General features: G+C 37.8%; 1 protein-coding gene and 5 long non-coding RNA genes across 7 annotated transcripts; 4 read left to right on the top strand and 2 right to left on the bottom strand.

Moving 5' to 3' along the window:
* The first annotated feature begins 3,635 nt into the window (after positions 1-3,635).
* LOC121744756 lies at positions 3,636-5,412 on the top strand. 2 transcript variants are annotated; one of them, XR_006038653.1, is made up of 2 exons: positions 3,636-5,067; positions 5,126-5,412. It is a non-coding gene; the product is annotated as an uncharacterized LOC121744756 (long non-coding RNA). The 2 variants fall into 2 exon arrangements; XR_006038654.1 differs by having other exon boundaries at positions 5,189-5,412.
* A 28,734-nt stretch (positions 5,413-34,146) lies between these two features.
* Positions 34,147-35,966, top strand: LOC121743394. Its single transcript, XR_006038250.1, has 2 exons — positions 34,147-34,839; positions 35,301-35,966. It is a non-coding gene; the product is annotated as an uncharacterized LOC121743394 (long non-coding RNA).
* Positions 34,239-35,388, bottom strand: LOC121743393. The gene is made up of 2 exons (XR_006038249.1): positions 35,251-35,388; positions 34,239-35,143 (listed from the first exon to the last, which is right to left on the bottom strand). It is a non-coding gene; the product is annotated as an uncharacterized LOC121743393 (long non-coding RNA).
* A 3,890-nt stretch (positions 35,967-39,856) lies between the features above and the next one.
* Positions 39,857-42,038, top strand: LOC121743369. The gene is made up of 2 exons (XR_006038245.1): positions 39,857-40,910; positions 41,372-42,038. It is a non-coding gene; the product is annotated as an uncharacterized LOC121743369 (long non-coding RNA).
* LOC121743370 lies at positions 40,244-41,459 on the bottom strand. The gene is made up of 2 exons (XR_006038246.1): positions 41,322-41,459; positions 40,244-41,214 (listed from the first exon to the last, which is right to left on the bottom strand). It is a non-coding gene; the product is annotated as an uncharacterized LOC121743370 (long non-coding RNA).
* Positions 42,039-44,534: 2,496 nt separating the features above from the next.
* On the top strand, positions 44,535-54,248 carry LOC121745908 (monocopper oxidase-like protein SKU5). Its single transcript, XM_042139851.1, has 9 exons — positions 44,535-44,699; positions 45,046-45,155; positions 47,541-47,811; positions 48,950-49,064; positions 49,142-49,493; positions 49,629-49,997; positions 50,642-50,723; positions 50,801-50,978; positions 54,145-54,248. Exons 1-9 carry the CDS (start codon positions 44,535-44,537, stop codon positions 54,246-54,248), a joined length of 1,746 nt encoding a protein of 581 aa, XP_041995785.1.
* The last annotated feature ends 17,841 nt before the right edge of the window (positions 54,249-72,089 follow it).

Raw genomic sequence — 72,089 nt, forward strand, 5'->3', positions numbered from 1 at the left:
AAGGTCATCCAGTTAAAATTTCACATAAAAATCACATTCTTAGGTTGGTAAAATAAAAAACGAAACTCACTGGTCGAGAATACAAATTCTGATAAAACTGTGCAGTCGACTTCAAAAATTCATTAAAATTCATCTTTTGACCAAAAAAGGCTGATATTCACACACAACATAGAAGACACCTTGAAGTTTACTCAGTTAAAACTTCGCACAAAAATAAGATCGTGTGGTCAGTCAAACACACGTCGGAATCTAATGTCCGAACACCACAGTTGTCATGCTTCCAAATTTCGAATTAGGGTTTATCAAATATTCATCCCAACATATATATTCATACTTCCAACACATAATCATGCTTCAAAAATATCTCACCATCATGTTCTCATATATTCACATAGCATTCACCACAAATCATCCACAAGTTCATTCATAAACAACCTAAATGCATATACATATCCTTTTTTTTCATGCAACCATCAATCCCACCCGATTATATATTAGATCTACGATCTCTACACTTAATATATGCATGATGGAATCAAAATCAAGGTTTCAATGGAGAGGATGAGGAAAAGAAATTCAATTATACCTTTCTTGATCAAAAGCAATCGGTAGAAACAAAGTATAATCTTGATTCTTCCACAATTCTTGAGGCTTCAACTTAAATTCTTCTCAAAAGATGAAGAATTTATGGAGAAAAATAGAAGAGAAATTGGGAGAGAGTGGGGAGAGGAGAGTGGCGTGAGGGAGAGGGAGTAGGCGTGTAGTTAGTGGGGTTAGGGTTACGGTTTTCTCATGTATCTATAGAGATCAAGAATATAATCCCACAATTAAATAATTAGAGATTTGAGAAGATATGGGGGAAAGGGATTGACGTGAAATCTGGGGAGAAATAAGACGATTTTCGAATTCTAGGCTATTTAATTAGCCTATGATTTAGTTTGGTATTTCACGGAGTAGAATAAAATGCTACGGAGCAGAAAATAATAAATCCTCCCAATAAATAGTGAGTAGGCGATTTTTATATATATTCTCCCACAATGAATTAAATTCAAATCCTAATTTAAATAGGATATGGCAAGATCTCCTTAGATATGGTAAGATTTGCTAGGATGTTTATATTTATTCATCGAAGGGAATAAATAAGGGATCAAAATATATAATGAATAATTTCCTCCTCCCATAAATAGGAGAATTTCGAAATCTCCATGGTGTAAGGCATAGGTGTCGTTTTTCTCATGGAGAGAATAAGGAATAATCGGACTTTAGATTTAATGTGGATAAATATCCCAAGCAATTAATTAAATCCAAGGAAAAATAGGATTTCTGCTCCAATAATAACAGGGGTCGAAAATGCCAAATGAATACTGATGCTCCTATTTAATCTCACTCATCCCTTAAGAAATAATTCGCCATAATATATTTCACCCCGCATAGATTATTCACACAGCCACGTCACAATTTCAAACATTTTCACATCCACCACATATTCTCAACACTTTGACCTTTCAATGGCCACGTCATATGTTCCACATCTTTGACTATTCAACAGCCACATCATATGCTCAACGGATTTGACTAATCAAATCAAATCTAAATTTCAAAACGCAATTAGGTCATACAGAAAACATGCAATTAATTCACTCATCATTTAATTCACTTACTTCACGGCATTAAAAGCATTGAATGCAAAAATTTTATGCTTCGCAAATTAGGGTTCCGAAAGTGGGGCGTTACAAAAACCTTGTTTTGAGCTCCTCTTAAGGACATTATCAAACGAGACTCATTTGGCGTGCGTTACAATATAATAGCTATCCTAAAACCGCTAGATATTAATCACCACTACCCAAGATATTAAATTATTGGGTTGCAAAAAACCCGCACCATTTGATAAGTCAAAGTAATGTATAATCAATACCGTATGCTCAATGCTAACATATATTGATTAAGAAATAATTATTTATTAAGACCCCGTCTTTCAGTAGATAGCATAAAAGACACCTCTTGCTGTTAGATCCGTTTAATGTCATACCACACTAATGTCATCTTATTTCAGTAAGGCTTAGAAATATGCGGACTGACATTGCACCCTTTCTCGATAGGTAGTCTAAGCCTATCTGGGTTGTGAAATTGTTCTTTTTCTTTGTTCCGATTTGACTGTGTTACCTTAAAGTGGACGACGCACACAACCGGTCTACTAAAACAAAGACTTAGACTTTGTTAAGTTTCTTATACATTTAAATATGTAATAAAACAACCATTAAATGTAAAACATAACAACATTATGACAAAAATAATCTATTTTATTCATTGGAAAATAAAATAAGAGTTTTTACAGTATTCAATCACTAGAAATGTGATTTCTAGTATACAAACTCTAACAGTTATAACGTCGGGTGTCACGACCACAACTCCCTAGTAATAGAAAGTGTAGCTATTCCGCGACTAAACTACTTCAATAGTCACATGCTTGTCATAAATAAGTACTCAATTCAAGGAAAGAAAGTCTCATAGTGAAAGGGTATAACCTCATCGAAATCAGAGTAATTAACTAAGTGCATAGTCTTTTCTTAACAATTCTTAAACTTGCAGCGGAAGGTACCAAGACGAAGTAATATGTATGAAGACATATTAAATCAGCTACCTAGCTTCATATTTAAAGTTCTTTCCCCAACACCTCCTCTGCTCCGATCACGATCAACCTGCACATTAAGAATACAATATGCAGGGCTGAGTATTTGGTATACTCAGTGGGCTCATTGCCGAAAACATTTCTTATTTAGTTGTCAGCCAAACTTAAGTGAGCGCGGGATTTTTCTGAAAATAATTCTTGGTCACTAAAACTTTTCTCTTTTTAAAAGGTTGATTGCGCAGTCACATAACATCTCGTGATATACCATATCTGATCTGTGTGAACCGGGAATGTGGCCACATTCCACGACGGTCACTGGACCGGCCAATTCTAGCGCTAGCACACGGTCCCTATGTGTACACTAGTCCGAGTAGGGTTTGCGGCCCTACTGGTGCCCGAATTCGATTTAACTTGTTTGGCATAGCCAACAGATAGGTAATCATAAACAAAACATGGCATGACAACTCATTCAAAATTATTCACGTTTTCACATAAAATCACATTTTGAAAGAGAAGTCCACCTCGTTTGCTTAAGCCCTCAAGCGAGCGTTCCTTGACTTGATTTTACTTGTCGTGCGACGACTCCCCTTCATCAACAAATAATATACTTAATTTAGGCTTAAGTCATTATTTATTTAGCGTGTATGCATTCCTAAACGTGTTCTTATTTTTTTCTTCCTTCTTTCTAAATCCATGAATCTTTAATTATTTCGGATTTAAAGGTTCAATTGGACTAAAAGTCAAGGCCTAATTTAACTATTTATTGGGCAATATATTTAAAATGGTTAACCTCCACTTTTCTTTTCTCCCCTTTCTCTCTCTTTTTTTGTGGCCCAAAGAATTAAATTAGGTGGCAGTGGCCCAATTTATTTTAGAGAGTCCAACCCCTAATTCTTGTATTTAACTCCCTGGCCCAGTATTTCGAAAAAGCCAGGCCCAAGAGAATTAAATTGGCCCAATAAAAAAAATGACATGGCCCAATTACTCCCCCAACCCGTCGCTGCCCTCTCTCCTTCTCCCTCGTTTCTCTTTCTCCATTTTCCCCCAAATCCTCTAACCCTAGTCTCCTTCCCTTCTTTCGACGAAATCCACGAATCGCTGCCCCCGTCGCGTCTCACGGAGGCGTCCGCCGCCACCGACGCCACCTACCTCAATCCCCTCCACTCTTCTTCTGAATTGAACGGAAAATTCCAAATCGGGGGGGGGGGGGGGGGGGCATCGAACCCTAGGTAAACATCGAGCGAGCGTGGCCGCCCTCTCTGTTGCGCCGGTCGTCGCGGCCAGATCGTCGGAAGACTGGGACGGCCGTCGCGTGGACTTCCTCGCTCTCGGTGACGACACGGCGTCGCCGCCACCGCAGCCACTGCCACGGTCCGCGGTTCTTCCAGCCGCCGCCACCCATCTCATCGTCTTGGCGTCATCGACCTTGCCTTCGGCGTCGACTCCTCCGAGTTCCGGTTCCATTCGAGGTTCCAGCCACCCCGACCGTAGCTAAGTTCTCGTCCCCTATCCCTCCGTCGGTTGATGCTATTTATTGAGGTCTAAAGAAAATAGGATTCAAGGGTTCCTATGTTTAATCTAGCTAAATCTTTAGTTAGCATGATTTTTGATCCACTCGATCCTCGTTTAAGGCTGGAAATTCTCGTTCACTACATCTGATGTTGATTTCATTGTGCGATGCTTCTCTGGTTTGGTTTAACTAGTGCATATGTTTAGAGGAACTACTGATTTTAGCTTAGCATGAGGAGCCTATGTTCTATCGAGCATAAGTCCGATTCTCTCGTTCTATCGTGGCTTACATGGTGCATAGGCTGTATTCAACACTATCATGTTATGTGTTTCCTAGTGCAAAATGTTGCTACATGATGAGTTGATGGGATTATCATTGTTTTGAGTTTGAGGGGGAATGACTTTTTACCTCCTTTGCTCGGCTCAAACCCCTACCCAAGCCTCGGTCTCTCTCACCCTTTAGCTTTACTGATTGTGATGATATGCGGTGGTGAAGGGGCAAGGCCGAGGGTTATCACTTATATACATATGATGTATAACTGAAAGCCTGAAAAAGGCTGATTGTTTGAGCAGAGGAGGAGTCCTTGATTGGTTGTGTTTTGGTTGTTTTCCTGCACCAATGCAGGGTGTGTACTCGTGGGGATAAATGCCAGTTCTAATCCTCATTGGTTGCCTCTTGGCAGAGTATCTCTGTCTCTCTCTGCCCCTTGCTGTTACTTTTCTGAATTTGTTGTGCAGTCTTGCAGGTCTAGGGTGGGGGCAGAGGCCGTTGCTGGAGTGCAGGCTCTTGCTGCTATCTCTTTTGTTTTGGCTCTTTTTGGCAGGTGCACAAAGGGGTACAACCGGTCAAATGCAGCCTTGCAGAGGATCTGCAACTGCTGGGTACAACTGGGTTATAGGGTGGCAGCCCTTTCTCCTTTCCTATTTTGGTGAGTTTTCGGTTGTCATCCCATATAGTAGTGTCTCTTATCCTTATTTGGTCCACAGTAGCTGATCTATGGTGACGGGTGGGTGAGGAGTCGACTGATGGGGCGCATTTCTCTGCCTTAGGCCGACGGTCGATCGAAGACACGGCGTGATCGTGGCTCGGCTTGATAGGCTGGGCACTAGCTTGCTTTGTTAAACACTTGTATTCACATATTGGTAACTTAGACGCTGTGATGTATGTAATATCTTGGCTAGAAACGAGATTATGTTTTTTTTTTAATTTCTCCTCTTGTATGATTTCGAGTGTTTTAACTCGTGAAGTAATTAAGAGCGCAAATTTCTTTTTATTTGTTCGTAACACTTCACGTTTTATTCTCTTTACGACTTAGCAACTTTCTCTCGTTCACGAAAATAAATACTTCTGTTCATAAATCGCATTTAGAAAATTTGAATTTATTTATTCGACTTCATCGTCGTCTAATATTTATTAATAGGGCGGTCATTACATTCTACCCTCTTTAACAAAAATTTCGTCCCGAAATTTTGCTTCAGTCAAACAAAAAGCTCTGGATACTTCTCTTTCATCTTCTCTTCAAGCTCCTACGTTGCTTCCTCGGGGTCGTGGTGCTTTCATAGGACATTCACTATCACGATAGCTTTATTCCTCAATTCTTTCAGTTTTTGATCTAAAATTGCTTCTGGTTCCTCTTCATAGCTCAAATCCGGTTCTAGCACCATTTCTTCTTGGTGTACTATGTGTTTGAGGTCGAACACATATTTTCTCAATTGTGACACATGAAACACATTGTGCACATTTCCGAAGCTCGGCGGAAGTGCTAGTCTGTACGCCACAGGGTCGACTGTTTCTAGGATTTCATAGGGCCCGATGAAATGTGGTATTAGCTTTCCCTTGACGCCAAATCTCGTTATCCCTTTCGACGGGGATACTTTCAGAAAAACTTTGTCTCCCGCCTTGAACTGTAGATCGGTTCTGCGAGCATCTGCATAAGATTTCTACCTATCCTGAGCTTCCTTGATTCTTTCTCGGATCTGTCGGACAATTTCTATCATCTCTTCTACAGAGTCTGGTCCGAGAATCCTTCTCTCACCGACTTCATCCCAGTAAAGCGGTGATCTACACTTCTTTCCATAAAGTGCTTCATATGGGGCCATATTTATAGTTGTCTGGTAACTGTTGTTGTAAGCAAACTCTATAAGTGGCAGTACTGGCTCCCAGTTTCCTCCATGGTCGAGCACTACAGCTCTCAACATATCCCCCAATGTCTGGATTGTCCTTTCAGACTGTCCGTCCGTCTGTGGATGGAATGCAGTGCTGAATTTCAGGCGAGTGCCTAGTTCTCGTTGTAGGCTGATCCAAAATCTAGAAGTAAATTTTGAATCCCGATCTGAGGTGATCGTTACTGGTACGCCATGCAAGCGTATGATCTCCTGCACATAGATCTGAGCTAACTTGTCAGATCCATAGGTGATTCGGATCGGTATAAAATGAGCACTTTTGGTGAGGCGATCTATAATCACCCAGATGACAGTATTTCCTCATTGGGACTTTGGCAATCCCGTCACAAAATCCATTGCAATGTGCTCCCATTTCCATTCTGGAATCTCAAGGGGTTGTAATTTCCCGTAGGGTCGTTGATGTAAGGACTTCACTTGTTGACATGTCAGACATCTTTCTACAAACGACGCTATGCTTCTTTTCATGCCATCCCACCAGAATTGCTTTTTCATATCCTGGTACATCTTCGTACTTCCAGGATGGGCAGTGTAGGGCGTCTCATGAGCTTCACTCATGATCTCATTCCTGAGTGCCTCATCATTTGGTACACACAGTCTTCCTTCGAAAGTGAGGGCATTATCCGCTTCTTCGCGGTAACTCTATTTCTTTCCGGTCCTCACTTTCAGGCGAATTCTCCCTAAGGCCTCATCGCGTCTCTGAGCATCAATGATCCTGGCTCCTAAATCTGGTTCTATCACCAGGGTGGCAATCTTACTGTCCACCGTCTTCGGTGCTCTTACTACATCCAGTCGCATCTTGGCGAACTCACGGATGAGCTCCTCGTTTTGCGTGAGAAAGATGGCCAATTGGGGCGCAGTCTTTCTGCTCAAGGCATCAGCTACCACGTTCGCCTTGCCTGGATGATAATTTATGCAACAATCATAATCCTTGACTAATTCCAGCTATCTGCGTTGTCGCATATTTAGATCCTTCTGCTCAAAGAAGTATTTGAGACTCTTGTGATCTGTGAGACTCACATCGAACTCCATAGAGATGATGTCTCCAGATTTTCAAAGCATGTACCACTGCCGCCAATTCCAAGTCGTGCGTCGGGTAATTCCACTCGTGCGGCCTCAACTGGAGCGATGCATATGCGATCACCTTGCCATTCTACATTAGCACGCATCCGAGTCCGACCTTAGATGCATCTGTATACACTACATAGTCGACTCCCGGTTCAGGCACGGCTAGAACTGGTGCGGTGGTCAACTTTTCCTTTGGCAGTTGGAAGCTTGCTTTACATTCTGGGGCCCAATCGACCTTAACTCCTTTCTTGAGTTGTTGAGTCACTGGCCTCGCTATTTTGGAGAATCCTTCAATAAATCTTCGGTAGTATCCCGCCAGTCCTAGGAAACTCTGAATTTCGTTGGGCGTCGTTGGTGACTGCCAACGTTGTACGGCTTCCACTTTGGCAGGGTCCACTCGGATTACTTCCGCGGTCACCATGTGTCCAAGGAAGTTCACCTCGTTAAGCCAGAACTCGTAATGGCCATATCTGGTGCGAAATGCGGTCTTAGGTATATCGTCCTGTTGAACTCTCAGCTGATGATAACCCGATCTCAAGTCCTTCTTGGAGAAGACCCCAGCTCCTTGCAGTTGGTCGAAGAGGTCGTCGATTCTCGGTAAATGGTACTTGTTCTTGAGGGTTAACTTATTCAGCTCTCGATAGTCGATACACATCCTCAAGGTGCCATCCTTCTTCTTCACGAATAGCACTGGTACGCCCCACGGTGATACACTGGGTCGGATGAAACCCAAGTCTAGCAGTTCTTGTGACTGCATCTTGAGTTCTTCCAACTCCTTTGGTGCCATTCTGAAAGGCGACTTCGACACTGAGGCTGATTGTCACGACCCAATTCTTGTTAAGGATAACAAGAATGAGTAACTCGCGACTAATGGGGGATTAAAGGAGCGGGAATAGAAAAGGGGTAGAATTTGAAGAACTTGCCGAAGGCCAACTGATTGATATCACCAAAATAAGTGTCAAGTATTCAATTACAACAAGTCAACTGAATCAGAGTTCGATGATAAGACTTTACTATTCTCAATTGACAAAACACAGCGGAATAGGTCCCTGCTGAACGATTTCGTGTATGAAGACACGAATCGTCTAGGAATCCACACGATTATTTAGTAGCATCGACTCCGATCAATTCTCCTCTCTCTGGGCGTTCAACCTGCACATTTAGAAATACATGCAGGGCTGAGTACAGGAGTACTCAGTGGACACTTGCCGAAAATCAAAGCATAAATTATATAAGTTGTCATCCATCAACAGTATCACACGGGGGTTTTTCTTAAAAGGCCCGAGCATACTAAATTCTTTTGTGATCTTAAAAGTCCGACTGCAGTCTAAGTTCTTGATATTTCCACCATGTCTGAGAATCCAGTGTGCTGTTGTAGGTGGCCACCTTCAACAAGCACCCTCGCCGGCCAACCTCTCTCTAGGATGGCTCACAGCGCTCGCGCGTGTAAGTCTGTGTTGGGATTTTACCCACTCTCAGACCCGAATTCGTTACCCAAATTTTTGGCATCGCCAAATTCACGGCATATAGCCCTCCCAGACAGGTCTCAAAAACAAACATTTTATGGCATGACAACAACTTCAAAAATAAATCACATCTCCATTTTTTAGAAAAGATGATATTTCATAACTTCAAAATATTTGCTTTATATCCACACTATAGTGCTAGATATTAAAAGAAAGCCCACCTGTTATGCTTATCTCCGATTAACAATTCCTCGTTCGGCCTCTCTTGCCCCTTGAACAAATTCCTTTAGAAATAAATAACGTAAACGCTAATTAATACTCGAACTATTTTTCTGAGAAAAGAATGCATGCATCCTATCTCTTAGTCTCGGCTTAAAGGATTCTTCTTAAATCCTAACTCGGCTTTTCTGTACGACGGCGCTTAAATTATTCGTTTTACTTATCTTGGAGAAATTCTATTATCTCTTAATATGGATTCTTAAAATCCCTCCTTAAATTCCTTCTTCGAATTTTTCTTAATGCCGCCCATGGTGTCGCGGGGTGACGCCGGTCGGCCCTTCGCATCTCCGCTTAACCATCCACGTCTTTGGGATACTTAATTTATTCAGAAATTAATTTAATTAAGCTCCAAGCTTAATTCCTTAAATTAATTCCTTTCCAAACAATATTAAATTTCGAAGTCCACTAAGTTTAATATCCAATCTCAATAATTCTCGGTCCAACTAATAATTTGTAGGCTTCTTTAATTAATTCATCCATAAGCCCAATTAGTTAAGATTCCTCTTATTTTCTTCATCAGCTCTATCGGCCCAAATCAATTAATTAAAGAGATGGCCCAATTCAATACTACTTCAAACCCCCTTCTCGGTCAACACTCCCAATTCCTTACTCTAAATTCATCTTCCCCAAAATGAGAAGTACAGTAGCCTCGGTTCTTCCTCCCACCGACCCTCCTTCTCCTCCGACGAGTTCACGTTGCCCCCGACGAATTCATTCCGTCATTTATTCTTCTTCGGCGAGTCCACGCCGGGGTGGCTCTACTCCCTTCGCAAAATGGAATTTCCCCAACCGTGAGGGAACAACAGCGTCTTCTTCCTTCGAGGCTGCCGTTTGCGGCCTCGCTCGGCGTCACGCGGCTGCTCCGCCTCCGGTCCTCGTCGAGCCTGCTTTGCCGACGAACCCTCGGACCGGGAAGGCGTCGCCTTCTCCTCTGTCCTACGGTGAGAACGCCGCAGCCTCGATGGGAGTTACGGGATTCCGCCGTCGTCTTCTCCGTGCCTCGGTTAGCAACGCCTCCGCCACCATCCACCGTTCTTCGGCTCGCCTCGCCAACCTAAGCTAAGTCCCTTCCCCCTTCCCCCTTCCCCCGTTTACTACTTTGTTGGATTACGTAGTGGTTAAGTGCACTTCGATCATTGATTGTCTGATCTCGTGGGGTTATTTACGAAACTCGGGGAGAACTTGCTATCTCTTGTTGTTCAATGTTTGATGAGGTTCTGCCTACTGTAATTGCTTTTGAAACTGTGGTGAATCCTATGGGAAAGTCTATGTTCTTTGCGCTATCTTACTTGTCTACATGATGCAAAGAGGGTGTTTGGTGATTACCTTGCTCGGTTTATCCCCTTGATCTGCCCTTCTCGGTGCCGCCGCCTCGCTTGTCGCCGCTCCTCACTCCGTCGCACCCTTTGACTCGTGAAAGTTGATAGAATGAAATCGTGGAGTGGGGAGGGGACGGCGGTATTTATAGGCCAGGGCCTTGGCTTCTTGTGGCAGAGATTTGGGGCATTGTGATCCCAATTTTGGTTACAACCTCAGCCTCCTTTTGAGTTTAATGTTTAAGGGAATCCTACCTATTCGATGCAAACCTTGGGGCTGCCCTTTTGACTATTTTCTTGGGAGAAGTATTTCCCATTTTGGGGTTGATGTATCCCTTCTTTCTTGCTGATATGTTTGGCCTCCCTTGCCAACTTCGTGACAGCCTTGGAAATCCCACTTTCAGCTGATTTTGGTTCTGTAATATACTTCCTCTTTTGGGCTCTAACATGAGCTCACACTTGATCACTAATTGTCTTCATTTCCTTCCTTGGAGATTTGGGTATCTTGACCCTTGTCCATACTTGGACTTGGTGATGGCATTTTGCAGAGGCTCCTGCAGGAGCTTGCACTTCATTCCATTTTCTTGTTAGAGTCTAAGGCTTGAGGTTTGATTGATAAGTCTTCTAACCTCTTTTGGTGTTAACATGGCAGGTTCCTGGCTGTCATTTTTTAGAGCCTTGTGGCTGTCCAAGATCGAGAAGGATAGGAGAGGGGGGAAAAGGGAGATTTGCTTACCACACCAGTTCGTCTTACTCTCCTACTCATTCTAGTTTAGAGATAGGTAGGAGGTTGTACTTCCATTTTCATGTAATACTTGGCTTTGGAGCTCTTAGAGTGGGGTGTAGTATTTCCTTAATTAAGCATCATGATGTAACAATTAGATGTACCCACTTTTCTCTAGTAAAAGTATTCTATTTACTTTTATCTTGAAACTCTTCTTGTACTTTATCTCCTTCACAAAACTCGTTTTATTCCACGATGGAAATTACAACAGAAATTCTACGTTCACATGCCCTTCACGCAAGGATTAATTAGTCTAATAAATTTGGATTATCCACAACAAAAAGAAAAGAAATTCCGGGGCGTCACACTGATCCTGGTTCTAGATCGATGGTAAACTCTAGTTGCCTTTCTGGCGGCAATCCTGGTAGTGCTTCAGGAAATGCATCGGGGAATTCTCGTACTACTGCTACGTTCTCAATCTCTCTTCCCTCCTTCTCTTCTCCGTTCAAGTAGACGATGTATGCAGGGCATCCCTTACTCATCATGGTTGTTGCTTGTAGGGCAGAGATAATGGACTTCCGTCGTCTCGTGGAGATCCCATGGAAAATTATGGGTTCCGTCCCGAGGTACTGTAAAGCTATCTGTCTCTCCTTACAATGGATGGTAGCATAGTTTTCGGCTAACCAATCCATTCCTAGTATGATGTCGACGCTCCACATCAACATCACGTGTAAGTTATGAGCCACTAGGTTCAGATTCCCCATATTGAATTTTATGTCCGAGCTAGTTCGTGAGATGTCTATAAGGCCTCCTACGGATGAGGACACCCTCGTCTTATGTTCAATCTCATCCGTAGGCAAGTTCAAAGTATCCACACAAGGTGCTGATATGAAAGAGTGCGATGCACCAGTATCAAACAAAATGGCGATAGGCACGTTGAGGAGAGTCCCCATACCTGCCAAATTGCCTTGCTCCTGATTCCCCTGCTCGGCCTTAGGCTGCTTCTGTCGCAGTGCGAAGGCTCTTGCCTGAGTGGGGAGTCTCGGGCGTAGCTTCCGCTGAGGCTGTGGTGCTGGGAGTGCCGCATTCTCTCTCTTCGGTTCGACTTAGAGTGCCCGTAGTTGTGGACGTTGTCCTTGATAGTTCTGCCTGCCTCCTCCAGTTCCAGCTACTTTGCCTAGGCAGTTCCTAGAGAAAAGTCCGCTTTGGCCACAGTTGAAGCACCCATCGGTCCCGGCCTTGCACTCTCCGTGATGGTTCCTTGAGCACTTTGCGCAATGAGGGGCCTGGGGTCGGCGCTCCGCAGCTTGGATTGGGGCAGTCTGGCGCCCACTGTTCTGTGGAGGCCTTGGAGCGAACTGTGGCTTTCTAGCTTCAGTCGGGACACGGTCTCCTTCCCACTTCCTCTTTTCTCGAGGAATCTGCTGTTGTTGCAGCGGTGGTGCAGTAGTAGCAGGTGCAGTCGGCCTTTCCTTAGGCATAGCTGCCTCAATGTCAAGGGCTCGGCCTAGTGATTCAGTGTAGGACAAACTTCCATGGCTAGCCAATGTCATTCTTATCTCAGACCTCAGATCGGCACAAAACTTTTCTGCCATCTTCTCGTTAGTGTCCACTAGGCCAGGCGCATAGCGGGACATGTCGCAAAACATCCGATCATACTCGGTCACCGACATCCTTCCTTGATTCAGATTGTAAAATTCTACTTCCTTTGCTTTGTGGTAGCTCTTAGGAATGTATTTGTCATACAGTCTTCCTCCTTGCTTCCCACCAGATATCGGCCGATCCGGCCAGCTGAAAATTTACACAGGTGAGACGCTCCCTGTCGTTGCACTGTAAGAAGTCGAAAATACGCTCTATAGCGCGCACCCACCCAGTTTTCAGCCGTGGCTGGGTCTCCTAGACCATTGAAAACAGGAGGGTTCTGTTTGAGTAATAATTCTTCCACTCGCCTCTCTTGCGGTGCAGGAGGCGGTGGTGGAGGAGGTGGTTGTTGTGGTCCTTCTCCACCAGCTCCGTTTACTTAGGGAACATCTTCTAGTACTTCTGCGTACCTCCTCGGTCTTCCCGCGCGTCTCCTGGGTGGCATTCTGGTTACAAGATAAGATTAGTGTCAATTATCCACACTCTGCATATCGTCATGTCGGTGTATCTTTAGGATTCATTTCATGCATTATCCGCATTCTCAGCTATGTATGCGTAGAGATAGCGAGCTGAGAGCCATAATTTGTGCAACGTCACGTGTATTCATAAGGATAGGGAAAATTGCCTATAGGGAGGACTTAACATTCGTTACATGTGATGGCGAAAAGAGAATTCGTACATAGTTCTTCACATAAGGGAAAAGAAAAGAAAACGAATGCTAGTCTACTACATTCGCATAGCTACGATCCGTTTGACAGATCCTACTCTGAGTTGCTACTGATCCACACCGGGTCGCCATAGCTCGTCCCCTGGTGGGGCATCTCAATCAGTGACCACAGCTCCTCCGCGTACTCGGGTGTGTCAGTAGGCTGTGGAACCTCTGGAGCCATCTCCGGCGCCACTGGGATGTGAGGCTTGGCGACGAAGTCTCTATTCACATGCTCCGCGTATAGGTACAGCCCCTTGTAGAAGGCCAAGTCCACAGGATGGAGGGGCTGTTGTAGCTTCTCGTGGTAAGGCTCCAATGGAGGTGGGGGTATCGCAGGTGGAGGCCCGACAGGCTGTGGGGGAATGAACTCCATCACTAGGTCTGCGAGGCCGCCGATCAGTTACTCCTCGGAGTCGTCGCCTCCCATCATCTCCTCATCTGGATCCTCCTCGTCCCCAGAACCCTCCTCCTCTGGGTCCTCATCCTCGTCTCCGTCCCCCGTGCTGCTCTCCATCGGCTCGGGCTCGTAGCTAGAATTAGACGTATCCTCCATCTCTACCCTCCCTCTCCGTCGGGCGGGAACTTGGGACGACTGCCCCTCCTCAAAGGTCCTGTCTGCGGCCCGCATAAGGGCCAGTGGTGGCAGACTCCGGAACCTCTCGCTCCTTGGTGCCTCAGCATCCGGCGGGGGCCCGTTCGCAAAATGGAAACATCCTGCCGAAACCGCGCTAAAAAAGCCTGGCATATCTCCCACCGGCTCATAGGTAGGAGGCTAAGATGAAGTATACAACTGAGCGGTGGCTGCCATCCATCCTCGCCACTCCTCTGAGAATAACTCCACGAGTCTGACAATGCCTTCGTAAGGCTTCACTCCGTACCTATTCGCCTCGTCCCATCGTTTCCCGTAGTGGGCGACGAACTCGGCTAAGGTATCTCCGTGGCAGCATCGGTAGGTCCTATAATAGCGCACGACTGCCTCGGAGTCTGCCCCAGCCCGGAGTGGTCGACGATGTGTGTAGCGCAGACGTGCCATCTCTACACGAAAAGGAATAGGGCTCTCAATATAGCTCGTGAATGAATATATATATATATATATATATATATGTACATGAAAGGTTGCGTGAAAGAAAGGGTATGAATCGTTTCGCGGTTTCTCTGAAAGCCATAGTAAATCCTTCCGTGGGCTTATAACGTATCAACGTGTGCTCAACAGGAATGGACTTCCTCTCGTTGCCGCCTATAACTCGTATTCTAGTGCTTCATAGTTCATCGTTACTATCTCATGATCCCTTAGAATTATGGGTTCACCCTAACAGACGGGTTTTAGTTGGTTTCATCGCCCTTGGAAGGCGGTAACAAAACTCTCGTTCTACAAGTACTTGGTCATATGTGTCTCACCTAATGTACTTTTTTTAAGCACTCTAGGTTCACATACATAATCCCACATAACAGTTATACATTTCTTTCAAGCTCTTGAAAATCACATATGAAGTCATATTTTGTACATGGTACCAAATGTCATGTTGCATCACGTTATCATTTCATCAAAACATTTTAGCTTCATAAAGGATCGTGAAAACACATTTTCTCTTTGTCATGAAATTTCATAAAATCCATTTTCTTTCTCGAAATGGAAAAATCATTTTTCTTAAAATCTTCCTTGAAAAGCGGGCGTCAACCCCTTTTTGCTATAGTTGACCGCATCGAGCCGAGGTGTTGGGATCCTTGTACTTATCATTTTATTCACATCCTAGCCTAGTGCTATTATTCTACACTAAGGCTTTGAAGGAAGGTTCTTGGGTCCAGAGCGAAAGAACGGTGCTCTGATACCACTCTGTCACGACCACAACTCCATAGTAATAGAAAGTGTAGCTATTCCGCGACTAAACTACTTCATTAGTCACAAGCTCGTCATAAATAAGTACTCAATTCAAGGAAACAAAGTCTCATAGTGAAAGGGTACAACCTCATCGAAATCAGAGTAATTAACTGAGTGCATAGTCTTTTCTAAACGATTCTTAAACTTGCAGCGGAAGGTACCAAGACGAAGTAATATATATGAAGACACATTAAATCAACTACCTAGCTTCTTATTTAAAGTTCTTTCCCCAACACCTCCTCTGCTCCGATCACGATCAACCTGCACATTAAGAAAACAATATGCAGGGCTGAGTATTTGGTGTACTCAGTGGACTCATTGCCGAAAATATTTCTTATTTAGTTGTCAGCCAAACTTGAGTGAGCGCGGGATTTTTCTGAAAATAATTTCCGGTCACTAAAACTTTTCTCTTTTCAAAAGGTTGACTGCGCAGTCACATAACATCTCGTGATATACCATATGATCTGTGTGAACCGGGAATATGGCCACATTCCACGACGGTCACTGGACCGGCCAACTCTAGCGCTAGCACACGGTCCCTATGTGTACACTAGTCCGAGTAGAGTTTGCGGCCCTACTGGGACCCGAATTCGATTTAACTTGCTTGGCATAGCCAACGGATAGGTAATCATAAACAAAATATGGCATGACAACTCATTCAAAAATATTCACGTTTTCACATAAAATCACATTTTGAAAGAGAAGTGGCGAGGGAGCGTCGCCGATGCCACCTACCTCAATCCCTCTCCACTCTTCTTCTGAATTGAACGGAAAATTCCAAATCGGGGGGGGGCGTCGAACCCTAGGTAAACATCGAGTTAGCGTGGCCGCCCTCTCTGTTGCGACGGTCGTCGCGGACAGATCGTCGGAACACAGGGCCGGCCGTCGCGTGGACTTCCCCGCTCTCAGGTAGGACACGGCGTCGCCGCCGCCGCAGCCACAACCACGGTCCGCGGTTCTTCCAGCCGCCGCCACCCATCTCATCGTCTCGGCGTCGTCGACCTTGCCTTCGGCATCGCTTATCCGCGGTGGAGGGAAAAGGCGTCGACTCCTCCGAGTTCCGGTTCCATTCGAGGTTCCAGCCACCCCGACCGTAGCTAAGTTCTCGTCCCCTATCCCTCCGTCGGTTGATGCTATTTATTGAGGTCTAAAGAAAATAGGATTCAAGGGTTCCTATGTTTAATCTAGCTAAATCTTTAGTTAGCATGATTTTTGATCCACTCGATCCTCGTTTAAGGCTGGAAATTCTCGTTCACTACATCTGATGTTGATTTCATTGTCCGATGCTTCTCTGGTTTGGTTTAACTAGTGCATATGTTTAGAGGAACTACTGATTTTAGCTTAGCATGAGGAGCCTATGTTCTATCGAGCCTAAGTCCGACTCTCTCGTTCTATCGTGGCTTACATGGTGCATAGGCTGTATTCAACACTATCATGTTATGTGTTTCCTAGTGCAAAATGTTGCTACATGATGAGTTGATGGGATTATCATTGTTTTACAGATTGTGATGATATGCGGTGATGAAGGGGCAAGGCCGAGGGTTATCACTTATATACATATGAATGTATAACTAAATGCCTGAAAAAGGCTGATAGTTTGAGCAGAGGAGTCCTTGATTGGTTGTGTTTTGGCTGTTTCCCTGCACCAATGCAGGGTGTGTACTCATGGGGATAAATGCCAGTTCTAATCCTCATTGGTTGCCTCTTGGCAGAGTATCTCAGTCTCTCTCTGCCCCTTGTTGTTACTTTTCTGAATTTGTTGTGCAGTCTTGCAGGTCTAGGGTGAGGGCAGAGGCCGTTGCTGGAGTGCAGGCTCTTGCTGCTATCTCTTTTGTTTTGGCTCTTTTTGGCAGGTGCACAAAGGGGTACAGTCGGTCAAATGCAGCCTTGCAGAGGATCTGCAGCTGCTGGGTTGCAGGGTGGCAGCCCTTCCTCCTTTCCTATTTTGGTGAGTTTTCGGTTGTCATACCATATAGTTGTCTCTTATCCTTATTTGGTTTGTTTTTGTGGTTAGTAGTACTTATTGATTTTGTTTGGTGGTGTTAATAACTGATCTATGGTGACGGGTGGGTGAGGAGTCGGCTGATGGGGCGCATTTCTCTGCCTTAGGCCGACGGCCGATCGAAGACACGGCTTGATAGTGGCTCGGCTTGATAGGCTAGGCACTAGCTTGCTTCTGTTAAACACTTGTATTTACATATTGGTAACTTAGATGCCGTGATGTATGCAATAACTTGGCTAGAAACGAGATTATTTTTTTTAATTTCTCCTCTTGTATGATTTCGAGTGTTTAACTCGTGAAATAATTAAGAGCGCAAATTTCTTTTTATTTGTTTGTAACACTTCACGTTTTATTCTCTTTACGACTTAGCAACTTACTCTCGTTCACGAAAATAAATACTTCCGTTCATAAATCGCATTTAGAAAATTTGAATTTATTTATTCGACTTCATCGTCATCTAATGGTTATTAAAAGGGCAGTCATTACATTGGGCGTGAATACCTAATAACCGTGGATTTTATCTATCTAATGGCTATTATAAGAGTTTGAAGTTTGTAAAATATATTGAGTTTGCATATTATGACTATAGTGATGTATTCAATTGCATACCCTAAATATATGCAAAACATGAAAAACTTGTTAGTCCATTGGATCTTGTGATCAACATTAAATTAATACCACGTGTACATTCCATCTAATAATTAGATTTTTAGTCTAATAATGTAGCTCGACTAATAGGAAGGAATAAAAATGGAATAGAAAGGTGGAATGAATAACTATTCTCATGGAGGAATGAGAATATATACTACTCCCTCAGTCCCATCTAAGATAACACGTTTCTTTTTTTATACGTGTTTTGGAAAAATGATAATAAATAGTTAAAGTGGAGAGAAAGTAAAGCAAGAGAAAGAATATGACTGAGGAGAGCTCTTCTGCATTATTCTCTCTCTTAAAGACTTTCTCTCCACTTTAATTATGTATTATCATTCCCCTCATATCATTCCATCATACCAAGAAGGATCTATATGATTCAATTAATTAAGATAGCTCGAACGATTTTGCTAATTCTAATATTGCGAAAGATTGATCATTACAACTAATATTGGTAGTTTTCTATTTTTCTAGTTATCAACCTGTTAGTGTATTTAATTGCTACATCCTCTATTCCCTAACAAGAATCCTATTTGGTTTCGACACATTTTTAAGAGAGTGAACTACAAAAATGGTTCTTGGACTATGGGTTTATCTCGCCCATAGTCTCTGGACTTTAAAAATATCGCCAGACATCCCTGGACTAAGGGTTTATCTCGAAATTGGTAATTTTGCATTTTTTGATACGAAAATACCCTTTTGAGGGTTTGGACATGTCACGACCGCCCATACTAGGGGTGTTACAAACGAGGCGATCGTGACCTAGGGTCAAACATTTAAGTATAGCAACTTACTCTCGTTCACGAAAATAAATACTTCCGTTCATAAATCGCATTTAGAAAATTTGAATTTATTTATTCGACTTCATCGTCATCTAATGGTTATTAAAAGGGCAGTCATTACATTGGGCGTGAATACCTAATAACCGTGGATTTTATCTATCTAATGGCTATTATAAGAGTTTGAAGTTTGTAAAATATATTGAGTTTGCATATTATGACTATAGTGATGTATTCAATTGCATACCCTAAATATATGCAAAACATGAAAAACTTGTTAGTCCATTGGATCTTGTGATCAACATTAAATTAATACCACGTGTACATTCCATCTAATAATTAGATTTTTAGTCTAATAATGTAGCTCGACTAATAGGAAGGAATAAAAATGGAATAGAAAGGTGGAATGAATAACTATTCTCATGGAGGAATGAGAATATATACTACTCCCTCAGTCCCATCTAAGATAACACGTTTCTTTTTTTATACGTGTTTTGGAAAAATGATAATAAATAGTTAAAGTGGAGAGAAAGTAAAGCAAGAGAAAGAATATGACTGAGGAGAGCTCTTCTGCATTATTCTCTCTCTTAAAGACTTTCTCTCCACTTTAATTATGTATTATCATTCCCCTCATATCATTCCATCATACCAAGAAGGATCTATATGATTCAACTAATTAAGATAGCTCGAACGATTTTGCTAATTCTAATATTGCGAAAGATTGATCATTACAACTAATATTGGTAGTTTTCTATTTTTCTAGTTATCAACCTGTTAGTGTATTTAATTGCTACATCCTCTATTCCCTAACAAGAATCCTATTTGGTTTCGACACATTTTTAAGAGAGTGAACTACAAAAATGGTTCTTGGACTATGGGTTTATCTCGCCCATAGTCTCTGGACTTTAAAAATATCGCCAGACATCCCTGGACTAAGGGTTTATCTCGAAATTGGTAATTTTGCATTTTTTGATACGAAAATACCCTTTTGAGGGTTTGGACATGTCACGACCGCCCATACTAGGGGTGTTACAAACGAGGCGATCGTGACCTAGGGTCAAACATTTAAGCGTAAAAGAGTTTAGTAAAAGAAAGCCCACCTCGTTCTCTTAGCAATTCACACCCCAACTTAGCAACTCTCGATCCTCGAGTTCACGAGTACACAACACCCTTGTCAATGACAACACAAGTCAGCCTCACACAACATCATCTTACTATGCATGTCCTATCGCTTCTCTCTCGTCGTTTTCCTCAATTTCCCAAACCCAGCATACGTCACATAGGTGTAAGACACGCGTAACACATTTCAACTGATCACAAGTGATTTCAACATTTAAACACGTTTCTTGGACATACATGCATCATATAACACTTTTAAATCTTGAAACTAAGTGTCATTTTAATAAGGCAGAAAACTGGCAGAATTGCGCGACCGTTTTGTAAAAATTACTATAAAATCACCCAACCTCAAAAGATGCTAAATTTTGGTCACAATACAGAGGACACATTCAAGTTCATCCATGAAAATTTTCATATCGAAATCACGCCATTTAGTCAGTCATTTCACATATTGAACTCTCTGGTCAGAACATATAATTTCTGACAGTATTGCGCAGTAAACTTCAAAAATTCACCAAAAATTCATCCTTCCTCATATGACGCTAAAATTTGGTCACAACACATTAGATACATTCAAGTTCACCCAGTTAAAATTTCACACTGAAATCATATCATTTGGTCAGTCAAAATATTTATGCAACTCTCTGATCGGAACATAAAATTCTAGCAGCACTGCGCAGTTCATTTGAAAAATTCACCGTAAATTCATACGATGTCCAATAAGGCTGAAATTTTCACAAGACTCAGAAGACACTTCAAATTTTCATCTAGTTCAAGAATCACATCGATCGGAGGTCATTTGGTCGGTCAAACAGATTTCGAAACATTCTGGCCGAGAACACACGTTACTGGCAGAATTGCGCAGTCAACTTCAAACATTTTTCAAAAATTCATTTTTCGACAAAAAGGGCTGAAATTTATACGAGACACAGAAAACAACTTGAAGTTTACTCAGTAAAAATTTCATAGAAAAATTCGTTCGTTTGATGGGTCAAATACAGATCATAAGTCACTAGTCGTGCATCACAGATTTCTGGTTCAAGTTCGAAAATAGGGTTTTTAAAACTTCCACAACACAAACACCGATTTTTCATGCTCGATAACACATAATCATGCTTACACGTTCCACATACACTTATTTGCACATAAACTCATATTATTCACCAAATATTTCAATCCAACATACATGATTTCAATCAACAGCGCAAAATCAAACAAGTTCTTACGAAACACACTTTCCCTCCGTTAAACTTGCGATCTATCAAACCTACACCATCTACATGCATGTAGGACTCAAGAACATGGTCAAAACGGGTAGGATGATAGAAAGTGAACAATATACCTTCTTGAATCAAGAAAAACGAACGGTAGAAACAAACGTTGACACGATTCGTCCCTCTCCCTTCACCGCTGCCACGAATCCGCCGTCGCGGATCCGCCGCCATCGGCTCCTCCTCTCTCTTCTCTCTCTCGGATTCTCGATTTCGAAAGAAATGAAATGAAATGAAAGGAGGTTGTATTTATAGAAAATATTTTCATAAAAGACAAAAATTCACGTCTTTTCGTTTCGATGTGACGCGTAATTAATGCAGCGTTGAAAAACGTGCCTGATGTGACGCGATTCTTATCCAATTGGAAAACGTGCCTGATGTGACGCGATTCTTATCCAACTTTTCGTCTCGATTTGTTGTCGAAAGTGTATTTGATACGTGGTTTATTCTTTCGTGTAGGTAACGATTTAACGGGTCGTTACATTCTACCCACCTTAACAGAAATTTCGTCCCGAAATTTGATCGTCTTACATAAACAACTCGGGGTACTTTTCTTTAATTCCATCTTCTAACTCCCACGTGGCTTCCTTGGAACCATGGTGTTTCCAACACTTTCACGAATGCTATCGACTTGTTTCGCAACTCTTGTATCTTCCGATCTAGGATTGCCTCTGGCCTTTCCTCGTAGCTCATGTCGGGGTTTAGGATCACTTTTTCTTGACGAATCACATGCTTGGGGTCAAACACGTACATTCCCAAACTGGGAGGTAACGCCAAACTGTACGCTACAGGACCTACTTCATCGATAAACTCGTACGGTCCTACAAAGCGCGATTTCAACTTGCCCTTCATTCCAAACCTCACAACTTCTTTAGTCGGGGGTACTTTCAAGAACACTTTATCACCAACGTAGAATTTGATTTCCGTTCGACGCACGTCAGCATACGACTTTTGCCTATCTTGAGCTTTCTTGATCCTTGCGCGGATTTGATGCAAAATTTCGGTCATTTCCTTTATATCGTTGGGTCTTAACATCTTCCTCTCGCCAACTTCATCCCAATATAGTGGGGATTGACACTTCCTGCCATATAAAGCTTCATACGGAGCCATATCGATCGTCGCTTGGTAGTTATTGTTGTAGGTGAATTCAACCAACGGCAGAACAGTTTCCCAACTTTCCCCTCAATCTAAGACAACGGCTCGTAGCATATCCTCAAGCGTTTGAATCGTCCTCTCTGACTGTCCATCCGATTGCGGGTGATAAGCAGTTCTGAAGTTCAATTGCGTGCCCAAATCTCGTTGCAAACTCATCCAAAACTTTGATGTGATTTTCGTATCGCGGTCGGACACAAAAGTCTTTGGCACTCCATGCAAACGTACAATCTCACTCACGTAGATCTTAGCTAATTTTTCCGATCCATAGGAAATCTTTAATCGGTAAGAAGTGCGCGCTTTTAGTCAGTCGATCGATAATCACCCAAATCGCAGTGTTGCCCTTATATGACTTTTGCAAACTCATCACGAAGTCCATGGCTATATGCTCCCACTTCCATTCGGGAATTTCGAGTGGTTGCAACTTCTCATATGGCCGCTGGTGTAAGGCATTCACTTGTTGGCACGCTAGACATCGTTCCACATGTGACGCTACGTCTCCTTTCATCCCATTCCACCAAAAACGTTGCTTCAAATCTCGATACATCTTCGTACTTCCTAGGTGAACAGTATAAGGCGTATTGTGCTTCACTTATAATCTCATCTTTTAGCGCCTCATCGCTCGGCACACCCAATCGTCCATCGTACGTCAAAACATTTCCCGCCTCCTCACGATAATGATCGAGCTTCTCGGCTCTCACCTTCACACGAAATTCTTCCAACTTCTCATCGCGTCGTTGGGCTTCTATGAGCTTGGTTCTCAAATCTGACTCAATCACTAGCGTCGTTATTCTTTCTCCTACTGTCTCGGGCTCTTTTACTATTTCCAATCTCATTCTATCGAATTCGCGAATCAACGCTTCCTCTGGCGTTAGGAAATAAGCTATTTGCGGTTGGTTCTTCCTACTCAAAGCATCGGCTACTGCGTTCGCCTTGCCCGGATGATAGTGAATACCACAGTCATAGTCTTTCACGACTTCTAACCAACGTCATTGTCGCATGTTTAGCTCCTTCTGCTCGAGTACTTGAGACTCTTATGATCCGTATAAATCTCACATCACACTCCATAGAGATGGTGTCTCCAAATTTTCAGTGCGTGCACTACTGCTGCTAGTTCCAAATCATGAGTCGGAAAATTCAGCTCATTCGGTCTCAACTGTCGGGAAGCATATGCTATCACCTTCCCATCTTGCAGTAACACGCATCCAAGTCCTACTTTTGATGTATCAGTAGAGACGGCGAAGTCCTTGTTGGCTGCCGGCACCGTTAGAACAAGTGCTGTGGTCAACTTTTATTTCAATCGTTGGAAACTCGCCTCGCATTCCGGCGTCCAAACCTCTTTGATTCCTTTCTTCAACAATTGTGTCATTGGTCTCGCGATTTTAGAGAATCCCTCGATGAAGCATCGGTAGTATCCCGCCAATCCCAAGAAACTGCGGATTTCACTCGGCGTTTTCTGCGATTTCAAATTTTGCACAGTCTAAACCTTTGCGGGGTCTACTTGAATCTCATTTGCCGTCACGATATGACCAAGAAAGTTCACTCGAGTCAACTAAAATTCATATTTACTAAACTTGGCATAAGGCTTCTCCCTTCGTAACGTTTCCAACACAGTTTTCAGATGCCCTCCATGTTCCTCCTCGTTCTTCGAGTATACTAAAACATCGTCGAAGAAGACTAACACGAACTTGTCAAGATACTCGTGGAAAACTCGGTTCATCAAGTCCATGAAGACGGCCGGGGCGTTGGTCAGCCTAAATGGCATCACTACGAATTCATAATGGCCATAACGAGTGCGAAAAGCAGTTTTAAGTACATCCTCTCGTCGGACCTTTAGTTGATGATATCCCGACCTCAAGTCCATTTTTTTTTTGAAAATATGCCCGCTCCTCGAAGTTGGTCAAACAAATAATCAATCCTCGGCAGTGGGTACTTATTCTTCAGGTCATCTTGTCGAGCTCACGGTAATCGATGCACATTCTCACCGTTTCATCTTTTTTTCTTTACGAACAACACCGGCGCTCCCCACGGTGTCACACTAGGTCGGATAAAACCCAAGTCTAGCAATTCTTGCAACTGAATCTTCAACTCTGCCAACTCTTTAGGGGCCATTCGGTATGGCGCCTTCGATACTGGCGCAGGCCCTGGTTCCAAATCAATAGTGAACTCTAATTGTCTGTCGGTTGGCGGTCCAGACAAAGCTTCTGTAAAACACATCGAGAAAATCTAGTACTACTGCCACTTCTTCCACTCTCAATTCCTTCCTTTCCTCTCCGTTCAAGTACACAAGATACGTCGGACGCCCATTCCTTATCATCATGGTTGCTTGCAATGCGGAGATTATAGAGGTTTGTCGATTTAAAGAAATCCCTTACAAAAAATAGTCGGCTCGTCGCCAGGGGTTTGAAAAGAAATTTGCCTCTGGCTGGTGCATCACTTTTACGCATGTCTGAGTATATAAACTTATTCCCCCGTGTGCATTCGAAAAGCTCAACCCCTCCATTTTCTCCAAGTCTAGTATCAAGAACTCGAAAATTGATCATGCAGTCTTACTTGGATATGAACTGAATTCAAAATTGTAGCAACACTGCTGAAGGTGTCTTAATCAGAAAGGTTGTAGAATTAATCAAGAAAACAAGAACAACACTTCTAGTTCGACTCTTTTAGATCTCATCACCAACTTGCAGAAATTGGTTTGAAAAAGTAAGGCAGGGTCTAAGTTTCATTGATCTTGATCATGTTCATTCTGGAAATTAAGGTTTCAAATAAACTCATAAAGGTTGAGACTTTACTTCTGACGAGAGCTCGAAAGAATATGAGATAGGCCTTGAAAACAGGATGAAACTGAATCAGGTCTCAAATTACATTGTAGGCTGCCAAATAAGATATTTCAATTGTCAAATCAAATTTGCAAAATCAATGAATGATGGTTCACACATGTCATGACACGAGATGATCAATCGTGGGAGGATTTAGAAGCATAGACAAATGTCATGAGGTAGCACTGATCATGGTTCGACGACATCATGTTATTGAATAATGATGTCACATCAATGGATTCACAGGGTTGCAACCAACGTGAAGTGATTTTTAGGAAGATCGGCTAGATCAACCACGTTAAGGAAAAAGAGACACAATAGCCTTAACTTGGTGTTGCAGAAAAAAAAATCATTGAGCATGAAACAATATGTGTTGTGAAACTGAGCTAAAAAAATTTTTCACTTCTGCAAGGAAGAACTTGCCGCATGCATAGTTACGAAATAAAAAGGTGTACAAAAGTTCCAAGAAGAATATTCCATCCTTTGAAGAAACATGTTTGGGAATGGGATCGTACTGAAAGTCATAACTGCAAACAACTTTAGAAATGAAGCTCAAAGGCGGAAGTTCATAAAGTCAAAATATTGTCCTTACAAAAGATGAATCAAGAAGACTACTAATCAAGATGTCCAAAGTTACAAAGACAAGCACAAATTTTCAAGAACTGAAAAATGAGTCATGACATGACATAGGAAAAAGAAATAATGAGCATTACTTGCAAGGTTTGAGTCAAACAGAGTCTTAAATTGAACAGGGCTCCCCGTTAATCGAAAGAACGTAGAAAGAATTTCTTAGGATCCAAGTAAGTACTGCTGATTAAAATCATTCATTATAGCCACGAGGGTCACACTCTCTCGTTCATCTTTCTGAGGCCGAACATGGTAACATCGTTCTACGAAATTGCGGATTCCAAGTTGAGATTCATCGTGTCGTTACAACTAATAACAGTAGTCGAAAGCCATATCTTCATATATTCCTTGCACGTGATAATCGTCATTTTCTTAAAACGTTGTAGTTATACTCGCGCTCTCAACATGCTATAACGGTCGTTTTCGCCGAATCGCTACTTTTGACCGAAGATCGGATTTATCTATTAGATCGCAGGTATGATCTCTACATCCGTTGTAGGATCATTTCGCATCTCTTCTTGCCTCGAACATTTTCTCGTTTGGAACATCTCTTCAATTTGCACTTCTTCTTTTCTTAAACTCTTTATCATATGCTACGTCCTTTCGCATTCTCCTTGTTCTCGTCATTCAGGGAAAAACGATTCTGAATTTGTAATCATTCGATAAAGTTCGAGTTCACACCACATGTTTCCATTTGTCCTATCACTCGGAAAAGTGATATTGCAGTTGTCAACAACTAAATTCGATATCATTTAATCTAACATACTTCTTAGGCACTCTATGTTCGCATACAAAGTTCATAGCGTCATTCCAAGAAATAGAAAAATTTCATGGTCCACTGGCCTCCATCCTCTATCTCGATAATTTGGAAATTTCGCCCCACTTTTCATTCTCGTTCGTTTTCATTGCTCGGGAAAGCAATAGGTGAGTTTTCAAATTAGAACTACGGTCCGCGTGGTCAACTAGGTCTACATCTTCGGCACTCTAAGTTCACGACACATTTCATCATCTCGTAGATAGCAAAATATCACAACAAGTACTATAACACACGACATTTTCACATCTCAAAGCAAAACACTTTCACACTTCTCATTATCATTTAAAACTTTTGAAATAAAATTTTCTTCAGACTCGCACACTTTCATCAAAATTTTCACATCTCACCTTCAATTTTAGAGTAAAAGTTTTGACTCAAAACTCAAAACATACTTGAACACCCACTTTCATCACTCGTATAAAACACTCCATAGAATAACGCTTCATACTTCGCACCTCATAACATATATAACATCACACTTCCATAGCTAAATTTTCCAATCGAAAAGGATTTTTTTTTTTTTATAAATTTTTTTTTTCAAAATTGTTTTTTTTCATTTTTTTTAACAACTTTCCACAACATAAACATTTTTTCCTCAATCAAACTCCACTAGACAACGAGTCATTAATATTACAAAACATCAACCACAAAATCCTTTTTCCATTTTTTTTTTCTACATATCAAACCATGCAAATCTTTCAAAACTCATAACACATTTGTATTCCAAACAAAACACTCATGCACTTCACATATATGTTTGAAACAAAATTCTTAGATTACTCATTTATTTTCTAAAAATTTTAACATTCTCAAAACAACTCATCAACTTTCGTCATTCATGTAAAACACTCCATCATCCTATGTTGACATGCTCACGTCGTAGTACTTTCACACATATAAAACATACTTAGTCATCATACTAGTCTTGCTCATGCTCCATATAATCACATCATAACAATATCATGATCAACATACCACACGTGCTTAAATTTTCATGTCAATCGTACTCATATTCCACATAATCATATCATCAAAATTCAGCTTCACGTATAACATTCATTCACATGCGTACACTTGCCAAAACATCCTCATCATATCATCATCAATTTCATACATCTATCTCACATTCTTTCAACAACTTAAAACATACCTCACTTTCTTTGGTTGAGCGTGATGCTTTGGATGTTGAGCCTTCATGACACTCCAATTTAAGGTTTACTATTCTAGACTTAAGGTGAAAGAAGACTCTCGGACCAGAGCGAAAGAACGAAGCTCTGATACCACTCTGTCACGACCGCCCATACTAGGGGTGTTACAAACGAGGCGATCGTGACCTAGGGTCAAACATTTAAGTATAGCATTTAAGGATAACAGTTCATAAGAAATGCTCAATTCGCTTAAAAGAATAGTATTTTAGTTCAAAAATATATATAGCAGCGGAAATAAGGTTTCAAAGAGAGTCAAGGATGACGCCTATGTATGAAGACACAACGCATCCAAATTCCCTATGCCGACTCAACATCCACCGCAACATCCCGCTCAACCTGCACATATGGAAAACACATGCAGGGCTGAGTACTTGTTGTACTCAATGGGCTCATGCCGAAAACATTTTCATAAAAACAGTTATGTCATCCATACCAGTGATCTCGAGTTTTATGTGTAGTTAAGAAATATCACGAGAACACAAAAACATTTCAAAGTCTGGCCAGACAATCAATCTCCCCACTTTCTCATCAATCATTCAATCACATTCTCTTTCCATAGTGCGACGAAAGTGTGGCCACACTATTCGCCCACGAGACCGGCCGACTAGCAAGGACGGCTCACGATCCCACTTGTGTACACAGCCTGATAGGGTTTGCGGCCCTACTCAGACCCGAATTCGTTTCATTCATTCATTACAGCCATATAGCCTAACGGAGCAAGCTCAGACGAACTAGGCATCAGGCAACAATCTCATAAACAAAACATCATGGCATGACATAACACTTTAAACCACCCTTATTTCTCCATAATCATACTTTTGAAAGCGTAAAAGAGTTTAGTAAAAGAAAGCCCACCTCGTTCTCTTAGCAATTCACACCCCAACTTAGCAACTCTCGATCCTCGAGTTCACGAGTACACAACACCCTTGTCAATGACAACACAAGTCAGCCTCACACAACATCATCTTACTATGCATGTCCTATCGCTTCTCTCTCGTCGTTTTCCTCAATTTCCCAAACCCAGCATACGTCACATAGGTGTAAGACACGCGTAACACATTTCAACTGATCACAAGTGATTTCAACATTTAAACACGTTTCTTGGACATACATGCATCATATAACACTTTTAAATCTTGAAACTAAGTGTCATTTTAATAAGGCAGAAAACTGGCAGAATTGCGCGACCGTTTTGTAAAAATTACTATAAAATCACCCAACCTCAAAAGATGCTAAATTTTGGTCACAATACAGAGGACACATTCAAGTTCATCCATGAAAATTTTCATATCGAAATCACGCCATTTAGTCAGTCATTTCACATATTGAACTCTCTGGTCAGAACATATAATTTCTGACAGTATTGCGCAGTAAACTTCAAAAATTCACCAAAAATTCATCCTTCCTCATATGATGCTAAAATTTGGTCACAACACATTAGATACATTCAAGTTCACCCAGTTAAAATTTCACACTGAAATCATATCATTTGGTCAGTCAAAATATTTATGCAACTCTCTGATCGGAACATAAAATTCTAGCAGCACTGCGCAGTTCATTTGAAAAATTCACCGTAAATTCATACGATGTCCAATAAGGCTGAAATTTTCACAAGACTCAGAAGACACTTCAAATTTTCATCTAGTTCAAGAATCACATCGATCGGAGGTCATTTGGTCGGTCAAACAGATTTCGAAACATTCTGGCCGAGAACACACGTTACTGGCAGAATTGCGCAGTCAACTTCAAACATTTTTCAAAAATTCATTTTTCGACAAAAAGGGCTGAAATTATACGAGACACAGAAAACAACTTGAAGTTTACTCTGTAAAAATTTCATAGAAAAATTCGTTCGTTTGATAGGTCAAATACAGATCATAAGTCACTAGTCGTGCATCACAGATTTCTGGTTCAAGTTCGAAAATAGGGTTTTTAAAACTTCCACAACACAAACACCGATTTTTCATGCTCGATAACACATAATCATGCTTACACGTTCCTCATACACATATTTGCACATAAACTCATATTATTCACCAAATATTTCAATCCAACATACATGATTTCAATCAACAGCGCAAAATCAAACAAGTTCTTACGAAACACACTTTCCCTCCGTTAAACTTGCGATCTATCAAACCTACACCATCTACATGCATGTAGGACTCAAGAACATGGTCAAAACGGGTAGGATGATAGAAAGTGAACAATATACCTTCTTGAATCAAGAAAAACGAACGGTAGAAACAAACGTTGACACGATTCGTCCCTCTCCCTTCACCGCTGCCACGAATCCGCCGTCGCGGATCCGCCGCCATCGGCTCCTCCTCTCTCTTCTCTCTCTCGGATTCTCGATTTCGAAAGAAATGAAATGAAATGAAAGGAGGTTGTATTTATAGAAATATTTTCATAAAAGACAAAAATTCACGTCTTTTCGTTTCGATGTGACGCGTAATTAATGCAGCGTTGAAAAACGTGCCTGATGTGACGCGATTCTTATCCAATTGGAAAACGTGCCTGATGTGACGCGATTCTTATCCAACTTTTCGTCTCGATTTGTTGTCGAAAGTGTATTTGATACGTGGTTTATTCTTTCGTGTAGGTAACGATTTAACGGGTCGTTACAGGACAATTTGGTTTTTTTTTTACACTTTTAACATTTTAAATATGATATTATTTCAATGATGTACTAAATCCGATATAATTTCAAAATTATTATTCTTCTTCCCTTTTGTTATCTTTCACTTTGTTTCTTTATTTCAATATTAAATTTAAAAAATTAAATTTAAAATTTAGATTTTTAAATATCAATAAATTTTTATTAATTATTAAAATTATTAAATAATAAAAATTAATAGTTTTAATCAATATCTGATAGTGTCTAATATTTAATCAATAAGGTATGCCGATGCCAACTTAGTTTTAATCAATATTTAATAGTTTTAATCATAAATAGATCATATAACACGATTATTCTGAAATAAATATGCATCTAATGTAAGACTAATATAACTTTCGTTTATTTATTTGAAAACAATCAAAATTAAATAGAAAATTTTAAAAAAATACTCCTATATAAAATTTTTAGTAGTATCAAATTTTTAGTCAACTTCATAATATATAATCACAAGCAATTATAACAACTTCATTATAGCTCTTATTTTCCATCATGATTAATTTTATTTTTCTGTACTTCTTCGATTCAACTGAATATTATATTAAATAACAAAATTAATAATTTTAATCAACATTTATAGTGTCCATGAATTGATAATTTTAATAATTAATAAAAATTATTGATATTTAAAAATCTAAATTTAGAATTTAATTTTATAAAATTAAATCTAATATTGAAATAAAGAAACAAAGTCAAGGATGAAAAAAGGAAAGAAGAATGATAATTATGAAATAATATCACTGAAATAATATTAGATTTAAAATGTTAAAAGTGTAAAAAAGACCAAATTGTCCAAACCCTCAAAAGGGTATTTTCGTATAAAAAATGGCAAAAGGACCAATTTTGAGATAAACCATTAGTCCAGGGACTATGGACGAGATAAACCCATAGTCCAGGGACCTTTTTGTAGTTCACTCTTTTTAAGAAATGTAAATAAAAGTGAATTGAATAAGTAGTAGAATTTGAGTCCCATTTATATATATGTATGTAGGAATGTGATCAAATGCAAACTCTAAATATTGTACAAACTTCAAACTATGATCTGGACCGTTAGAGCATCCGCAACGGTAAGTGGACACCCGTCCGTCCGTCTGTGCCAGTGAGTTGCTGACGTGTCGCGTTCTGATTGGTCAACGGCATTTCCGTTGGAAATTCATTTTTTTAAATCGAAAATAATACTAAAAAAAATTCAGATTCTCAAATATATGGCCGTTTTTTTACCATTTTTCTGGATTTTTTTAATTTTTTTTAATCCCAAAATCATCTATAAATACACACATTTATCATCCATTTTTCACATCAAACATATTTGGGAGAAATTCGGCCACGAGTAGTGGGTTTTTTTTTATTTTATGAATTTAATTATGTTATTTTTAATTTTTAGGATTTTAATTATGTAATTTTTAATTTTTTTGTAATTTTTAATAGTATTCTGGATATTTTTTATTTATTTTAATTTTGTGGAAATATTTTTATTTAAATTGAATAATAGAATGGTGGGACCCTTGAGCTTGTCCTTGCGGAAGAGTACGGATGTGGGTGTTGTGCTCTTGCCTAAGAGCAGGGAGTAAAAGTGGGTTTGGGCCAACATCCGTGCTCGTTGGCAAGAGCACGGATGGGGATGCTCGTAGGAAATGCCAACAGATGACAAAATAATAGCAACAAAAAATTCAACACAGTGTCAACGGTTGATAATGTGTTGACACTGTGTTGACATTTTTTGTTGTTATTATTTTGTCATCTGTTGACATTTTCTAATGGTACATGTCATAGTTTGGAGTTTGTACAATATATAGAGTTTGCATTTTATCACTACCCATATGTATATATATAGGTGTGTGATCAAATACTAACTTTTTATAGTAATAACTAATAATTAAATATCTATTTCGTATGTTAAAAATATAAACACAAAGACATAAATTTATCAATCTTCTTGTGTTGATAAACTTATGCCTTTGTGTTGATATTTAAATTTACATGTTGTATTGACACAATTATATATTTGTGTTGATAATTTTAATACACATAATTGAAAGTTATTAGTTATTAGTTAGAACACTAACGCAACCCTATATATATGTATAGGGTTGTGATCAATTGAGATGCATTATCAGCCACTCATTTTTATTAAATGAGTGGTCCAGAATTTGCCACATGGAACATATTTTTAGATTAATTAATTATGAAAGGGCAAAATGGTAATTTCATGGTACATTTTATTCAATAAATATTTTTTTTAATTTTAATTTTTTTAATTTTTTTAATTTTTTTTAATTTTTTTAAATTTCTTTTCGTCAACTACATAGATAATTCATGTCAACTACACACATATAATGTCATCTACATATAAAATTCATGTCAACTACACACATATAATGTTAACTACATATACAATTCATGTCAACTATACACATGTAATGTCAACTATAAGTTGTTGACATTTGATATGTAGACTATTGACATTTGATGTGCAAACTATTGACGATAATACCCCCGAGTTGACATAATCTACTTGCAGTTGACTTTTCAAAAATGTTGTGGATGAGTGGCTGAAAATGCATCTCAATTCTCAATTAAGCTAAAAATCTCAACCTAACAGGACCTATATATATATATATATATATATGCTTGGTTCTGCATTTTTGTATGCTTGGTTCTGCATTTTTGTATTAAGAATGCTTTTGCATGGATCAAAACCCTATACATATATATATATATATATATATATATATATATAGAGAGAGAGTCCATTATTCACAAATCCACTCTTAAAGACCGAACCACCGAACCATACCAAATTAGGGTTTTTTGATCTAGTTTTTTATGGATGAGAGGAACAAATTTATAATTTATTTTCACCTTCATCACGAGCCTATTTTAATTCATCCGAAGGTAAATAAGTCATACAAACATGTTACAAAGATTTAAATTCATTCCAGTAGGTTTTTACTTCATTCCAGTAGGTTTTTACTTCATTCCAGTAGGATTATTACTTCATTCCAGTACGTAAATGCGGTTTCGCCGTCGCGTGTCGTTCTTTCTCTCTACAATATCTATCACCACCGCCACAACGCTGATATGATGTAATAAACACATGGAATGATGCAATAAATTATTGGAATGAAGTATGTGAAGTGCTACTGGAATGAAGTAAAAACCTTATCCAATGAAGTAATAACGTTTCTGAATGAAGTAATAAACGCACTTGAATAAATTGCATTTTTTAATGTAAATAAAGTAAAAACTCAGGTCAATGAATTCAAATGAAACATATGTTGAATCATTTCAAAACCTACTGGAAGAAAGTAAAAACATGTTGTAGTTTCAAGGTATTACGTACGGAATGAAGTAATAAATCTATACAATGAAATAAAATGGGCTTGTAATGAAGACCGAAAAATTTACACAGCAGCACATCTCATAAAAAAACTAGATCTAATGGCCCAGATTTGGTCTCTAGTTCGGTCTTTAAAATTGGTTCGACATTGATCACAACCATATATATATATATATATATATATATATATATATATGTAACAACCCGAACTTTCGTACCTTATTTTTATTATTAGCCTAAAGATAAATAATAAGTGATCGTTGTAGTATTTGAAATCTGTCATTCTCATGTATAATAATTGATCTTGGAATTATAAATAATCATTGCTTCGTTCTCGAACGAATATTTCAAGTAAAAGAAAAAAAAATAAAAAAATAACACCAAATAAAAATTTTAATGTCCGATATATCCAACAAAAGTCCAACAAAATTTAATTTATACATCGTATGGAAGCGGGTCTTCAACACGAACGGCCACGAACAGGAACTGAGTATACCTACACCAATTAAATGAATAAGTGAACAAATACTCTAATAGTTAAATTAATAAGCAAATAAAAAAAAAGAAGAAAAAAAGGGAGAGAATGGTATGATAGAATCAAGTAATATCAGCATCATTAAATGTTGCATTAATTGAATGGCCGAAGAAATCATATCAAATTATATCCTAAAATCATATCCTATCCTCTGACAGAGCATATCCTAAAATCATATTGTAAAATCATATCCTATTCTGTAATATTTTGAAAGATATGTCTCCACTTGCATCTTATCACTTGCATATTATTCTTGCAAGATACGCCACTTGCATCTTTCATGTATATGTACATATATACAAATCTTTTTGTCTCACCCACATCACCATCAAATTCTAAGTTCTCAACACACCCCAACCCAACACGAATAGAGGAAGGAGAGTTGCAGATAATTGTAAGATCAAGTCCTCAATCCAACAACACTTTATTCCACATAAGAAGGTAAATCCCAAACCTTTCTCTTCTTGCACATATGTTTGCATATATAAAGAGAAATTAAAATCTGCCCAAATCAGAAATTAAGAATACACAGCAAGTTTAATACCGTGTTTCACCATCAAATCTCAAGTAGCAAGATAATTGTTCAAGGATCAGCAAATTCATATAAAATATATAATCCAAGTCCTACAACCAAGGTAAGCATAAATTAAGAATCTTATCTCATGAAAATGAATCTGCCGGATTCCGGCAGATGAGTTTCGGCACTCCGTTGCTAACATTGACAGCCCCACACCTCAATTCTTCACTAATTTCACCATCATTCACAAATTAAATTCCAAAATTCTTAGATCTAAGACCTTAAATTCTTAGAAAATGAAATAAAAGAGGAAGAAATTTAAATATTAAGTTTACCTTCCGGGAGTTTGGCGAGAGAAGACTCTGACGGAGGAGAAGCTGGGCAGCGATGGCGGATCCGCGACGACGGCTGCGTTGGTGGAACCTCGGCGGCGGCGTGAGGCTGGACCGGGAGAGAGAGAGGGGGAGCGTGCAGACGGCGGACTTCCGGGAGGAGGGCGACAGCAGCAGCCTGACCCGGCGGGGACAGCAGCAGCTCCTCCGGCGTTCGACGGAGGCAGATCCGCTGCTCCGGCAGATCCGCGAGGCGGCGCCGGCAGATCGGGGGAGAGAGAGAGAGAGAAGGCAGCGGCGTACGGTGAAGAGGGAGAGAAGAGAAAGAGAGAGATGAGGAGGAGGAAGAGAACACCGTCGGAGACGAAAACGGAAGCGGAGGCGGTGCCGGTGGGGTGGCTGGTCGACGAATAGAAGAGGGAGATTTTTCCTAATTTTGTGCAATTTGGGGATTTGGCAGAGAGGGAGAAACCGACGGTTTTGGTGATAAAGAGTATAGGCTTTATGCCTTCTTAATTAATTGGAATTGGGCCATTAAAATAGTGAATTCATTTTAGTTTTTGGGCCAAGGAAATTCATCAAGAATGGGCCTATCCATGGAGTATGAGATATACATTAATTAATTGTTGGGCCACTTGATGGAATTAATAATTGGGCTGGAAATGTTTTAAAAGAGAGTGGAGGAAAGGTCAATAAAATCGTTTTGGGCCGAGATTTAATCATTTGAAGTTAGAATTTATTTAAGGAATTTAGCTTGGAGCTAATCAATTAATTCTCAGATAAAATGTTGAAGCTAGAAATGCGAAGGACCGACCGGCGTCGCCCGCGACGCCTCGGGCGACCGCTAAGGAAATAGAAAGAAAGAGGGAGACGGAGTTCTCAAGTCACAGAAATAATTAAGTTTAATAAAGAAGTGCTATTAATTAAATTTCCCGATTTAATAAATTTAATTAATATGCAAGTTTCTAAAATTTTTTAACGGTGAACAAACGATAAAAGAAATAAAGTAGGGGCATGCATTCCTATAAGTATGTGAATTTCTCGAGTCTTATTAGTACGTTGTGATATTTTCAAAAGGGTATGTTCGCAAGTAAAGTCGGAACGAAAGATTCAAGTTAAAGGAACTAAACGATCAAGGTGAGCTTTCTTATAATAAAATACAAATCGTATTTTATGAAAACAAGAACACATGTTCGTGATTTTAATGATGTTGTCATGCCATAAATGTTTTGTGTATGATGCCTATCTGTTGGCTACGGCCAAGTGAATTATGAATGATGATATAAGTCGAATTCGGGTCCCAGTGAGGGTGGTGTCCCCACTCGGACTAGTGTACACAAGCTCCCTCTGCATGTTGGGCAGAGCAGGTGACCGAGGAAGGTGGCCACCTTCCCGGCACAAGGATACCTCTGACATATTGGGCAGAGAAGGTGACTGTGGAAGGTGGCCACCTTCCCGGCACATGTATGTAAGGTGACCGTGCGAGAACACCATCTCGACGGCACAATGTGATCAGATATGGCTAAGTACAGGAAAAAGGGACTGCAGTCCAATGTGAATATTTTTAGTAAGCTCGGGCCTTTTCAATAAATCCCCGAGTGTTACTGTGATGATGGCTTGACAATATTTTCAAATGTATATGTGTAACTTTCGGCAATGTGTTCACTGAGTACTTTTTGTACTCAGCACTGCATATATTTCTAAATGTGCAGGTTGAGCAGCGAAGTGGTGGGGGAAGTGCTATTGAGACAAGACATTTAATTCAGTCAGATTTTGACTCTCGGAGGTTCATGTCTTCATACATGGAACCGCGTTCATTGGCTTCCGTTGTGCATCTTAGAAAACTCAGGTCTATTTTGTTCAAAACTCTAATTTTATTTCGAGCTATTCCCATTTGTTTCGAGCTATGGTCGATTTGTGTTATTTTCCCATTTCTTCCCCGCTTCTTTAATCCTCCCCTAGTCGCGATCAACCGTGTTTTCTATCCTTAGAAAATGCGGTCGTGACAGAGTGGTATCAGAGCATTCTTTCTCGCTCTGAACCCGAGAGTTTTCTTTGAAAATCTTTGGTCTAGCCTTGTTCCACTAGACTGTCTAATCGATGAAAATACTCTTAGCACTCCCTCCCATCGCGCTCAACGAGGAAAAAGGTAACTTGTTCTTTTTCAAAAGAAAGTCAAGATGTTTAAAAGTTTGAAATGGAGAAATAACTCATGCAATTAATTTGGGTGAACAGATGAAAATACTGAGTTTAAAGAAAGAGTTGATATTTCTTGATTTTGTAGCGTGCTTAAAGAAAGAGTTAGTATGTCTTTTCTTGGCTAAAGACTGTGAATGTATGAAGAAAAAAAAGGGTAACTTTCCCGAATGGAAAAAGGTACTGGAATATGAAAGTATAAAGTATATGAGTATGGTACCAATTGTTGAAATGATATCTCTTTTTGAGTTGGTGAAATGATACATCTTTTTGAGTAGTCATTGAATCATGTTGCTAGTATAGGGAAATCGAAATTTCCAAGAACTTAGAATACTTAGTTATGCGTTCCTTCTAGAACACAATATGAACTCGAACTTAGAAGTACAGTATGAACATTTCTCGCTTTCCCGAGCGACGAAAAGAAAAGGACGCGATAAGAAAGAAACTTCGTCACGAGAACAGTAATCCAACATAGAACAAAACGATGTTCCTACGTCCCAATGACATGAATAATCTAGGTTAACCATTGTCTTTCTGGACAATCCAATCACTCCAAAGGATCATACCTTTGATCCAACTAAGCGATGCACACATACACAGCAAGAAAATATGATTACAATGTAAAGAAAGAACCTAGTTCTATAATATGAGTAAGCAGAAACGACGTGTTACGAGGATGACCGCTATGACGAACCAAGAGTACCAAAGAGTCGTAATCCCAACATATGGTCATCTGACGTGATCATAAGGTGAAAGTAGCTTGTGACGAAAGTTTCTCATAACTCAGTTATCATTCTCTATGAAGAATTAAACAAGGGAGTATCGCTATTTTAGTTAACCAAGAAGATTCATCAGCAACGCTAACTTGGATTTCCATGAATTTCATTTTTTCTTGCACCCCTCTTGATCAAAATACCTTTTGTTGGATTAAGAACTTAAATGACTCCTTTTGCAAGGTAATGTGCCATTATTTTTCCTCTTCTATGTCAAGATTGTGAATCTCTTTCAGTTTTGAGCTTACTCCCTCATGTTTTCTGATAACCTCCAGTGACTACGGTCCTTCTTTACTCATTCTGCATAAAAGTAATACTTTGACTCTTTGAATTCTTGCCAACAAACTTTTATACTCGGAGCTGCTTTATTTATAGCCTTCAGAATAAACATGTTTCCCTAAACTATTGTCTCTTCAATGATAACATTCTTCAAAGATCATTAGTGGACTTTTTTTTGTTTTCAAAAGTGCTTCTTGACAAGCTCTTTATTTTATATGAGTAGTTCCCTCTTCTTAATTCCACTAAAAAAATTATTCCATCATGCTTTGAGCTCTTTAGCAACTCCAAGTCTAAAGTAATTTGCTCTCTTCCTGAACTAGTTTGCTCTGATTGTCTTCTCTACGAGTTAATTTCCGTGATTTGGTTAAAAACTTTGTGAATTCATTAACGTGATATAGTATCACGATGTTGTTGACCCAAAAGGGTAGTTCTTTGTTATTCTTCTTTCTCAAATCCACTTGAGACCAGTTATTTTCAGTCTTACTATATTGGAATAGCCATCTGGTGAGACCTTAAACCTTTTAATTTGACCCTTTGTGTTTTAAGACATACTTATTGACAAGTTCTTTGTTTTATATGAGTACTCTCATCTTCTAAATTCAAATATGACTGTTGTCTCTTGAGTTGAGCTTTTCTGCAAGCTCTATGTTAAAGCTGGCACATTGCTTCTCCCTTGGATAGTTTCCTCTTGTTGCCCTCTTTATTAGTTAGTTTCCCTGAATTGCTTATAAACTCTAAACATTTCGTTGATCTGATCTTCTATCACAGTGTTGTTGAGCAAATTGCAATTGTTTGTTTTTCCTATTCATTTCAAATCCATTTGTAATCAACCATCTCAGGTCCTCCTGTTATCATCTAGGGATACTTGAAACTTTTATACTTCACTGTTCATTTTAATTATATTATTGGCAACCTATTATTGACATTTACATTCTATTCATCATACCCTCACTTTCGCATTTTATTCCATCTGGTAACTATTCCCACAATAAAATTTTCAAACTCTATGGGTATAGCTCAAGGACTTTGAAGTTGTATCTTTTCTTTTCTGGGAGTGAGCATAATGAGCCCAATTGAGCATAGTCTTTGCACTTCATAAAAACCTTTGTTGCAAGCTGCTGGTGAAAGTTGTGGTGAACCAAACACTCACATAATTGAAATTTAACATCGGGGAGAAGGTCTTCTTGAAAGTATCCCCTCCCAAAGGAATAACCAGATTTGGACTCAAAGGTAAGCTAAAACCACGATTTATTGGACCATATGAAATTCTGGAGGATGTGGGCCCAGTAACATATCGCTTGGCATTGCCACCCAACTTTGGAAACGTACACAACGTATTCCACGTCTCCCAACTTCGAAGATACGTGTTCAACCCAAACCATGTGATTCGCCACGAAGAAAATCGCCCTAGAGCCTAACCTGAGTTGCGAAGAAAAGCCGGTAGAAATATTATATCGAAAGGTGCAGCAGGTTCGGAACAAGTCGATTACTACAATGAAGGTTTTGTGGAAACACCATGAATAGGAAGAGGCAACATGTGAGCTGAAAGAGGAAATGAAAGAAAAATATCCAGAGCTTTTTGTCTAACTACTTTCTAAATTTCGGGACGAAATTTCTTTTAAGGGGGGTAGAATGTAACAACCCGAACTTTCGTACCTTATTTTTATTATTAGCCTAAAGATAAATAATAAGTGATCGTTGTAGTATTTGAAATCTGTCATTCTCATGTATAATAATTGATCTTGGAATTATAAATAATCATTGCTTCGTTCTCGAACGAATATTTCAAGTAAAAGAAAAAAAAATAAAAAAATAACACCAAATAAAAATTTTAATGTCCGATATATCCAACAAAAGTCCAACAAAATTTAATTTATACATCGTATGGAAGCGGGTACTTCAACACGAACGGCCACGAACAGGAACTGAGTATACCTACACCAATTAAATGAATAAGTGAACAAATACTCTAATAGTTAAATTAATAAGCAAATAAAAAAAAAGAAGAAAAAAAGGGAGAGAATGGTATGATAGAATCAAGTAATATCAGCATCATTAAATGTTGCATTAATTGAATGGCCGAAGAAATCATATCAAATTATATCCTAAAATCATATCCTATCCTCTGACAGAGCATATCCTAAAATCATATTGTAAAATCATATCCTATTCTGTAATATTTTGAAAGATAGGTCTCCACTTGCATCTTATCATTTGCATATTATTCTTGCAAGATACGCCACTTGCATCTTTCATGTATATGTACATATATACAAATCTTTTTGTCTCACCCACATCACCATCAAATTCTAAGTTCTCAACACACCCCAACCCAACATGAATAGAGGAAGGAGAGTTGCAGATAATTGTAAGATCAAGTCCTCAATCCAACAACACTTTATTCCACATAAGAAGGTAAATCCCAAACCTTTCTCTTCTTGCACATATGTTTGCATATATAAAGAGAAATTAAAATCTGCCCAAATCAGAAATTAAGAATACACAGCAAGTTTAATACCGTGTTTCACCATCAAATCTCAAGTAGCAAGATAATTGTTCAAGGATCAGCAAATTCATATAAAATATATAATCCAAGTCCTACAACCAAGGTAAGCATAAATTAAGAATCTTATCTCATGAAAATGAATCTGCCGGATTCCGGCAGATGAGTTTCGGCACTCCGTTGCTAACATTGACAGCCCCACACCTCAATTCTTCACTAATTTCACCATCATTCACAAATTAAATTCCAAAATTCTTAGATCTAAGACCTTAAATTCTTAGAAAATGAAATAAAAGAGGAAGAAATTTAAATATTAAGTTTACCTTCCGGGAGTTTGGCGAGAGAAGACTCTGACGGAGGAGAAGCTGGGCAGCGATGGCGGATCCGCGACGACGGCTGCGTTGGTGGAACCTCGGCGGCGGCGTGAGGCTGGACCGGGAGAGAGAGAGGGGGAGCGTGCAGACGGCGGACTTCCGGGAGGAGGGCGACAGCAGCAGCCTGACCCGGCGGGGACAGCAGCAGCTCCTCCGGCGTTCAACGGAGGCGGATCCGCGGCTCCGGCAGATCCGCGAGGCGGCGCCGGCAGATCGGGGGAGAGAGAGAGAGAGAAGGCAGCGGCGTACGGTGAAGAGGGAGAGAAGAGAAAGAGAGAGATGAGGAGGAGGAAGAGAACACCGTCGGAGACGAAAACGGAAGCGGAGGCGGTGCCGGTGGGGTGGCTGGTCGACGAATAGAAGAGGGAGATTTTTCCTAATTTTTGTGCAATTTGGGGATTTGGCAGAGAGGGAGAAACCGACGGGTTTGGTGATAAAGAGTATAGGCTTTATGCCTTCTTAATTAATTGGAATTGGGCCATTAAAATAGTGAATTCATTTTAGTTTTTGGGCCAAGGAAATTCATCAAGAATGGGCCTATCCATGGAGTATGAGATATACATTAATTAATTGTTGGGCCACTTGATGGAATTAATAATTGGGCTGGAAATGTTTTAAAAGAGAGTGGAGGAAAGGTCAATAAAATCGTTTTGGGCCGAGATTTAATCATTTGAAGTTAGAATTTATTTAAGGAATTTAGCTTGGAGCTAATCAATTAATTCTCAGATAAAATGTTGAAGCTAGAAATGCGAAGGACCGACCGGCGTCGCCCGCGACGCCTCGGGCGACCGCTAAGGAAATAGAAAGAAAGAGGGAGACGGAGTTCTCAAGTCACAGAAATAATTAAGTTTAATAAAGAAGTGCTATTAATTAAATTTCCCAATTTAATAAATTTAATTAATATGCAAGTTTCTAAAATTTTTTAACGGTGAACAAACGATAAAAGAAATAAAGTAGGGGCATGCATTCCTATAAGTATGTGAATTTCTCGAGTCTTATTAGTACGTTGTGATATTTTCAAAAGGGTATGTTCGCAAGTAAAGTCGGAACGAAAGATTCAAGTTAAAGGAACTAAACGATCAAGGTGAGCTTTCTTATAATAAAATACAAATCGTATTTTATGAAAACAAGAACACATGTTCGTGATTTTAATGATGTTGTCATGCCATAAATGTTTTGTGTATGATGCCTATCTGTTGGCTACGGCCAAGTGAATTATGAATGATGATATAAGTCGAATTCGGGTCCCAGTGAGGGTGGTGTCCCCACTCGGACTAGTGTACACAAGCTCCCTCTGCATGTTGGGCAGAGCAGGTGACCGAGGAAGGTGGCCACCTTCCCGGCACAAGGATACCTCTGACATATTGGGCAGAGAAGGTGACTGTGGAAGGTGGCCACCTTCCCGGCACATGTATGTAAGGTGACCGTGCGAGAACACCATCTCGACGGCACAATGTGATCAGATATGGCTAAGTACAGGAAAAAGGGACTGCAGTCCAATGTGAATATTTTTAGTAAGCTCGGGCCTTTTCAATAAATCCCCGAGTGTTACTGTGATGATGGCTTGACAATATTTTCAAATGTATATGTGTAACTTTCGGCAATGTGTTCACTGAGTACTTTTTGTACTCAGCACTGCATATATTTCTAAATGTGCAGGTTGAGCAGCGAAGTGGTGGGGGAAGTGCTATTGAGACAAGACATTTAATTCAGTCAGATTTTGACTCTCGGAGGTTCATGTCTTCATACATGGAACCGCGTTCATTGGCTTCCGTTGTGCATCTTAGAAAACTCAGGTCTATTTTGTTCAAAACTCTAATTTTATTTCGAGCTATTCCCATTTGTTTCGAGCTATGGTCGATTTGTGTTATTTTCCCATTTCTTCCCCGCTTCTTTAATCCTCCCCTAGTCGCGATCAACCGTGTTTTCTATCCTTAGAAAATGCGGTCGTGACAATATATATATATATATATATATATATATATATATATATAGGGAGATGATCAAAATAAGTATGTGTTTAAATCAAGAAATGCAGACCAAATCTCAGCCCTAGGATTAGATGATCTAATGGTCAATAATTAACCAAAAACACGGAAGGTCATAATTAAGCAATTTTAGGTCATATTATAATATTTAGATTTAATGTCATACTAAGATCGTTTTAGGTCATGCTTTGTTAGCATGACCTACAAATTACCTAATTATGACCTAAAAGTGCCCTAATTATGATATTGTTCTGCGTTTCTGTATTTAAATCCAGTTTTGCATAGATCAAAACCCTATATATATATATATATATATATATATATATGGATGTAATCATATGATAACCCATATTTATGGTGATAACCTAATAACCTATCATTCTATGGACGAAATATATCATTTTATAAAATAGAATATCGTTTTATGGATTAAAAGTATCATTCTATGCATGCTGAAAAAATATCATTTTATAGTGTATAAATATCATTTTTAGTAAAAATGATATTTTTTACTCATAAAATGATAGGTTATTAGGTTATCACCATAAATATGGTTATCATTTTAACGCACCTCTATATATATATATGGTCCTGTTAGGGTTCAGGGTTTAGGGTTCAATCAAAACAAGTATGTGTTTAAATCCAGAAATGCAACCCAAATCTTGGCCTTAGGATTAGATAATCTAATGGTCATTAATAAACCAAAAACACAGGAGGTCATAATTAAGCAGTTTTAAGTCATAATATAAGATTTGAGTTTAATGTCATGTTAAGATTATTTTAGGTCATACTTTGTTATAATGACCTAAAAATAAACTAACAATGACCTAAAAATATACTACGCATGATATTGTTTTATGTTTCTGTATTTAAATCTAGTTTTGCATAAAAGCCTTGATGGTTTACAAAAATTGTCAAAACACTATATACATAAATAAGGAAGGAATGTACCTCCAATTTAATAATCGATACATGACCACCTGTACGAATCCTATATTAAAAATTGACAATTAATCTCAATGTTAAACGCAACTCATATTCGTTGATTACAAACATAATTAACTTGGAACCTTCACCAACTTAGTTTGACAACTTGAAAAGAGACAAATTTTAACAAGAAAATAGTTTTATGTTTAAATGGTTCCTTTATTAGTGCTGGCATACACATGATTTTATGAGTAGAAAACATCGCCACTGCGAGATGGCCGCCCTCTGCTGCATTTGGTGGTGGTTGGCTTGTTGCACGGCAATGTTCACGGTGGTGGTCGGAGACGAAATATTTCTGGAGTGGCGCGTGAAAATAGATGAGAGAATCAAGCCAATATCACGAGATCAGCCGGTATATACATGTGATTTATTTCAATGTTGTACTACACCCGTTCACAAAAAAATAGACTAATTTTACCATTTTGAATCTCCATAAAAATTAGATCAATTCTAAATATTGGAAGTTCTAAACAAGTACCATCTCTACACACCATTCTAAATGTGGGCCCCACTTCCATTTCCAACTACTTTTTCTATCCATGTCTCTATTTTATCAATTGCGCATTAAAACTCGTGTCAATTACAACTTTGTTTAGTTTTTGTGGACGGAGGTAGTATTTTTTTTATTAGGTTATGATTAATTGTTTGGATTCTTATTTTGAATGGAGAGTAACAAATTTGTATTGGTCTTTTACAAGGTCATAACGGTTAATGATTTATTTCCGGGTCCTCTTATTAATGTATCAACCAACGATAATGTGCATATCAATGTTTTCAACGATATGGACGAGCCTCTTCTCATGACATGGTAATGTATTAAATACGTGACTTTATTTTCTATACGTTTTATGATATATATACCCACTACGAAAAGCACATTTTTATCACTAAAAATTAAAGATAGAAAACATTGGTTATTAACTTAGGATATTAGTCCATAAAATCATGAACTTTGACCAAAATTTGGTATTTTCTACTATCTTTAAAATTAGTCAAAAATATCACAAATTTACATTTTGTTTGTTATACATATCTCGATTTACTATGTGGTCTTAACTCCGTCCGTCCCAACCAGGAGCGGACGCATAACTTTTTTTCAGTAGGGACTACATTATACATAAATTTTAATCCCTCCGTCCTTTAAAATAGACTTGTTTTGGTCGTCTTTTAAATTAGATCATTTCTAAATTAGGAATTTTTTTTCTTTTTAATGAAGTTAGTCTCGTTCTCTTATTTTACCAATTACACAGTAAAACTTATACCATATCAAAATTAATCTATTTTTAAGGGACACAAGCTATGAAATTAGCAACCAAATGAAAAAAATTCACAAACACAACAACTAAAAATACATAACTAATTTTACAGATAAAACTAAACTAATATTATAAAAATTAAAATGTTACTACCTTTCAACTATATATAGAAGAGAAATAGCACTTAAATCAAATTTAAAATATTCAACTTTAGCAACTCAAACTCATGTTAGACTCAAATTAAATAGTTAAATTGAACCGTTTTAGTAAAATATCACAAAATCCTAGTAACATAAATTTAACAATGCAGAGAGCATAGCACTGAAAAACAAGGGTTATAACTATATCAGTTCTATTTTAAAATGGCACGCCTTTTTAGGGAAAAACAATTCGTCATTTTATGAAAGAGTTTATGGAGTATAATATACTTTGTTCCATTAAACATGAAACGTTTGCTTTTCGTTACGAAATTTTATGTAATATTGTTTTGTGAGTTAATAAAGAGGGAATAAAGTAAGAGAGAAGGAAAAACAGAGATGGAGTATTTCCATTTTAGTAACGTTTCATTTTTATTGAGAAAATAAAAAAAGAAAAAACGTTTTATTTTTAATGGGACATAGAGAATATTAGTTATGTTTTATAACTTAGTCTTCTTTCTTCCCGGTTTACCGTCAGCCATTTTTTTCTTAATCCCTACAACTTTTTTAATCTTAGGTCAAGTTCAACCCTTCTATTATTCAGTTTCAGTTTTCAGTAATTTAGTCTTCAATAGCATTCACATATTAAGGGCTTAAAAACAATTTTCAAAAAAATTGAAAATTATTGTAGTAGAAAAAACTAAAAAAAAAATTGTTTTGGAAAGGACTTAACCCTACCCTCTCCTTTATTATGTTTGCCCCTGGTCCCAATAAAGATAACACACTTTCCCTTTTTAGTTTGCCCCAATCATGATATATTTTTATTTTAGGTAACTTTTTCTCTCCAATTAATACACTCAACTATTTTTTTTGGCAAATTGAATATGCAACTCTCTTTCTCTCTCTATTCCATACTTACACCCACTCTCTCTCTGTATAATTAACCACATTAACAAACAACTCCTAAAATCTCGTACCGACTAAGATATGTGTCATCTTAGCCGGGACGAAGGGAGTAGTATTTTTTCTCTTTCCAGACTCCAGTGCTCATGGTAGTTGTATGTCACTTTTTAATTATTTGAATTTATTTTCAATAAATTTATCACTCTAAGTATCACTTTCTTAAAATGGAATTCTAGTACTAATTGATTTTTGGTTTTCTTGATTTAAGTTCCATGTCAAGAGGCATCCGGTAATGGCGTGACAGATAATTATTTTGATTATATCAACTCATTATTTCTGGTTATGTTTACTTATAATTTGAATAATGTTACAGGATTAAAAAATACATCACACAATAAGAAGAATTTTTCAGATTAACTAGGAAAGAGCGCAGAGTGATAATTAACGGATTGCCCAGTGATACAATTCCCATGCACGAGAAAAAAAATTAAAAAATGAAGTTACGTTTTGTCACCCAAATTAAGGTCAGAAGGTTAAGAGCTACAACACTATTAGATACTTCCTCCGTCCTTGAAATTTTATCACATTTTCCCATTTGCTTCCGTCCCATAAAATTTGTCATATTTCACTTTTTACTAGTATTTTTGGTAATGAACCCCACTCACATTTTATTATAAAACTAATACTTTAAGAATAGGACCCACTCTACTCACTTTCTATTATATTTCTTAAAACCTGTGTCCGATCAAATTGTGACAAAATTTGTGGGACGGAGAGAGTACATATACACATGAGTGAGGAAGACACAATACTATAGATTAAAAAATAATTTACAGAAAGTGAATAAATGAGCGAGAATAAAAAAAACACTTATATAAGAATATCACACAAATGTAGGAATGGAATTCAACAAAGGCTAAATTCTTGGCAAGATGGGGTTTCAGGCAGCAATTGCCCGATCCGTCCAGGCAACAATTGGACTTATGTTATCCAAATGAAGGATCAAATAGGAAGTTTCTTCTATTTCCCTTCACTCAACTTTCAAAGGGCGGCCGGAGGATTCGGCCCGATCCACATCAACAATCAGATTGTCGTTGACGTGCCCTTCCCAACGCCCGAACTAGATTTTGATCTTCTCGTTGGCGATTGGTATTCTGAGAATTTCACGGTATTATCATTCACCTTCATCTAACTATATGTTTTTCCGATAAATTGTTCGAATTATATATAATCATGTGATCTTATTCCCTCTATCACACCTGAGTGACATATTTATTTTTTGCACGTGTTTTGAAAAAATAATATCATTCTGTCCTATTTAAGTTGAGTCGTATTATTTCTTTATTTGGCAAAAAATTCAAACATCTAATCGCACTTACTTTATTACATCACCTACTTTATCCACTCTTATCTTTCCTACTTTTCCCTCTTTTCTATTTTATTTTATTTTATTTTCATTTGATCAATTCAACACAATTTTTTAATCGTTGTGCCCAAAAGTTTGTTTTAAATTTAATTTAGACGAAGGGAGTTATAAATACTCCCTCCTTCAACCATTTAAAGAGCTATTTTGTCATTTAGAGTTATCCACGATTTAAATAACCATTTATTTATTTTTATTTTTGGTATGCGGACCCCACATTACACTATTTTTTTTACAGTCACAATTCATTATAAAACTATTTCTAAAATTGGTCTCACATTCTACTTATTTTCTCCATTTTTTTCACTCACAAAGTCAAACAATTTCTTATAACCCTTGGCGAGTTAAAATGGTTCTTTAAATGATATATATATATATATATATATATATATATATATATATAATAGTTAAAGTAGAGAGATTGTAAAGTAAAAGAGAATAATGTAAAAGATAATCTTCTCTTTATTATTCTATCTTTTATATCACTCTCTATTCACTTTCATAATTTATTACTCACTCCGTCTTAACTGAGTGAGATCAAAACTTTTGGACATTGAAATTAGGAAATAGTGTTGAATGGATTAAATAAAAACAAAGTAAAATAAGAGAGATGAATAAAAGTAGGAGATATAAGAGATATAAGTGATGAAATAAAGTAAGAGTAATTAAATGTTTTATTTTTTGTTAAAAAAATAAATGACTCAATTTTGTTGAGTTTTGGACGAAAAGAATATAATATTTTCAAAAGACTTGCAAATATGCGGTGAATGAATGGAATATCATTTCAAGTTTTCAATAAATGTGCGCTATACCAACATGTATATCCCTTTAGTCTCTCTCTCTCTCTTTCCCTTATAATGCTTATTTGGGAGAAACTCCACAGACTGTTAGGGCTAGAGGAGGCGTGGGCTATTTTCCGGATCAAATGCTTATGAATGGAAAAAGGCCATATAATGGACCAATTGCTAAACCCTACGAAAGTTTCAACGTAACAGAAGGTGAGAATATCATTTTTCACAAAATCAATACTACAATTATTAGGTGAAATCAACATCCCTTAAATGCCCAATACCAGGAAAAACATACAGATTTAGAATCAGCAATGTTGGGAACTTGTGGAGCGTCAATTTTAGGATTGAAAATCACATGTTGCTATTGGTGGAGACGGAGGGATCATACACCAATCAAACGAGGTTAAGTTCCCTCGATGTCCACGTGGGACAGTCTTACTCAGTGCTTGTCACAACAGGACAACATCCAGCAGATTACTATGTTGTTGCAACACCAAAAATACAAGCCAATAATTCATTTGCAGCAGTTGGTGTGTTGCATTATGACAAGTCTACTGCACTTCCTACTGGTCCACTACCAATTGGGCCTGATCCAAATGATATCAACTTCTCTATCAATCAAGCTAGATCCATCATGTAAGCCCAATTCAATTATGCTCATTTCTAAGTACTACTTCAACCATATTACGACCAAACATTTATAATAACGACCACATACTTTGATGACTCTATTTTATTTAGCTCATCATTTTTTTTTCATTTTATATGTAGGATGAATATGACAACTGGCGCTGCAAGACCTAACCCTCAAGGCTCATTTAATGTCACAAACGTGACACTATCACAAACTTTTATTCTTAATGGACACATCGCCATACTCGACGGATTCACTCGTTACACCATAAACAATGTCTCATACATAAGTCCGTCTACTCCATTGAAGTTAGCCGATCAATTCATCAACGGCTCAGGCGTCTACGAACTCGACAAATACCCCATTCACTCGGGCCTTGCAGCCCCGGTGAATGGGACATTTGTTGTGTCAGGACTGTATAAGGGATGGCTAGAGATCGTGTTTGTAAATAATGGGGATATGTATGACTCTTGCCATTTGGACGGGTATGGGTTCTTCGTGGTCGGGTAAGTTATATATACTCATTGGGATCTAAATGAAAGAATTAATAATATTGACTTTTGTTCGTTTTCCATATAAGTTCAAATTATACACATAAAAAGTTCTAATCTTTAAAAAAATTGTTAGTCCATCTTAAAAAAGGACTTTACACATAAATAAGTTTTCTAAAAAATATATAATACTACATTCGTCCACAAAAATAGACAAAGGTGGTGGAAGTAGTATTAGTCGATTGTGAGCTCCACATTTAGAATGATGTGTAGGGTTAGTATTTGTTTAAAACTTTCCATATTTATAATTGTCTAATTTTAGTTTACACCCTAAAATGGTCAAACTAGTCTATTTTTTGTGGACGGAGGTGTATGTAGCTTAGATTGGTAAATTCAAAACTGAAATGGTAATATGGTTCTCCTAAAATCCCACCTTGCATACTATATTTGTTAAAATAGTCCATTTTCACTATTTTTGTATGTCTAGAAAAATTAATTTATTTCTATTCATGGATACAATTTTTTTAATTATTACTAACACTATGTTTAAATTGTGAGCATTTTTCCACTTATAATATACAAACTCATGGAGCACCTCATTAGTCTTATCTGTAAAAGACAGAGGAAGCGTTAATTGATTAATATGTTGTTGTCTGTAGCTTTGGTGTAGGCCAATGGACGCCTGAGGTACGTACTACGACATACAATTTGTATAATCCAATTGTACGTTCTACTGTCCAGGTACGTGAGATTAATCAAACACAATGACGAATTGGACAAACACAGCATTAACCACATTTTATTATAATCATATTCAGGTTTACCCTGGTGGATGGACAGCAGTATACGTGTATCTGGACAACCCAGGAATGTGGAATTTGAGGTCACAAAACCTTAAACGTTGGTATTTAGGTCAAGAACTCTACATTAGGGTTTATGATCCTGATCCTAACCCTGCAAAAGAGCGTCCACCTCCTTCCAACCTCCTATTTTGTGGTAATCAACTATTTTAAATTCTTCGTTTATTGATTATAACAGTAAGTAGAACTTATGAATTTAAATATTACATAAATAGAAATAAAAATTTGTATACACTAGAGCAAAACAGGGTCATGTTAGCTTGCTAACTCCTAACTATATCAACACCAAAGCATTTGTATGTCAACTATATTTTGTTGACCTACATATGTCTTCGTGTTGATATCTATTTTACATGTCAACACAAACACATTTGTATATAAATGTGTTCATGTTGATATCTACAATGTATGGACATAGTTGTCAATTATCAATTTAAGATAGTTATCAAGCTAGCAGGACTATGTATATAGAAATCCACATTATTAGACTAAAAATATATACATTATTAGATTAAAAAGCTACATTATTAGCCGAGCTACATCATTTGACTAAAAAACTACTGCATTATTAGATGCCACGTGACATTAATTTAACTATCACAAAATCCAGTGGTCTATTTGTTTTGCATATGTTAAGAGTTAGGATATGAACACATCCCATATTCATATCCTAACTCGGTGAATAATGTAGATTTTTGGTCTAATAATGTAGCTCGGTGAATAATCTAGTAATGTAGATTTTTAGTCTAATAATGGAGCACGACTATTATTATTACAACCATCGAATCTAAGGATCCAAGGACTGTGATTTGTGATGTGTTTTACACTAAGAAGGTGTAAGGACCCTAATACACCTCCATCCCTATATATAGTATTCATATCGGGTAGTTGTAGTGAGAACTTTTTAAAATGAGAACATTGAGCACTAAAATTCATATCAGTATTCTTAGGGCTGACAATTTTTTATACGACATGATAATACAACACGAACTCGCATGGAGTTAGCACGACACGAGCATGCACGTTTAGGATTTGGGTCCTTATAGGGTCGACACAATAAGAACCCGAAGATAACGGGTTGGGTCAGTTTGGGTTTGGGTTATACGTTAAGAAAAAAAAATTATTTTTATTAAGAGTAAAGGTCAATTTTGGTCCTAAACATAAGACCAAAATACGAATTTGGTCCAAAACATTCACTTTTTGAAAAACAGGTCCATAACAAATGAAAATGTCAACGAAGTAGTCTTTTTTCTGACGGTTCCGTAAAAAACCTAACGGTCAACCCTAATTGCACAGTAGCATGACCGTTACTTTTCTGACGGAACCGTTAAAAAAGGACCATTCCGACAAGAAATTCATTTGTTATGGACCTGTTTTTCAAAAAGTAAATGTTTTGGACCAAATTCGTATTTTGGTTATATGTTTAGGACCAAAATTGACCTTTACTCTTTTATTAATTTTAAAATTATTAAACTTTAATTTTATTATTTTTGTTGATTAAAAAATATTATTTTAATTTTATTTAATTAAAAAATATTATACTTTAACTTTAATTAATAAAAAAATACTATAATTTAATTTTTATTAATGAAAAAATATTAATTAATTTTTAAGAATTTTAAAAAATTACTCCGTCTGTCCCCATAGAAAATGCACTTTGGAGTCAGCACCGGTTTAATGTAAATTTGGTAAAGTAAGAGAGAGGTAGAGAGAAAAAGTAAATAAAGTAATGTTAGTGGAGAATGGGTCCCACCTCATTAGGGAGAAAAGACTTTCCAAAATTAGAAAGTGAATATTCTTGTGGGAAGGACTAAAAAGGGAAGAGTGCATATTCTTGAGGAACGGATGGTGTATTATAGGGCTGGCAATTTTTGACACGACACGATAATACGACACGAACCGGTACGAAAATAATGGGTTTGGGTCAGAGCTTATTGGGTTCGTGTCCTTATCAGGTCGACCCGTTAAGGACACGAAAATTTCGTGTCGTGTTCGTGTCGTGTTCGTGTCGGGTTCGTGTTATCCGTTAACAATACGTGTTCGTGTCGTGTTCGTGTCATGTTCGTGTTATCCGTTAACAAATAATATTTTAATATTATTAATTCTTATTATTTTCATTTTTAATAGGTTTAACTGTTATCAGGTCGTGTTGTTATCGAGTCGTTATCGTGTCATCTCGTGTACGTGTTGTTATCGTGTCGTGTTGACCCGAATTGGTTCGTGTCGTTAATGGGTTCGTGTCGTGTTCGTGTCGTGTTCGTGTCTGAGGGTTTCGTGTCGTGTTCGTGTTCGTGTTTGAGGTTTTCTTAACGGGTCGTGTTCGTGTTTGTTGTTATCGTGTTCGTGTCGTTATCGTGTCGACACGATAACGACCCGACACGCACGATTTGCCACCCCTAGTGTATTATACTTAGATTTTATAAAAAAATAATTTTTTAATTAATTAATTTTATTATTTAGATTTAATAGCACTATAATTTAGTTTTATTATTTTGATCAAGAAAAGAATTATTTTAATCTGATAATTTTTTATTTTATTGTGTAATATCATGTTTAAATCGTATAATAGCATCATGTTTTAGTCGTTATCGTGTCGTGTTAAGCTAACTTACTATCATTAACAGAGGGTTGACTTTTTTTGGCTACACGATAACACGCACGAATCCGACACCAACCCGTTGGGTTGGGACCCAATAAGAACCCAATGATTTCGGGTTGGGTTGGGTTTGACCTTATTGGGTTGGGTCGATAATGGGTTGACACGATAACGACCCAACACGTGTATAGTGCATTATACTACTTTATAAAACCTACTCCTTTCGTTCCACTGTAAGTGACACATTTATTTTTCACACATGTTTTGGGAAAATGATATAAATAGTTAAAGTGGAGAGAAAGTAAAGTAAGATAAAGAGCGATGTAGATTAGAGTTTCTTATATATTATTCTCTCTTTTACTTTACTTTCACTCTACTTTAATTATTTACTACTATCATTTTTTAAAAACATGAGCAGAAAAGAAATGTGACTCTTACGGTGGAACAAAGAAAGTATATTTTAATAAAAACTAATAACCGTGAGAAATTGTATATAACGTATAAAAGTAATTGCACTTTCATAGTTTTATAAGTTGTTGTAAATTCTGCTCCCTTTAAGATTCGAATCTAGGCGCGCGATAGTACAGTTACGCTATGCTATATACGTCGTGCAAATGGTTCGTAGTTTTTAAATTAAAGAACACTTTTTAAACTTGAAAAATTAAATTTTGTTCGATAAAATTCTTATTATGTTATATAAATGTAGGAGGGGTTTCACCTCCTCCTCCACCTCAATCGCCTTCAAACCCGGTTTCTGGTCCGCCGCCACCTGCTTCAGCTGATGCGAAGACATCGCACATTGGATGGTAATAAGTAGTACTTGATATAATCAATTACTTTACTATTTTATTTTACATATATTCATATCGTACGTAATTAACTACCTTTTTTCTTGTTTACCACATACATACAAGAGTGTTTAAATATAGATGTTGGAAATTAAACACGGATAACCAGATATATATAAAAGAATTGAACTCATGGAATATGATACGATGTGTATCTAGTCTAGGGGCCATACCAACCCAATGATTCACTATATAATTTTCGGATACAATTTACAATGAGAGAACAACTCTATATATAGGCAAAATAGGAAGCCATAATTTTAGTCACAATAGGAAACATAACTCCAACAATGAAGGATATATATCAGAAGGAAACAAATTACGAATATGGTAGTAAACATTTTAGGTGTGAACACATCCCCAAGGAAATATATCATAGGGAAATAAATCATAGATATTGTAGGAAACATATTCGGCATGATTTATTTCCATTTAGGCACCATACTTAACAATCTCCCACTTAAAGACTGACAATTGCCAAACATCAATATTTTCTTGAAATCATCCATGTATCTACTTAGCATCGTCTTTCCTTGTTTTAAAGTTCCAAGGTCAATTGAAGTTATGCATATAGTCACCACCTTAGTAAACATGTCTATTGTATCTTCTCAAGTTGCTAGATTGTCAACTCCCATAAATGTGTAATGTAATGATAATTGAACTCCACATGCTTTGTTCTAGAATGCTACATTGGATTCTTTGCCAAGAAAATAATACTCTGACTACCACTATAAACCATTCCTTTGTTGTTATCCTTGCGAAGTTCATCTAAGAAACTCCGTAACCACACGATCCCCTTACATACCTCTATCACAACTACATATTCAGCCTCATTTATAGATAAAACAATGGTCTCTTGTATAAATGTTCTTTTGTATGATTAATTACAACTACAAATCTTTCATGAACTTTTAAGTTACAACTACATACCTCCATCAAACTTAATAGATCTTTTGTATGATTAATTACAACTACAAATCTTTCATACCTGTCCATTACCAACAACCATTCGAGTAACATCGAGTCACCCAAAAGTGACGACTCACTAACCATTAAAATAGAGTACAAAGATGGCCATAACCTAAACAAGGCCCAAACTACTCTACTCAAACCAATAAAATAATGAAACAATCAAACATAGGAGAAACAAAAACACGTAATGCCTTCATCTCACTGTGCCCGTTTGATTCACGTTGGATTCGGTATGAACATGATATCCTGCCCTCCAGTTTCATCCTCTTCCACCTCACCATCCTCTTCGAGCTCATCCATATCAAATGCACCATTTCGAAGCATCCTATAATATCAGGGCTTGCTTGTTTCCATCGTCGTTTGAGTGTGTGTATCCTCTCCCAATTCTTCAAATATCCCCACCCACTCAAGGACCCAATGTCCGAATGAGGTACATCAACTCTTTCCTTACTCTCGCCCGCAGCCGAAGTAGTCAAGTCCTCAACTCTTGTGTTTTGTCCCGGTGGCAAGGGATGATAGTTTTGCCTCTGTGTTAAGTTTCGTAAGCGAATTTGATATCAATTGAGTTCAATTGCGCAATGAACATGTTGAACCCGTTCAAATGTTGTTGCACTGTTTTATCAACCGATTTTCCATATGATATTCTTAAATTAAACAATCGCATTATAAGATGAACATTGTTCGCCGTTGATAGTTTATGATACATCTCCTCCTCCAAGGTCTTTGACATCTCTTTCGTCGACTATTTGTAGTCATGTGATAGGCCAGTAACTCCCACTCCACATGTTCTATTTTTTGGGTTTGGACTTTAGGTGCTGATACTTATCTTTACCGTGATCTGCATCTTCAGAAACCCAAAATCAGATTCGACACACTTTTCCACAACAATTTATAGTCGATTCCCATTGTGATTTCTCTCACTCATACCTACTGATGGAAAATGAACACATAATATCACCAATATAAAAGAAATAAACAAAAAAAAATATTTACCTAGTTTAATACAATGTGTATCTACGTCTAGTGGATGATGTCAAGCCAGTGATTGCACTGTATCCTTTCTAGATCCAATCCTTTCTAGATCCAATTTACAATAAGAGAGCAATACTATGTATAGACAAAATAAAGAATCATAAACTCTAGTGACGTTAGGACACATACCTCGAGAAAATATATTTTAAGAATACAAGTTATAGATATTGTAGGAAACATATTGAGCCTCATTCATTTCCTCTTAGGCTCTGTACTTAACAAATTGAACCTTAGATAGTATGTTCCAGTTTAACTAGTGAACAGTCCTATTGAAATTATTGCGATTAAAAAATTATAAATCCTTATTTATTAATCTTCATAGATATATTATTCTTAACATATATTTTTTCAAATTTTCTTTGTGTTGCAGGAGGATGTATTTCTTAACGAGCTGCATTCTTTTAGTCATCTGAATAAGCTGCAAATTAACTTTTGGGAGGAATTGTTAGTATTCAATGTTAAGAAAATTAATGGGCTGTAATTTATTCTACAGAAATATTTTTTTATTCCGTTACAGAATCATATATATATATATAGGAAAATGATCAATACAAAACTTGATCTCAATACAAAATCCAGACCAAATCCTGACCATGAGATTTGACAATCCAATGGTCAATAATTAAACAAAGACACGGAGGGTCATTGTAAAGCAGTTTTAGGTCATATTATAAACTTTGGGTTTGAGGTCATGTTAAGATCATTTCATGTCATCCTTACAATAATGACGTAAAAATAAGCTTTCAATGACCTAAAAATGACTTTTGTATGCTTGGTTCTGCATTTTTGTATTAAGAATGGTTTTGCATGGATCAAAACCCTATATATATATATATATATATATATATATATATATGAAAAATAATTTTACCTATGATTTAATATTATATATATTATTAATATAGTTTATTACTACATATTTACTAAATATTACTCCAAACTTACTAATAATTCAAGTTTAATTTTATGTATTAACTAATAATACTATTATAGTATATATTTATTCAAATTAACTAAAAATTCATGTTTAGTTTTATATATTGTCTATAATATTATTTCACCACATAAATTTTTTTGAGATAATATGAATTTTATCTATTTATATATGTAAAATATGTGTTTTTTTGGCTACACTAATTAAAAATTCATGTATTTAATTATTATTTAAATTTTACCATTCACTTATTTTAAATACTTTTAATATATAATTTACTTAAAATGTTGAATATATGTTTTTGTTATATGTTACTATTAATTATTGTTAAAAGGTCGGGATCGGTAAAGAAGGGCTTCTATTATTCGTTGATATATTCATTATACATTAGGCACTATTATATAGGACTAAGATAGACTATACAATGAAAAAACTCATTAATTACATTGATTAATATCTCCTATGTTTGATAGGATATTATCTCGCATATCTTCCGTGATTTGGAGCATATATTCCGTGATCTTCTCCAACACTCCCCCTCAAGTTATGTAACGGGATTCTCGATACTCAACTTGCACAATACTTCCCGAAATGACTTCGAGTTCACTGCCTTTGTCAATATGTCCGCCAGCTGGTCTTCGGATTTGACAAAAGGCATCTCAACTATCTTTGCTTCAATATTGTCCTTTATGAAGTGCCTCTCAACCTCCACTTGTTTAGTACGATCATGTTGAACTGGATTCTCTGAAATACTTATGGCCGCCTTATTATCACAGGACAACTTGCACATTTGAGATGAAGAAAGGTCTAACTCCCTCATAAGTTTCCGCAACCATAGTAGCTCAGTCAGTCCACTTTTAATACCGTGAAACTCTGCTTCTGCGCTAGAAAGTGCCACCACCTTTTGTTTCTTGCTTCTCCATGTCACAAGGTTACCTCCTACAAAGGTGAAGTACCCTACTGTTGACTTCCTATCATTCGGGTTTCCGGCCCAATAAGCATCAGTAGATCCATGTATCTGTAGGTGCCTATGTTTCTCAAACAGAAGCCCGTGTTCGCTGGTCCCCTTCAAATACTGAACAATCCGCAGGACAGCCTCCCAGTGCTCTTCTTGGGGTGCGTGCATGAATTGGCTTACAACCCCCACCGCATAAGGAATATCTGGTCTCATATGTGATAGATAAATTAACTTCCCGACCAATCGTTGGTATTTCTCTCTGTCAGTCTGCTTTGCCTCTTCCTTCATCTGCAGTCCGTGGTTTTGGATCATTGGAGTGTATGCAGGTTTACAATCTACCATCCCAACTTTAGCCAGCAAATCCAGCTCATACTTCTTCTTATTGATAAAAATTCTTTTCCTCGATCTTAGTACTTCTATTCCCAAAAAATACTTTAATGGTCCCAAATCTATCACCTCGAACTCACTGAACAGATTTTTCCTTAGTTCGGCCATTTACTCTGTGTCATCCCCAGTAAGAATCATGTCATCCACATATATGATCAAACATGTAATTTTATCTCTCCTCTTCTTGATAAACAACGTGTGATCAGAATTACTCTGGTTATACCCATACTTCTTCATCACCTCTGTGCACCTTCCAAACTATGCTCTCGGGGACTGTTTCAGCCCATATAAAGTCTTCTGCAGTCTACATATTTCTCCTCCTTGAAACTCGTCAATGAACCTAGGTGGAGGCTCCATAAAAACTGGTTTTGGTAGCTCTCCATGTAGGAAGGCGTTCATCACATCAAATTGATGAAGTGGTCAATCCTTGTTAGCAGCAATTGAGAATAGTACCCGTACAATGTTAATTTTTTCCACGGGCGAAAAAGTGTCCGCGTAGTCGACACCATAAGTTTGGGTATCCCTTTGCCACAAGCCTGGCTTTATATCTCTCTATTGTGCCTCTGGCCTCCTTTTTATTGTGAACACCCATCTACACCCGACAGTTCTTACTCCTTCAGGCAACTTGACTTTGACCCAAGTATTGTTCCTCATTAGTGCCTTCATCTCAGTGAGCATAGCTTCCCTCCAGTGTTTATGTTTCATCGCTTCCTCAGCTGACTGCGTAATTTCTTCTTCTTTGTATAGGGCAGCTTGAATGCTCTTGTCATTCTCGCTAAATTTCCTTGCACAAAATTCGCCACTCCGTATCGGCTTTTCTTCCCAATCTTTTCGGGGGAATATCTCTTTGGCGGAACTCATCTTGTGCTTCGGGGAGGAAGAACATACCTCCCAGTGTCACTGTCGATTGTATTGTTTTCTTCTGATGGTTCTGCACTTATCGGGTCAGTAGAAACCGTATGGAGACTCGGTTCAGTAATTACCTAGGATATCGGCCGAAAAAGATCGAGGGATCGCGGATGAGATGACTCATTTGGCGAGACATGCTCGGCGGCAGTGACAACTGGTTCTGTTAGATCCTCAATCGAAGAGTTTGGAAGTGGCACGACCCAACTTAGATAGTCCACGGAGTTCCCAGGATCACTCTCCCCCTGACTACTAAGGTGGGTGTGGTAGAAGAATTCAGTTTCTAAGAAATTATAATTCATGGTGGTGGTGATTTTTCTGGTATTAGGATCAAAGCACCAGTAGCCCTTTTGGTTCACCCCGTACCCCACGAAGACACATTTGGTAGCACATGGGGATAACTTGGTTCTTTCTTGTTTGGCGATATGAACATAGATCGTGCAGCCAAAAACTTTGGGTTGAAGGTTTAAGTGTTGAGGGATTTTGGATAAGGTGGATAGGACATCAAGGGGTTTTTTTTTGTTTAGGATTTTTGTGGGTAGGCGATTCATGAGGTAGACAAACATGGCTATGACTTCTTGCCAAAAAAATTGTGGAACTCTGGATTCAATCATTAGGGCTCGGGCTATTTCTAGGATTGTCCTATTTTTCCGTTCGAATACCCTCTTCGTCCGAATATCCTGTAAAATGCAGAAATTGGGGTGCATCAGAAGAGTACAATTCAATTCCTTTGTCACATGACTGATAGACATCAACCGCTGAAATAAGGTCGGGACATGAAAAATCCAACCATTCGTCATATTAGCTTCTTTATTTACATGAAATGCAACAGAAAAAATCTCTAAAGGAGCAAAAGGGTTTTTTGACACATATTTACATATATTGGGGCTAATATCAAAATTTCCAACATAAGAGGGGTCAGAAATTAATTTCGAGTAATATGGGGGTAGAAAGAGGAAGTAGAATTTCTAATTTTGCATAGTCAAGGGGAGGGGGATATAATTTAAGAAAGATCCTAGGGTTTGGTTTAAAACCAAACCCGATACCTACACAAGTCAGCGCCGCTCCCTCCCGTTCGGCGAAATTACCGGCTCCCCTGATGTTGCCGCCGCCGGTTAAGGTCTCCAGATTCACCGCCGGTCTATGGCCAGTCGTTCCCCCACGATTTCCGTTCTGATTTCGTGGTCGCCCTTCCTCGGTAACTCCGACGGCCATTTTCACCTGAGGTTGCACCGCTCTCATCCTCTGCCTCTCCTCCCACCATTCGGGGTATCCTAGTCGTTTGAAACACATCTTGTACGTGTGCTTGGGTTTCTGGCAGTGGGTGCACCAGAGGCCGGATTTATCTGGCCGGCTTCTCGGTCGGCTGGCAGCTGCGGCGGGGCGCGGTGGTCCTCCATTCCGGTATGATGAGCGTTGGCTCTGGGCAGCGAGTCCACTCCCGACGCCTTCCCCAGATGATGTATCCCCGGTGTTTCCGCCGACGGTTTCAAGGGTGGGGGAAGACGACACCGGTGGAGTGATTTGACGTCGAGCCGCCTCCGTCTTCACCCACCAGTAGGCCAATTCAACTGATGGGTAGGGGTCCTCCTTGAGGATGTCTCGTTTGATCAAATCATACTCGATTCAATCCGGCTAGAAACTTGAACAATCGCTTCTCATTTAAATGGGTTATGTATTGATTGACTCCCTTGTCACAACAAGTAATTGGCTGCTTCTGGCAGTGATCAACGTTGATCCACAGCCCGTGAATCCTCCGGTAATACGTTTCCAAGTCCATATTTCCTTGTTTGATCGTGATTATTTTCTCCTCCAGGTCGTAGATAAGATATTTTTCTGTCTTGTTCTCAAATGTTACAGCGAGGCTATCCCATAGTGCCTTTGATGTTTGATGATGAGCGAAGTCGGCGATAATTTCATTCTCAATGTTATCGACGATCCATGAAAACACCACCAAGTCATCCTCTTCCCAGTCATCGTACCCCCGGCTTCCCGGTTCTGGGGGTTCCTTCCGGATGTATGAGTAGGCGCCCCGGTGTCCTATCTTGACTTTCATAAGTCTCGACCACAGTGGGTAGTTCTTTCCGTTGAGCTTGAATGCCACAGTGACATTTTTGCTATTCTTCAATTTCGATGGTTGTTCTGGATCGATTTTGTTATCCTCCGTGTCTGACATTTTCTGTTGTAGGGTTGGTTATTCTGGTTCGAGGCTAAGAAAGGTCGGGATTGATATTCTTCGGCTATGATGAGAATTTTATGAGCCGAAAAACAAACCGCTCTGATACCATGTTAAAAGGTCGGGATCGGTAAAGAAGGGCTTCTATTATTCGTTGATATATTCATTATACATTAGGTACTATTATATAGGACTGAGATAGACTATACAAGGAAAAAACTCATTAATTACATTGATTGATATCTCTTATGTTTGGTAGGATATTATCTCGCATATCTTCCGTGATTTATAGCATATTTTCCGTGATCTTCTCCAACAATTATAATATATTACTCACTAAATTTAATATATGTTGTAAGAGTATATTTAATTTTATATTTGCAAGGTAAAACGGTTCGACCAGTAATTGAACCGATCGGACCGGTTGAACCGTGAACCAATAGCCTCGTCAGTTGACCGGCGGTCCGGTTTTTTAAACATTGGTATATAGAGTAGTATGTCAAAAAATAAATTCTATGAAGTTGAACGACATTCTTCTACATCAATAACTTTTAAGCTTCAACCGGATCATTGTCTTCGAGAGGAAACCTGTAATCACGTAATGCGGCGTTTAATATGAGTACGTATTAATAACATCCACTCCTAAGTCCTAACTTCCAATTTGAGAGAGAAGACATAATTACCATATAAACTTCGGGGAAAATACATAACTCATACAAAATGTTTCACCTTTGTTTCATATTAGTACAAAAAGTTTGAAGTTTACATAAATCATACAAAAAGTTTCATGCTTGTTTCAATTTAGTACATTCTGTTACATGTGTTTAAATGACGTTAACTCTTTGTCTATGTAAAGTACAAAATGTTTCATCATTGTTTCATGTTGGTACAAAAAGTTTTATGATTGTTTTATATTAGTATAACAAATATCATCATTTTTTATGGTTTGTACGTCAAATAAGTAAAAAGCTAACACCGTTTAAACACATATAACATAATGTATTAAATTGAAACTCGAATGAAATTTTTTGTATGATTTACATAAACTTCAAACTTTTTGTACTAATCTGAAACAAAGGTGAAACATTTTGTATGAGTTATGTATTTATCCCACTTCTATACTCCATATCAATGTTGCGTTTAATATTGTAATTACCATATATACTTCATATAAGAGCATCTCCAAGGGAGAGGGTAAATGGAGAGGTAAAGAGAAATAACTACCATATTTACTTCTTCTTCATATAATTTCATGCTCCAAAGGAAATGGTATTTGAGGAGGTATTATACCTTCTTTCATTTTGAAAATGTATCTTTACCTCTTCTTCATAGAAAAGGTATAAAGTTAATTATTATATTTGCTTTTTTAATTTACCTTCTTTCCTTGGAGTCCATTACTTTTTAAGAAGGTATAATAACCTTTTTGAGAAGGTAAATGAGAAATATACATTTCCCCATTATATAAAATTTTAGTTAAATTTTTATTTTAAATGCTCAACCCATGGGGTAACCCGCAACTCACCCGGGCTAGCCCGTATAACCCATCGACCCGAACGGGTCAACCCGTGTAGCCCTATTCTGCATTTGGGTTGCGATTTTCCGGCCCTAACCCTATGATTTTACCGGGTTATTTAGGCCGACTCGCAGGTTTCGGGCTAGATTGACATCCCTAATAGTCTATATATCACGACCGCACTTTGCTAATGATAGCAAAGGCGGGAAATCCGTGACTAATAAGCGGAATTAACGAAACGAGGAAATGACTCAAGGGACTTGCCGAAAGGCCAATCAATTGATACCACAAATTGGAAGCCAAGTATTTGATTACAAGATCTCAAAATAGAATCATTCATCATAGCAACTAAATCAGAGTTCGAAGGTGAGACTATAAGATTCTCACTTAACAAAAAAATATATATGCAGCGGAAAAGAGGTCCCTATTAAACGACTTCGTGTATGAAGACACGAATCGTCGAGAAATCCACATGCTTATTTAGTAGCATCGACTCCGATCAATTCTTCTCCATCTTGACGTTCAACCTGCACATTTATAAATACATGCAGGACTGAGTACAGGAGTACTCAGTGGACACGTGCCGAAAACAAAACATACAAATATAAGTTGTCATCCATCAACAGTATCACACGGGGGTTTTTCTTAAAAGGCCCGAGCATACTAAATTCTTTTGGGAGCTAAAAGTTCGTCTGCAGACTAAGTTCTTTCATCATTCATCGTTTATCGTTCACCGTTCATCACCGAATTTATTCATCACCGAATTCGTTCATCACCGAATTCATTCACCACCGAATTTATTCATCACCGAATTCGTTGATCACCGAATTCGTTCATCACCGAATTCGTTCACCACCAAATTTATTCATCACCGAATTCGTTCATCACCGAATTCGTTCACCACCGAATTCATCACCGAATTTGTTCATCACCGAATTTATTCATCACCGAATTCGTTCATCACCGAATTCATTCACCACCGAATTTATTCATCACCGAATTCGTTCATCACCGAATCCGTTCACCACCGAATTTATTCACCACTGAATTCGTTCATCACCGAATTCGTTCATCACCGAATAATTCATCACCGAATTCGTTTATCACCGAATTCGTTCACCACCAAATTTATTCATCGCCGAATTCGTTCATCGCCGAATTCGTTCACGGTTTGGCGTCGCCAGAACCCAAGGCATATCGCCCTAACAGACAGGTCTCAACAACAAACGTTTTATGGCATGACAACGATTTTAAAAAAAATAACCACAGTTCCATTTTGAGAAAAGATGATATTTCATAACTTCAAAAGTATTTGCTTTATATCCACACTATAGTGCTGGATATTAAAAGAAAGCCCACTTGTTATGCTTATCTCCAATTAACAATTCCTCGTTCGGCCTCTCTTGCCCCTTGAACAAATTCCTTTAGAAATAAATAGCGTAAAACGCTAATTAACACTCGAACTATTTTTCTGAGAAAAGAATGCATGCATCCTATCTCTTAGTCTCGGCTTAAAGGATTCTTCTTAAATCCTAGCTCGGCTTTTCTGTACAACGGCACTTAAATTATTCGCTTTACTTATCTTGGAGAAATTCTATTATCTCTTAATATGGATTCTTAAAATCCCTCCTCAAATTCCTTCTTCTTCGAATTTTTTCTTAAGGCCGCCCATGGCGTCGCGGGGCGACGCCGGTCGGCTCTCGCATTCCCAACTTTAACATTTTCCATCTTCAAAAACTAAATAATTTATTCGGGAACTAATCAATTAAGCTCCAAGCTCAATTCCTTAAATTAATTCCACTCCACAAAATCGATCTCCCAAAACCTCTAATCTAATTAAGTAGCCCATCCCAACTAAAATCCTTCGGCCCATATTTTAATTGAGGACACCCCATTCTTCCTAATTTATTTTCGGCACATTCTCCTCTCGAAAGGCCCATTTTCGATTTAAATGAAGCATGAAACAATCTTGGCCCAACTTAAATAAATAAAGCCCATTCTCCTCTCTCTTTCTTTTATTAAATCTTGGCCCAAGTCACTTTATTAAGGAAATGGCCCAACTGAAACAATTAAAGTGGCCCAACTAATTAATTACTGGCCCAATTCTCTTGAATTAATTCTCAAGAGGCCCAATTTAAATTAACAAAGTGGCCCAAGCCACTTTTCCTTTCCTTTTCTCCCCTTCCACGTGAACTTCCCCAAATCAATTTCCAATTTGAGCAAACAAGAAGACAGTGTCTTCTCCTTCACGCCCCAACAACTGGAATTTCTCCCACCATCTCCGTCCCCTTTTCCTTCTTCTCGCATCTCCGGCGAAAATCGCCTTAGGTGCTCTCGATTATCCCCGAATCGGATTTTTTCTCTTCAATTTGACATCCCCCCAATTTCTGAACTCCTAAACTGGGGAATTACAGCAGCGGCTCCTTTCTTCTTCCTCTCCCGGCGACATCGCCATTCCGACGACCGTCGGAGCTCAGGGAGGCAGCGCCTCCGGCTCTCTCTCCCGATCCGCCCTCCATCCTTTCTCCTTCTTCCTCATCGGTGCCGCCGCTCCCTCGACGGGTTTCCTCCCTCCATCGAGTTCGGGAAGACCTCGGCCGCCGGACGAGCAGGGCTGCCGCCTGCCGCGTCGCTCGACGCCGTTCCACCCGGTGGCCAAGGGGTAGCGCCTCTGTTGTGTCGGCATTCGCCCATCGTCGGGCAGCCTCCCCCTTAAGCTAAGTCACCTCCCCCACTTCCCCTCTACTTGTTGTTATTTTATGCCTTAAGTTCTGGAGCAGTAGCTTATTTGGGGTGACGGATTTGGTGCTTTAATATTTGCATAAGAGAAGTCTACTGTGTTTGCTTGTGAAGAATCCTATTGAGCAAGTCTATGTTCTTGAGCCGTCGTATCCGTCTATATGATGCAAGGGAGGGTGTTGAGGGAATTACCTTGCTCGGTGCACCCTCTCGGTCTGCTCTTCCTACTGCCGCTGTTCCGCACCGCAGCTCCTTACTCCGCTGCACTCTCTTGCCTTGAGAAATTGACAGAATACGAGTGTGGAGTGGGGAGATGGGTGACGGTATTTATAGGCAGATATTTGGGGTATTGTGATCCCCATTTTGGTTAGAACCTCAGCCTCTTTTTGAGTTCTGTGAGTATGTTGATTCATACTAAAATGGTGAAATTCTTGAGGGGAGGAAGTCTTTCCTTGACTTTCCCTTGAGTCTCGATAGGGGAAATTCTTTGTACTCCCTCCGTCCCATGCTACTCGCACTTTTCATTTTATGCCGTAAATTTGGGATTGATTTTTTTGTATAATTAAAAAAGAATTTTAGGTGTAATGAGACATCACTTAATAAAAGAGCTCTTAACTTAAACTAACATATTAATTAAATGCATTAATTCTAACTTAAATTATAAATAGTGTAAGGACTTTGTGACGAGCCGAAAAGCAAACGTGCGAGTAGCACGGGACGGAGGGAGTATCAATTTTTGGCTTGTGTTTGGCTCCTCTTACTTGGTGGCAGTTGTTCTTGATTCCCATTTGGTGTAAGTTGAGAGTGGTCAACTTGTGGCTGACTTCACAGCCTAACTGCAGCCTCTTGGCTGTGCTATCTTGTCTATTACTCATACTACCTTAATTGAGCTTGTGCCATTTCTCCCCTTTATATGTGAGTCTATTTTCTAACCCCAATTTGGTGTAATTGTAGGTACTAAGGCTGCCTCCTTGTGGCTTGGTGGAGCTGGAAAATCGAGGGGGAGGGATAGAGAGAAAGAAGACTTCCTCTTGAAGCTCTTATATTCCATATTACTTTTAGCAAATTCCAAGACTTGTATTGTCTTTTTCATACATGTAAGCATGTACTACTAGCATCTTCATATTTCCATGTAATTGTATTTCCAAAGTGAAACTTAAATAAAAGCATAGCTCTTATTTTTATCCTTGCATCAAATTCCATTGCACTTTGTTTTTCTCAAGAACATTCAATATTAAATTCGACGTCGGAGATTACAAAATTCTACGTCTTCCGGACGAGACTTAATCGAGCTAATTAATCCAATTAGGAGGATTAAAAACTCGGGGCGTCACACTATATTCCGATTTCCAACATCTCTAAACAATGCACTAAAAAGGATATTTCAAATAATTATGCTGTTAACTTTCTTAATACTTTCTACATCAATTATCAATAGGCTTACTAGTGCACGACACATGCTTTAGTATAAAATTAGTAAAAAAAATTTAATTTATCTATGATTTTCCATGCTTGGTTCACGTGATTAATTTAATTGCTCTAGCACTGTTGGTTATTTAATTGGTCATTATTGAATAAACCTATACATTGTTACAAGAAACGAGAGATGATTAATCTTGTCAAAAGTAAAAACGAACAACACGAGAAATTAAATAGAGTTGAGAAACAGACTTTGGTTTTAATTGGATAATTTACTAGTTGTGCATTTCGAGAGAATCTTGCTTAATGCTTATCAACCCTTGAGAGACCCTAGTCGGCATAAAATTATAGACAAATTGGCCACAAATTAGTTGTGTCGAGCCCATAGATTCTACTACCTCTCAGTCTCTTTGTTGATTTTCACCAATTTATTTAATTTTGTTTGTTTAATTTGATTGTTTAGATTAAAAAAAATCTTTTATGATTGTCTATATAGTGACTGAAATTGCATTGCGGTTAGGAGTGAGAAAAAAAACCGGAAACCGAATATCCGAACCGAACCAAACCGAAATTTTGAAATTCGGTTCGGTTTTTTCGGTTTTTCGGTTCGGTTCGGTTTTAAAAATAAAAAAATTTCAAATTTTCGGTTCGGTTTGGTTCGGGTGAAGAAAAAAACCGAAAACCCGAAAAACCGAAAAACCGAATTATATATATTCTATTAATTTAATATATTATATTATATATAATATATATTCTTTTAATATATTCTACTATATAAGCACTTTAATTAATCAACTCCATTTTTAATATTTAATTAATTTCCATTTTTTCCACAATTCTCAATATTTTTCTAATCAATCATATCTTTTTTTGGTGGTTACCTAATTACATCATTGTAATTTATATTCTTTTACTCTATTTTTCAACAACAATATAAGTACCAGTAATAAAAAAATAATTAAAAACATTATAGTATTGCAAAATTTGTAAAAAAATATTTCATCCGTCCACAAAAATAGTCAGTTATTTCTATTTTATTATGTATACTCTATATTATATTCTTTTAATCCAACAAAAATAGTCAGTTGTTTCTATTTTATTATGTATACTCTATATTATATTCTTTTAATCCAACGAGGTGTATATCATTTTTAATATCAATATTTCAATCTCGTTTTCTCCTTTTATCTCTTTCTTACTTTATTAGTTTTTCATAAAAAATTCATGTCATCCAAATCGTAAACTATTTTAAATAAATAGGGAATCGAAAACATAAATTGCAATAACTACATTAATTAAAATCATGAGAATAGAAGAATAAATTGTTATCATTATTCGTAGTAAAAGATAATACTCTATCTATGTAGCTAAGTTGTATTCTTTTTTTATTTGTCCCACTGTAGCTCAGTGGTTTTTTTGGGCAAAAAAATAACACTTTTTTCTTTTCTCTTACTTTACTCTCTATTACTTTATTTTCTCTTCATCTCTCTACATTTTACCTTTCTTACTTTATTTACCTTTTACTAAACTTACTTAATATAATTTTTCTTATTTTCCGTGTCGAAAAGAAATATCTCTACTACAAAGGGACATATGGAGTATATAACTACTGAAGAAAGAAAAAATTTATAAGGAAGAAAGATTATACTATGTAGATAAATAAGATATTTTTTGTGAGTAAAGCTGTATCAGATTTAGTCTTTATTTCATCCGTCCTCAAAAATACAAAATATTTCATCCGTCTCAAAAATAGTCAGGTGATTCTATTTTGGTAACGTCTACTCTATGTTATATTTTTTTAATCCAATGAGGTGTATATCAATTTTTAAAACCAATATTTCAATCTCATTTTCTCCTTTATCTCTTTTTTACTTATTAGTTTTCCATAAGATTCGTTGTCATCCATTTGTAAACTATTTTAAATAAATAGGGGAATAAACAAACTGAAAACATAATTTGCAATAACTAAATCACGAAATTAAAATCATGAGAATAGAAGAATAAATTGTTATCATTATTCATAGTAAAAGATAATATTCCTTCCCTCTCTGTAGCCAAATTGTATTCTTTTTTTATTTGTCTCTACTATAAAGGGATAGAGAGAGTATATGTAACTACTAAAGAGAGAAAAAATTTATAAGGATGAAAGATTACATGTAGATAAATAAGATATTTTATGTCAGTAAAGCTATATCAAATTTAGTCTTTATTTGTAGAGGATAAAAAATTATGAATTTTTATATATTTTATATTTTTACATATTTAATACTTAAAAATTTATAATCTAATAAAAATTGTGACAGCTGTCAATATCTCATTGATCAACAAATAGATGAGTGAGGAGACCATGTGGCCTCCTTCTCTTGTGTGGCTGACCATTAATTGAGGAGGTCATGTAGTATTTGTTTTTTCAGTTATGAAGAGGGTGGAAAGAGGGTTACTTGGTCATAAATACATATTGCATGAAGTCGAATAATAGGAGAAAGTAAAAAAAAATTAGAAAATGAAGAGATAAAAAGTGGTGAATCACATTACCAACATAGTATAGTAGAAAAATAGTCTCTCTGTTTCATAAGAATATGCATTATTTTCTTTTTTAATCCGTCTCACAAGAATATGTATTTTCCAAATTTGAAAATTCTTTTCACTCTAATGAGGTGAGACTTATTCTCCACTAACAATACTTTAATTATTTTTTCTTTCTGCCTCTGTCATACTTTCCCAATTTTGCATTAAAACTCGTGTCGAACCCAAAGTGCATATTATTTGGGGACGGAGGGAGTAATTTTGATGAACATAAAAGAATAGAAAAAATAAAAAAATTAGATTATTAAGTTAGATTTAGGAAGTGGCTTGGGTATTGTGTTTTTGGGCATGGTGATTTGATTGTGAAGGAAATTTTGGTCTGATAGTCAGCCATATATAAGGCAGCCATCTTCAATATACTCCTGACCTAATAATGCCTGAGGCAACTTGATGAAGTCTGGAGTGGTAGCTTCTCTTTTTCTTTTCTTCATGTCTGTGGGCAGAAGATTGTGATTGTCCCTCTTGAGTAACAATTAAATACTTAAATCATAAGTTTATTGACAAAAGGCATGCATCGGCATTACCGACGGACAATGATTTTTTGTAGAATGTACAGCTTTAATTATTTTTGTTTCACTGATTTTATTTAATAACTGCTACTAACATTTATCTTAAACTGTCAAATTCATTCAAATCAAACAATTAATAAAACTACTGAACAGTTTCCAATATTTGCTAAGTAACCATACAAAGTAGAGTAAAGATAAATTTACAATCAATTGTATATACAAAATGCCTTTCAAATTTAAATAGGATAAGACTATTTTTTTTGTGATTTGGTAGCATCATTAACTACACATTTCTATTACTAATTTGACCTTATTTACAATTGTAGAAAGAAAGTTATATTATTATAATTTTTTCCATTTTCAATTATATTATTTAACAATTGTGTAATTGAATTTATTCTCATTCTTATTAATTATTCATAGTATTTTTTTGGAATACATTTGTTATTCATTTTATTTAAACTATTACAATGATATGAAGATAAATGAATTGTTCCTTTTTTACAAAGTAAAAATAGGGAAAAACACACTTTTATTTGAAAATTCTTTTGTATTACGTTATATATATATATTTTAACCCATTAGTATTTTATTGTTAATTTCTAATTTTTAATTTCACAAGTATTATTATACTTATTGATTGATAATTCAAAAGGGAAAAATTATTCGTTTACAAAATAAAAAAACTTAATTTGAATTTCTCTAATATTAGTATTTCTTTGTAATACAAAAGAGGGAAAATCCGTGACTAATAAGCGGAATTAACGAAACGAGGAAAGAACTCAAGGGACTTGCCGAAAGGCCAATCAATTGATATCACAAATTAGAAGCCAAGTATTTGATTACAAGATCTCAAAATAGAATGATTCATCATATCAACTAAATCAGAGTTCGAATGTGAGACTTTGAAATTCTCACTTGACAAAAGTACCGCGGAATAGGTCCTTACTAAATGACTTCGTGTATGAAGACACGAATCGTAGAGAAATCCACTTGATTATTTAATAGTATCGACTCCGATCAATATTCCTTCCTCTTGACGTTCAACCTGCACATTTATAAATACATGCAGGGCTGAGTACAGGAGTACTCAGTGGACACGTGCCGAAAACAAAACACACATATATAAGTTGTCATCCATCAATAGTATCACATGGGGGTTTTTCTTAAAAAAGTCCGAGCATACTAAATTCTTTTGTGATCTTAAAAGTCCGACTGCAGTCTAAGTTCTTGGTGTATCCTGCCATGTCTGAGAATCTAGTGCACCGTGAAGGTGGCCACCTTCAACAATACCCTCGCCGGCCAACCTCTCTAGGATGGCTCACGGCTCTTGTGCACATTATTCCGAATAGGATTTGCGGTCCTATTGGGAACCGAATTCGTTACTAAACTTTTGGCATCGCCAAACTCTCGGCATATAGCCCTATCAGACAGGTCTCGAAAACAAACACTTTATGGCATGACAACAACTTTAAAATAATCACATCTCCATTTTTGAGAAAAAGATATTTCATAACTTCAAAAGTATTTGCTTTATATCCACATTATAATGATGGATATTAAAAGAAAGCCCACCTGATATGCTTATATCCAATTAACAACTCTTGTCTGGCCTCACTTGCCCTTGAATAATTTATCCTTTGAAAATAAATAGCGTAGTACGCTAATTAGT

Source organism: Salvia splendens, chromosome 8, assembly GCF_004379255.2.
Source record: "Salvia splendens isolate huo1 chromosome 8, SspV2, whole genome shotgun sequence".
Taxonomy (NCBI): domain Eukaryota; kingdom Viridiplantae; phylum Streptophyta; class Magnoliopsida; order Lamiales; family Lamiaceae; genus Salvia; species Salvia splendens.

What these genes read in the sequence shown, in the direction of transcription:
- LOC121745908 (XM_042139851.1), top strand. Translation starts at nt 44,535, where the DNA reads ATGAGTAGAAAACATCGCCACTGCGAGATGGCCGCCCTCTGCTGCATT. An exon ending in AAGTTTCAACGTAACAGAAG is followed by an intron (nt 49,065 to 49,141) that starts GTGAGAATATCA and finishes GCCCAATACCAG; the next exon opens with GAAAAACATACAGATTTAGA. An exon ending in TTCCAACCTCCTATTTTGTG is followed by an intron (nt 50,979 to 54,144) that starts GTAATCAACTAT and finishes ATATAAATGTAG; the next exon opens with GAGGGGTTTCACCTCCTCCT.